At 45.2% G+C, this 55434-nt stretch overlaps 3 protein-coding genes across 7 annotated transcripts; 1 reads left to right on the top strand and 2 right to left on the bottom strand.

Moving 5' to 3' along the window:
- Positions 1 to 216: 216 nt before the first annotated feature.
- Ccdc116 (coiled-coil domain containing 116) lies at positions 217 to 6820 on the bottom strand. Of its 3 annotated transcripts, none has more exons than XM_021645930.2 (5): positions 5105 to 6820; positions 4746 to 4883; positions 3276 to 3833; positions 2579 to 3172; positions 217 to 1230 (listed from the first exon to the last, which is right to left on the bottom strand). In XM_021645930.2, exons 2-5 carry the CDS (start codon positions 4815 to 4817, stop codon positions 373 to 375), a joined length of 2082 nt encoding a protein of 693 aa, XP_021501605.2. In that variant the 5' UTR covers positions 4818 to 4883; positions 5105 to 6820; the 3' UTR covers positions 217 to 372. The 3 variants fall into 3 exon arrangements, with proteins under 3 accessions (XP_021501605.2, XP_021501607.2, XP_060227348.1); XM_021645932.2 differs by having other exon boundaries at positions 3276 to 3827; XM_060371365.1 differs by having other exon boundaries at positions 6404 to 6820.
- A 2-nt stretch (positions 6821 to 6822) lies between these two features.
- On the top strand, positions 6823 to 8767 carry Ydjc (YdjC chitooligosaccharide deacetylase homolog). Of its 2 annotated transcripts, XM_021645934.2 has the most exons (5): positions 6834 to 7081; positions 7178 to 7337; positions 7559 to 7658; positions 7744 to 7921; positions 8132 to 8767. In XM_021645934.2, exons 1-5 carry the CDS (start codon positions 6918 to 6920, stop codon positions 8499 to 8501), a joined length of 972 nt encoding a protein of 323 aa, XP_021501609.1. In that variant the 5' UTR covers positions 6834 to 6917; the 3' UTR covers positions 8502 to 8767. The 2 variants fall into 2 exon arrangements, with proteins under 2 accessions (XP_060227349.1, XP_021501609.1); XM_060371366.1 differs by lacking the exon at positions 7744 to 7921 and having other exon boundaries at positions 6823 to 7081; positions 8132 to 8306.
- Positions 8768 to 11501: 2734 nt separating this feature from the next.
- On the bottom strand, positions 11502 to 55086 carry Ube2l3 (ubiquitin conjugating enzyme E2 L3). 2 transcript variants are annotated; one of them, XM_021654513.2, is made up of 4 exons: positions 54939 to 55086; positions 32832 to 32927; positions 19162 to 19348; positions 11502 to 13862 (listed from the first exon to the last, which is right to left on the bottom strand). In XM_021654513.2, the coding sequence occupies exons 1-4, from the start codon at positions 54963 to 54965 to the stop codon at positions 13708 to 13710; spliced, it is 465 nt and encodes a 154-aa protein (XP_021510188.1). In that variant the 5' UTR covers positions 54966 to 55086; the 3' UTR covers positions 11502 to 13707. The 2 variants fall into 2 exon arrangements, with proteins under 2 accessions (XP_021510188.1, XP_021510189.1); XM_021654514.2 differs by lacking the exon at positions 32832 to 32927 and having other exon boundaries at positions 54939 to 55039.
- Positions 55087 to 55434: the final 348 nt, after the last annotated feature.

Raw genomic sequence — 55434 nt, 5'->3', positions numbered from 1 at the left:
TAAATAACATCCATTTTCCTATAAACCCAACAAAGTCACTAGTTCACTGAGATAGACCTGGGTAAAATCATTCCTTTGGTATATATCACTAGTCTTGTATCCCAAAGAAAAGTTCACATAACATCAGGCTGGCTCACCATGAAGATCCTATTCAATGGCAGTCATCCAGGTGCAAGGAAAGAAGATAACACACCAAGTCTAGACAGCTGTGTCCACAAACATGTAATTTATTTCCATTTGTCGCTTTGGGTCTCTCCTGAGCACCCAGTCATCCTGACCCCAACTCAGGACAGGGGCTGGCTGAGTGACCAGCTATTTGGATAGGGAAGAAGGAGACAAAGACTGGAGTACTCTATGTGGCTGATGGGTGTCTCATGGGGACTCATTGGGGCTTATTACAGTGGACTCATTCATAATGTCCTCCAACTCAGGCTCAGGCTGGGTAGGAGATGTGTGCTCACCCACAATGGAATCACTGATTTCATCCACCTCACTTTCTCCATCCTCCTCCTCCTCCTCCACTTCCTCCTCGTCCTCATCCTCGACCTCCTCTTCTTCCTCCTCATCCTCCTCTTCTTCCTCCTCTTCAGAGTCCTCTCTCTCTTCAATATTTACCATTTCCCTGGACTTGTAGGACCTAGAGCCCACACCAGCATTGGAGAATATACTGTGCTTAGCCTCCAACAGGCTCCTATTAGGCATCTGTCCCAGGCTTATACGAGGGCCCCGAGGGCTGAGCAGCTGGTGGATTGGCAAATCAGGGCGGAGGAAGAAATGGGACTCTGTTGCCTGTTTCTGACTGGTGCCACCAGTAAGCTCTGGGTGTGCAGAGGGTGGTTCTGTGCCATGGTGGGAGGCGGCAATTCGGGAAGCACTTTGACGGGAGGCTCCCGACCTGGAGGCACGCCTTACGGCCTGCCGCGCCAACTCAGCTTCTTCCAACTTGTGCAGAAGACAGGTCCAGTTGATGTCCGAGGACATGCGGATGCGGGTACCCTTCACCTTCTTGAAGCCCAAAAAGATGTCCATGAGAACCTCAGTGATAGGAAAAGACATGAAGCCAAGTTGCTTATTGAGGCTTTCCTCAAACTTATACTTGCAGATAAGCAAGGAGACTGCCTGTTCAACCAAGAAGTTACTGAGTTCCTCAAACCAAGGGTTAGAGATGTAGGACACGCTGGACACAGACGAGATGGAAGGCAGAGGTTTCTTCCTTGGAAACTTGGGGCTCTGTGCAGCAGGCAAGGGAGAAAAGAAGATGTTTTACCCTTGTTGTTATCCCTCCCACTGCCCTGTGACATATTGCTATACCCTTCTTGGCAGCTGTGCCAGTCCTCCCCATTACAGACAGGAAAGCCACACTCATCACATTGGGATACAGACCCGCCACATCTGCTCTGCTGTCACATTCACTCCGTATGCCTCACCTGTCAAGACTAGAACAAGGCCTACTACCCTGAACAGGCTGTGCTCCTGCAAGCTTGCACATCAGCTTGTATTCAGAAGGAATTACGTCTGAGGCCTGATGATGGCAGGTTGAGAGATGTCCAGTGACCTCCAAGGGTCAGGCCATCTACTTTATACATATTTCCTGACCAATGTCCCCTTTACTGAGCAGAGAGACTAGAGAGTCCTACAGCTAGATTAGAGGACACTTGACCTTAGAATACAGAGTTGTGCTCTTGGCAAAAATGCCTATGCAGCTGGGTGTGGTGATACAGGCCTTTAATCCCAGCACTAGGGAAGCAGGGGCAGGTGGATCTCTGAGTTTGAAGCCAGCCTGGGCTACACAGAGAAACCCTGTCTTAAAAACCAACCAAATTAAAAACAAAAACAAAAAACCTCCTATCCATAAGAGAAATGTGGAAGAGCCTCTGAGGTTCACAAACAATAATTAAAAAGAAAAAACAAACCTGAAATCCAGGCATGGTGATGCACACCTGTAATCCCAGCACTTGGGAGGTAGAGGCAAGAGGATCAGGAGTCCAAGCTCATCTTCTACTATATAATGAATTTGAGACCAGCCTGGGCTACATGACACCCTGTCTCAGAAAAAAAAAATAATAAAAGCAGGGTAAAAAAATAGCCTTTATTAATCTTTGACAACACCTGGAAATAGGTGAACTAGGTCCTGATCCCCAACAGCTTGTATTTACCCCAGGAGATTTCTGCAATGTCCTTGGGCACCAGCCAGTAACAGTGGCTACTAGACGTGGTGGGAAAATGAGCCCTTTCCCTTCAGATGTTCCACTTGGACCTCCAGCCCTACTCTTGAGGTCACCTCTGGACACAGTGGAAAAGGGGATGTGGAAAACAGAGGGGAAGAGAAACAGTGAGGAAGACGGTAGGGGGCGTTAGGATGATGCCGAAACAAGCCCCTGAGATGGCCCTGGCAGGAAGCCAGTGCCACTGCAATCCCAGGGGCAGGCATGGTGAGGTGCAGGCCAAGGCTGGGTTGAGGTATCTGTTTGGAGCTTGGGGCCACAGTTTGTTTCTGTAATTTGGGATAAGAGTCAGGGAACTCCTGCATGGAGTGAAATGAGGGCCTGGGAACATCAGATACTTCTGTAGGTATCACCTTAAGCCTGAATCTGGAAGGCATCTGGGCATTTGATATGAAGGGGGAGCCCCGTCTGCCCTTGCTCTTTCTGCGAGATGTCTTAGGGCTGGAGGCTGTGATGGGAGAATCAAAAGGCTCTTCCCTATCCTCCCTGTTGGACATCTTAGAGATGGGCTGAAGAAGGTTGGAGTTCACAGGCAGCACTGGGGTGGTCTCTGAGGCAACAGAGAAGAGGGGGGAACCATCGTGGCGGCAGGCATGGCTGAGCTTCTCTACAGCCTGGTTGACCACATGCTGCAGGACAGGAAAGAGGTGATTTTCAGCCAGGAAATCCAGAGTACGATGAGGTTCCCTGATTGGACAATATGTAGGCAGGTTGAAGGATTTTTGCTGGCTCAGCAGTGACTTCATCTGTTTGCTTAACTCTTGTTTGAAAAAATTCAGCTCCTGTTCTCCAAGTCCCAACTCCGAAATTTCAGCGGTATCTGAGCTGGAGCCCAAAGGCCCAGAGAACCAAGACAGTGGTTGCTCCCGGGTCCACTGACTGTTGGTCTGGCTGCCCAGTGAGTCACAGAGCAGAGAGTCCCTCAGGGAGGACTGATTCAGGCCTTTCTGCAAAGAGAGAATAAGGCAGAGAGGTGTCTGACCAGGCCTAACACCAGCACTAAGCTCAGGCCCACCCTCTGCTATCCTTAGCCACAGCACCAGGCCTTACCCCTTTGTTCTCCAGTCGCAGTAGCCTCTTGAGGTTTTTCTCAAGTAGGAGTTTGTCCTTCATAGGTGGCAGTGAGCCTAGGCTGTGGGCAGCTGGGTCACTGTCCTGGCTGTGGGAGCCCAGCCTGCTAGCTTTGACACTGCTATGAAAGTCAGACATGGAGCTGGAGCACGATGGGTAATTGTTGGGCTGTCCAGCACACAGGGTGGGCTGAGCACGGTGCCGATGCACAGTGCTGATTCTGGGTCTGGCCCGAGCCCGATGCCTACCGCTTCGCACCTCCACTGGTTCTTGTAGGTCTACCAGTGGCACTCCAGCCTCCGTCTTCATGGCAGCCACACGCTCTGTTGCCTGCTCCACAACTGTCTGCAAGCTGTCCAGGATCTGACCCTCCGTGAGGAAATCCAGGAAGCTGCCAAACGACTGAGGGGGCCTAGGGTTTTGCTGGTGGCCCTGGTGCTCTGAGGACCGGTTCATGGATGCTGGGTGTGGCACACGGCCAAGGTTGTAGGTTGGCCCCATTTCCGGCAACAGATGATGCTTCTTGGGCAGCTGCATCTGAACAGACAGGCTTGTCACAGCAGGCAGGAGGCTCTACCAGGGTGGAGGAGGTATGTCTGGAGTCCTAGGGAGCTAGTTAGGAGCTGGCTGGGATTGAACAATGGGGAGCTTCTTCATTGTCTGATGCTGGGGGTTGGACACAGGGGTCTTGAACATGTTACGTAAATGCTCAATCACTGAATGGCATTTAACTTTTGAAAACGTTTTTTGTGGGTATGTGTGCATGTGTGGGGGTGTCTGTGTGCCTCAGTGCAGGTGTGAAGGTCAAAGGACAACTTGTGGTAACTGGTTCCCTTCTATTATGTGGCTCTTGGGGATGGAACTCAGATTATCATCAGTTTTGATGGCAAGTACCTTCACCCACTGAGCCATTTCAGCAGCCCTGAATTACATTATAGAATCAGGTCATTCTGGGTGTCAGTGCTCACAACAACCTTTCTTGAGGACTTCTCTGCTACGCAGGGGTCTATTAGGGCTGACCTGAAGATCCCCAATGCCTATATTTCATATATGCCAGGCCTGCCTGGGAGCCTGAAAGTGGAATTCTGTGTTCATGGTATGAAAGGCAATTATGAGAGCCCTCTTCCTCTCTACCTCCTTCTGTCTCTAGCGCAGCCCCCTGCACTGACTGCACTGCTGTGCTACAGTGGACTTGAGGACTTGAGCCTGCGTCTCCACATTGAGTCCTCCAGGCTGACTCCATCCTCTTCTCAGGGCTCCTAAGTCCACCCAAGTACGTTATGGGGGCAACGGGGAGTGGGGAATGAAAGTGATCAGGGCTCAGCAGGCATAAGGGAAGGCCGAGCTACAATAAAGATTACACCGGGTGACCCAGTGAGATCAGCTGGGAATGGGGACGCAGTGGGACATGGTCCAGACACTAACGTCAGGCCAGCTGGACATACTTACCCGAGCCATATAGGTGCTGTGACCAGCCTCATCGTCAGCCAGGTATCCCGAGTGGTGGCGGCACCTTGCCATGGTGTAGGTAATTCAATTTGTTTTCTGCTTCCGCTCTCAGGTTCCACAGCACAGATGCAGACTCCTCTGTATATGGTGGGGAGAGGAAGTCAAGGTAGGTCCGTGGGACCCCAGCTCCCGTTACTTGTGCCCTTCAGATATTCCAACTTTCCCCTGCTTGGACCCGCCACACATCTGTGGACCTTCCCAAGTCGTTGCCTTTTGTTTGCACCTGTGCCTGGGTCGAGCTGTGTGCCCAGACTGTTTTCTTTCAGACCAGAGGCACCCTTGAGCCCCCACCTACTTACCAGAGTCTCCACTGTGCTCCTGGAGGTTCTCACAGTCAGCTCCTTTTAAAGGACTACCGCACAGAACGCTGGAATCCCGCTACCACTCGTCCAGGGTTGTCATTTACATACTTCATCCTGATTGGCCAGAATCTGGCCTCACATTCACCATCTTCCCCGACACAATGGTTGGGGGTGGGGCCAAGGTTGGCTCCTCCCTCACCTCGCTGTATTTTCTGTCAAGACATCTAAGCAGAGTTTGCGGGTTTATAAATCTGACTTTATTCAGCCAAGAGGTCTGAATATGGGGCTTGTTTCTCTGATCCTCAGGGCGAAAGCCATAGCCTCAACTTCTGACACAAACACCTCAGCTTGTTCCTTGTCCTCCTACTCTGTTGGCTTTCTTCTAGAGCCTCTTTTCCTCATTCAGTGTGGACCAGCCAGCATCTTCCTTCTCAAGTCTTTTCAGGAGCAGTGAAGAGTCCTGGTTTCTGCACAGACCTAGTTCCTGTGTCTGCTTTTTCTTGCTGATGTGACTCAGCCCCTCATAAGTGAAGCTGAGCATCCTTCCCCAAGTGAGTCTTGACATAAAATGTTCTTACAACATACTTTGCACCTTATGGAAGCTCCGTGTAAACCCGCCTCTACCTTTTTCTTTTCCCCTTCACCCTAGAAAGTCTGTCATTCCCAGGAGATTCCCAACAAGCCTATCCCTGCACTGCCACACCGTTTGTCTTGCACTTCTTTAGGGCAGGAAGCAAAGCAGTCAGCCCTAATCTCTAATAACTCCACTCTTGACACAATAGGTGCTTGATAGTTTCCTCTTCTCAATCTGTGGTTTTCAGGGAGCCAGGGCCTCAAGGCCGCCGGCCTTTCCAAGAGCAGAGTCCCACAGTGGCTGGATGACATCTGAAGGTCTGACAACCACCGTGATTGGACAAGGCAGTGTTTAGACCATGAATTTGGGGGGAGGACTCTGAGGCTTCCAACCCTTACAAAGAATCATCAGCAACTATTACGATCAAGCTACAGTGTTTCCCATATGCTAGAGATGCAGGGATCAGACAGGATTGAGGGAACCAGAGCAGGTAAGGCTCCGGCCTTAGAGAAGAGCTCCTGCTCCCCTTCCTCGGGTTCCTTGGCTGTAAAACAGTGGTGAAATTACCAACACGACAGGCTCGATCCAAGTAACACACGTTCTATAATGAAAACCCGAGGCAAGCTGGGGATGCTTCTCAGCTGGCGGAATGCTTGCCCAACACACATGAAGTATTGGGTTCAGTTCCCTGCACCACATAAAGCATGCGTGGTGGCACGTACCTTCTGTTGGGGCAATGGAGAGGTGAAGCAGTAGGATAAGAAGTTCAAGGCCAGCCCCGGCTGAATGAATAGTGAGGTCAGCCTGGGATACACACTGCCGTGTTTCAAAACAATATCCAGACAGCCACGCTACCGTGCAAGCTCCGGCTGTCACCACGATGAGCATCGGTAAGTCGTGGGTTAGAAAACTTTCCCGGACAAAGAGAATCCCTGCCTCGGAAAAAAAAAAAAAACAAACCAAACAAAAAACAAACAAACAAACAAACAAATAAATAGATAGATAAATAAATAAATAGATAGATAGGTAGATAAATAAATAAATAAATGAAATAAAATTGCCGAGCAGTCGACCCGCGCGTTTGCAGGACAGGCAGAGACCTCTAGGTGGCAGAACAATGGCGGCGTGAGGCCTCGTCTAGGCGTGCGCGTCGGGGTGGGGCCTCGGCAGCGTTCAAGGGCGGGGTCTGGCTGCGGCGGCCCAGTCCTTCTGGGCTCCAGCCAGGGTTTGGCAGCCATGGCGTGGCCCCGTGTGCGGCTGGTGGTCACCGCCGACGACTTTGGTTACTGCCCGCGGCGCGATGAGGGCATCGTGGAGGCCTTCCTGGCAGGGACCGTGACCAGCGTGTCGCTCCTGGTCAACGGCACGGCCGCCGAAAGCGCGGCCGAGCTGGCCCGCAGGTGAGGGCGGCCCCCTCCAGGGCCCGGCGGGTTTTCGGGGCCGCCCGCCCCGTGGTAGCCCGTGCTGGCTCGCTCGCTCTCGCGCTCCGCCCGCAGGCACAGCATTCCCACGGGCCTCCACGCCAACCTGTCTGAGGGCCGTCCGGTGGGCCCGGCCCGCCACAGCGCCTCGTCGCTCCTCAGCCCGGAAGGCTTCTTTCTGGGCAAGATGGGATTTCGGGAGGCCTTAGCGGCTGGCGAAATTGCTTTGCCCCAGGTGCGGAGGCGTGGCTGCAGGGGGAGACGCATCTGGATCCTCCAAGCTCAGCCCCGAGGGGATCGTGGAAGTCGTTGGGTCAAAAGCGGGCGCTGGATACTCTCCTAGGGCACCTAGTGCAACCCCCCCGGAGCAGTCACGTCGTGGCGCCTGACCGAGCTCCCTGTGTGTGTGTGGCTGCTTCCCGGAGCTCAGGGTGTCTGTGCCCCTCCCTCCTCCAGGTGCGGGAGGAGCTAGAGGCTCAACTCAGCCGCTTCCGGGAGTTGTTGGGCAGGTCCCCCACGCACGTGGACGGGCACCAGCACGTGCATGTGCTCCCAGGTACGGCCCGGTCGGGGGTGGGCCTGGTGGGGGGAACGGAGGCCACCCGGTGGGGAGACTCCTCAGAGCCCGCCCCTCCCAGCAGGCGTGTGTCAGGTGTTCGCGGAGGCGCTGCAGGCCTGCGGGGTCCGCTTCACACGGCTGCCCGCCGAACGCGGGTTGGGCAGCTGCGCGTGGCTCGAAGCGCCAGCGCGAGCCTTCGCATGCACTGTGGTGCGCGATGCCCGTGCCGCCATGGGTCCCTTCTCCCGCCACGGCCTGCGGTGAGCACCCCCTCGCCACCCCCACCCCCCAACTCCAACCCTGCTGTGTCCCCATTGGTCCCAGGGCGCTCACCTGGCCAGATGTGCCCTTTTCCCAATCAAAAAAAAAAAAAAAAAAAATTGGGAATTGACCTACTGTCCTACTGCACCCTCTGCCGAGTCTGACCGGTCTTGAGGCAGGGAGTACCTCTGACATCCTGGCACCCACAGGTGGACCGATGCCTTTGTGGGCCTGAGCACTTGTGGCCGGCATATGTCTGCTCACCGAGTCTTGGGGTCCCTGTCGCGTGCCCTGGAAGATATCCCTGCTGGCCACGCCCTGACTGCGGAGTTGATGGCACACCCTGGATACCCCAGTGTGCCTCCAGCAGGGGGCTGCGGTGAGGGCCCCGATGCATTCTCTTGTTCTTGGGAGCGGCTGCATGAGCTGCACGTCCTCACAGCACCCACCCTGCGGGCTCGGCTGGCCCAAAATGGTGTGCAGCTCTGCGCGCTAGACGACCTGGATTCCAAAAGGCCCGGGGAAGGGGTCCCCTGTGAGGCAACTCTGGAACCCTTTCTGGAGCCTTCCCCACCCTGACACCGAAGGCCGGCTAAGAACTGCCTCCCACTGTGGAGGAAGGCCAAGGCTAAAGCTCCAGTTCAGCCAGGCCCTGGAGTAGGGTCCGACTTCTTAGAGTGAGAAGCCATTAACCCTGTTCCTTGGTCAGCCTTGCCTGGCTGCAGGCAGTCTGTGACATCTGGGCGTGAGGCCTGCTGAGCATTTATCTGGTGCCAGTTCATGTTGTAACCACTTGTTTAGGAGCAGTGGGCAGAGGGTGGGTTAATAAAATAATGTCTTTCAGATTTGGCTGGTTCGTAGTGTCCACAGTATTTTGCAGAAATAAGAATAGGGAACTCCTTTAAGGCTCAGATCAAGGTATGCAAAAACATCCTCGCGTTCTAATTCTGCTCATGCTTACAAGTTTTAAATCCTTAAATCCTTTAGTTAAAAAAAAAAAGTTACATTCACTTGTGTTAGGGGAGTAACTTGCATGCCATGGTTTGAATGCGTTTTGTTTTTGAGATGGGAATCTTACCACATTGCTCAGACTGACCTGTTTACCCTAGCGATGCTTACATTTCTTTCTTTTTTGAAGGGAACAAAAAAATTCTGTCATTAGGGTGTTTGGGGGAGGCAAATGATAACCATAATTATCTGGGTGCTGGAGAGGTGGCCCAGAGGTTAAGAGCACATGGTGGCTCATAACCATCTATAATGGGATCTGGTGCCCGCCTCTGGTGTGCAGGCAGAACACTGCATAAATATTTTTTAAAATTTATTTATTTTTATGTACATTATGTATGTGAGGGAATCAGATCCACTGAAATTTGAGTTACAGACCAGACAATTGTGAGCTGCCATGTGGGTGCAGGGAATTGAGCCAGGGTCCTCTGGAAAAGCAGCCAACGCTCTTAACCGCTGAGCCATTTCTCCAGCCCCATAAACAAATCTTAAAAAGAAGTTATCTGGGGGATGACTTCGTGGGTAAAAGTACTTGTGTTTGAGGCCCTGGACTCTGGTGGAAGGAAAAGGACCAACTCCCGGAAGTCACCCTCACTCTGAATGCCACAGATCTGCCCGTGCACATGATACACATAATAGTACTTTTAGTCATCTAAAAAAAAAGAAAAACAAGGTACTCTGTTATATGCCAGCCATTTCATTGAAAGAGGCTCTGCAAACATGTAGGGGTGTCTACGTTTTTTTCTGGAAAGGCAGGCTGCTGCTGAAATGAGAAACTAGGATTCTAGCTGTATCTGATGATGGATGGGTGTGTGCCGGGAGCAGGTGGGAACACCACTTTTGAGGATGATAGGTGGAGTACCTCATGGTAGCGGGGATTAGGCCCATAGTGTCACACATGCATGCTAGGCTTTGATCCTCATCATCACAAGGGTGACAATAAACTTCTGTCTTCTTGCCTCCACTTCCCAAGACTGGGATTATGGGTGTGCATGGCCACCCCCAGTTAACGTGGTTTTAACATGTAACTCCTTGCATCCAGAGCTTCTCGCATGCTATGTAGGCTTCCTGTCAACTGAGCTATATCCCCAACCCTTGCACGTCCCATGTCCCCACTGCAGACTTAAGAGGTGGGAGCTGTAAAGCAGGGCTTTGAACTTATTTGACATGGCCTACATCCAACCTGGAACTGGGGAGCTGGGAGGGCAGCAAGCTCTCACCTGACCTGACCAGACTGGATTTCTGAAGTGATCTTGCTCCTCTCTTGCCCTTATTCCCTTGACATGCTTCAGTCTATCATATTCTTCCCTGACCCAGGCTTGGTCAGGTTCAACACCTTGATGTCTTCGAACTTTTGGGTCTGGTTCCTCTACTGTCTACCATTCACTTCCTCATCTTGACCCCTGTGGTCTGGGCACACATTCTGCTGGCTGCTGACTGGAAGCCTAGCACAGGGCAGCCTGTTTCTAGAGATAGCTCTTAGAAGTGATCCTACAATGGACTGCTCATAAAAGATAGGGCTGAGTTCTGCTCTGCAGGGATATAGCCCAATGTACAGTTGGAAAATCAGTGTGATATGGGCCACATAGAAGCGTGGACCTTGGGCATAGCACTGGGTATACAGTCTGTACTGTCTGGTTTTCCAGGATTGTCTTCAGTCAACTCACTCTAGTCATACAGGAAATGCCATTTACCAGGCATTGCCTGGGCTGGACCCCATGCTGCACTGCAGTCTCTTCCTCCATCTTGCTCAGTGTAGTGCTGTTTGCTCACACTGGGCGTGTGGACAGGGCAGAAAAAGCCAAACTGACTTCTCCCTTGACTGCACAGGGACGAATTCGTGTGTGGGGATGAATCTATCAGGGCTGAGTGGCTTACAAACCTCTTATCCAGAAGTAAGGAGCCCCAAAGAACAAGGAGGTAACAGGATACAGAAGGTATGGGACTTACAAACTAAATACTTACTTGAAGGGACACAACGTAGGAAGTGACAGTGAATCGTGCTAAGGGAGTAGATTTTGAGTTCAAAGTCTGCAGTGCCCCAAGAATGTCTGGAAACAAAGGTAAAATGATGCTTCAGGAAGTATTCCTAACAATCTGTAGACAAAAATGAGAAGGTACACCTGATTTCATCAGGTGCCCACATGCCACAGGCCAGTTGGTGCTGTGCCCAGCTGAGGTGATCGCTGTAGTACCTTAGCAGTAGCTGTCTAGTAACCCAGAATTTCTAGATATGACTATGATTCAAGGAAAAGGCCTAAAACATACTTCAGTTCCAACACCATGATCGAGCTTCTCTTACTTGTTCCTTTTTTTTTTTTTTTTTTTTTTGGCCAACTGCAGTCAACAACACGTTCTTGGGGCTACAAGGATAGAACCAATGTGTCTGCGATTTTCCCAGTGTTGACTACCCCATCTACTTCTATCTGACAAGACAGAACAACCTGTAAGCCTCTTTCAGAAGCTGGGAAGCGGAAGTGGAGGAAAGAGAGGTCCAAGTATTACTACTCTGTAGTCTCCAAACTGGCCCCCAGCAATGCCCATCCCTGAAGGAAGAAACTCATACATCCAAACTAGTGTCTGAGAACATTTTTATTAAGGACAGAATGGGGTCACAGCATCTTAGAAAGCCTATTCTCTGCCATTGTAGAAAGAGCAGGACAAGACCCGGCACTTCAAGGAACCAGGGGGATGTGTATTCCTGAGCCAACTTGGGTCAGGGGTGGGTGGGTAGGTGGCTGCTCCACAGAACTCCCCTTCTCTGGAGGATCTAACTGCAGTATGGAGCGGCCAGGGCTGCCTGCCAGCTTGCTCAAAAGCCTGCTCCAGGGCAGGGCTGGGAAGAGCAAGGCGTGCAAGCCCAAAGAGGGACACCACTGACTCAAAGCCAGGCCCGTGCTTCCAGGGCAGGCCATGGTTGTCAGTCCTGGGGCTGAGAGTCCCTGAGAGGGGCTGCTGGCCTAAGAGTACCCTCCCGTAGTGAGCAGAGAGCAGTGAGGGGTGTAACAGGCAGGGAGAGCTAAGCAACGAGACAGCTGAACTATCTCTAGATTCAGAAAAGCAACAAGAACAAATTGTGGTTGGTTTGGACAATTCTGACAGAATTTGGCATTTTATTACAAGTCTGAATGTGAGTGAAATAAAATCCATTGTCACTTTTCTGCCAATGAAGAGACAGACGTAGAAACGCAGGTCCAGTGCTCTGGCCATCCTGGGCACATGGAAGTCTCCAGAAACCTGCCCCATGCATACCTAGAACTAAAGCATAGTTCATTTATGCACCACAGGAGCCAAACAACTGGAAAACTAAATAATGTTACACTGCCTGAAAGGACATGTCTCACTTTTTTAGAGGCGAAGCCCAGAGTTGTCTTCCAAGTCTGTGAGCCCTAGGTAGCCCTGAAGTTATAGAACTAAGGTTAAAGCAGAAAGCAAGGTTTCTTGAGGCAATCTTCTCCACAGGATCTAGACCCCTAGTAGCAGAACTAGTTGGTGAACACAGGCAGTCATGCCATCAGCTTCCTCAGGGTGTCACTACTGCTTCAAGGACAATCCCACTTGCCTTGAAAAGACATTAACATTCAAATCTTGACAAAGTTCATTTGATGATAAATTCTAAGGACAAATTTTATTTCTACAAAAAAAGGCAATCAAAACAATATAAAACACATTGAAAGGATATTATTGAGTTAGCTTCAAGTGGAGCTTGACTCTGGAAAGGCTTTGAGTCCAGAGGGAGGGGAAAGGCCATCCTGTTCCTGGGCTGCACCAGCAGCTGCTCTGAGGAAGAAGCAGCTGGTTACAAAGCAGAGGTTACCAAGGCTGATCCTGCCGAGGGTAAACCATGCCAAGGGAGGCAGTGGTGGCCTGCTGTGCTGAGGAGTGGGAGCTCCGTGGCATATCCTAGCAGAGCTCAGTGGTGGAGAAGCTTGAAATTTCAAAAGGATATTCTGGCTTTTGCTTGTGATGAGCAGCCAGTCTTCTACCACAGCTGCAGGGAGATCTACTCACTGTCAGCCGTAGGAGCCTTTCTGGGGAGGAACTCATCACACAAGAGCATGGTTTTCTCTGCTGGCAGACCCTCCCTCCAAGGTCACCACAAACCTGGTACTGCAGAGTTCCCTACAGAGACGGGAACTCTGACCACGGATATGCTCTGTGGGATCTGCCTCTTGAGTCTATTTCTGTGGAAACACTTTGCTAAAATTATATGTAAAAGCAGCTTCCCTTTGCATGGACTTATTTATTTATTTTTGAGGGGGAGGTTGTTGATACTGTTTTATAATTTTTAAAAGGACATTACTAAGGTGGCATGAGGAGGACTTGAGCCATCACCCATAGGCAGTGTGGCACAGGAGAAGAGCTGCCGGTGCTGCTGCCCTTGTGGGGGAACTGGGGCCTTGGTCTGTGGAAGTGGGGTTTTAAAGGGCTTGTGAGAGGGAGAGGGGGGAACCACAACGTTTTTTTTTTAACCTTCTGGGCTAACTGCAACTTTGAGTAAATTTGGGCAAGAAAAGAAATGTCATTCTTTTGAAGTAGACTAAAGCAGTGATTTTTAAAACAAAGCAAGCAGAACTAGAACATCTGAATTTTTTAATCCTTCTTTACAGATTACCTAGACCACTTTTGATTAAGAAAACTGTAGAAAGTTAGTAACTGCCACAGGCGGACGCCAGGTGGTGGCACGTGTCAATTTTCCACAGAGTCCTGCTTTGCGGGGTATCTGAATGCACTGCTCGGGGTCTCTGCTCAAACTTGCTGGAATCACTCATGGCAGATTTTAGTCCACAGGTCGCTTTTCCCCATATTTCTTTGTAAACTCTTCAGCATTCTTACAGAATTTTTTACGGTCCTTAGAGTATTCTTCAGCTAGGTCAGCCCGGAGTGGGTGCTCGGGCTGGGGGTCGTTCACCAGTGCTATGAGGGACTGGATTACTGCCAAGAGAAAGATAAGGCATTGAGGGTTAAAACTCAGAAATACCACAGGCAAGATGCTACTAACTTCAGGAAAGAAACTACAACCTCTACGCTGATCCAAACCCAGCTTACTCCCTTTTTCTAATTTGTAACAGAGAAAGACCTTGAATTCCCGGCCCTCCTGAGTGTTGTGGTTATAGCCCAGTGCCACTACATCTGGTTTTATGGAGTCAGGGCTTTATGAATGCAAGGCTAGCTCTGCACCAAGTGAGCTACATCTCATGCCCACAGTGTGCTTTAAAGACAAAATATCCTTCTGTTTATTCCAAATTCTAAGCACCAGAACTCAACCCATCTCTTCTGTAATCAGAAGAAAGACAAATGATCGCCAATAAACAGCAGCTGAGCCCCAGCCTCAGAGCAGCCTTCCAGGCCTGAACCTTGGTGGGTTATACAAGTTTACTGGTAAACTGTCCTATGTTGTTTTGACTCACTGAGAAGGTGCCTTTGGAAGAGGGGTTGCCTGTTCCTCCAATTTCAGAACCGAGCATGATTACGTTAAGTGAGGTTATCTGAGAATGTACTATACCCTCAACTCAGTGCAGGGGAGTAGAACAACAAAAGGGCCAAAGAGTAAACACACTGTATCCTTGAGAACAGCTAGAAGGTGAATCATTCCCACCCTAAGTTACTACTGTTTATCAAATGATGTAAAAATGCCTGCAGCGGGGAAGAGGTGGAAAGTTGGAAGCACAGCCATAGAGAGAAAGTTCAATTCGAACTGCAGCTGTTGCCTCAATTTCCCCTGTCGATTTCTGTTGTGTTGATGGTTTTCTTTCCTCCCAATCTGTTATTTGCTCTGTGCTCTGAGCCATCTATCCAGGCCCTAGTTGTTCTTTTATATGAAAGTCTCATCTAAAGAGACTCTGCTCTGTCTGGGACTCTGACTGACTCCAAATGACTACCTTCTTCTTTTTCTTCTTCCTCCTCCCTCCCTCTTCCTTCTTCTTTAAGACAGGGTTTCTGTGTAGCCTTAGCTGTCCTGGACTCACAGATATCTATCATTGCCTCCCCAAGTGTCATGATTACAGGCATGCTACCATGCCTGGCTCCAACTGGCTACCTTTAAAGAAGGTCCCTGCCCCACTTAGGTGCCATACTACCTATCCACTGACATGGTCTCACTATGTAGCCCTGGCTGGCCTTGAACTTACAGAGATCCCCCTGCCTCTGCTTCCCAAGTTCTGAGGCTCAAGGTGTGCACCACTACACCCAGCACTATTTATTCTTTGATTTTGGCTTACTATATACTTATTAAAATTCAAAACTGAAAATAAGGCTGGTCTCAATCATTTTCTGGGCAGTACAGAGTATCTGGCCCTCCTGGCCACAGTCAGTGCCACTCTTCTGTGCTTTGGGGCCAGCAGGCCTATTCTTCACATCTCTACTTGTCTGTACATAGAAGGCCCCTCCCCAGGCAGCTGGTGTGCGTAGATTCCCATTCCAGTCTGCTACTCTGCTCAGTTAGGGCAAAAAAGCATATTATAAAGCTGCACCTGTCTGTCAGCAATGAGCCCACCTCAGAAGAACTATAGGAAGACAGGATTTACCACAAAAAGTACTGTATGACTGAAAGATTACAAAGTAACAAATTCCCAAATTAATAGTCTTTAACTAGACATGTTAGCTTCACAGCTAAAATTACATCACCTAAAAACATAAGACAGGAAACAAGGTCCTTAGTTTGAGGGCAGCCTGGGCTACATAGCCACAATCCATACACTGTTTACAGAATCACATCATCATATTGTTTTTACGAGAGTAACTGTTTCAAGGTAGCAAAGGATTTTTAAAGTTTGTGTATCTTCTACTCTGAATCCATAGTTCATTTTTTTAAGTGGCTAAACAGTATGTCATTGTATAGAAATAACATTGTCGGTTAGTCCTTGGTCAAGTTGACACAGGCCAGGGTCATCTGGGAAAAGGGAACTTCAGCTGAGAAAATGCTTCCACTAGACTGGCCTGCAGGCAAGTCTACAGGGCATCTTTTTGACTAATGGTTGGTACAGGAAAGCCCAGCTCGTGGTGGTGCCACCCTTAGGGCATATAGATGGTGACAGGATATGTAAGAACGTAAGCAAGCCATGAGGAGGAAGCCAGTAAGCAGCAGCCTTCCATGCTCTCTACCTCCATTCTCTTTACTTTTTGAGACAGTTTCTCTGTGTAGCCTTGGCTGTCCTAGAACTCATTCGGTAGACCAGGCTGTACTGGAACTAAAGAGAACCACCTTTCTCTACTTCTATTTTTATTTTGTTTATCTATTTTTATTTTATGTGTGGGTATTTTGCCTCTATATATGTTTGAGCCCTGGTGTATGCAGTGCTCAGGGATGCCAGCTGGCACTAGATCACCTGCAACTGTAGTGAAAGATGGTAGCTGTATGTGTGCTCGGAATTAAACCATGGTCCTCTGGATGAACAAGTCAACTATTCAACTCTTCAGCCCCCAATCTTACCGTTTTTATTTTTCATACTTGTCTAATAGAACATGTCTTTGAGGGACTGGAGAGATGATGACTTAGTGGTTAAGAATACTGGGTTCAATTCCTAGCACCCATGTGGCAGCTTACAACTGTCAATAGATCTAGTTTCAGGGGAATCAACACCCTCTTGTGGCCTTCCTAGACACAAGACATACACAATGTACATAGAAATACATGAAGGCAAAACACCAACACCATGACTTTGAAAGGAGTCATCAATGGAAATGTTCCTAAGGACATGGCAGAAGAAAACCACAAGCAGATGCTAAGAAAGAAGTGACATGCTCATTTTACAGCTTTAGGAATTGCAGAACTGCAAGACATTAAAAAAGGAAGGTGATACAGGGTGATGATGGCCGGATAGCAGTTACGAAACAGGACTAGTCAAACAAAGACAGTGAATACAATAGCATATGCCACATGACAACAGTGTCATTTCCAGGAGGGCCAAGTAACCCATACCAGTATGTAGAGAGACAGGGACTGGAAAGATGGCTTTCTAGAGGACCTAACATTCACGTGGCATCTCACAGCACTTGTAACTCTAGTCCTGGAGGATTTGATGTCATCTTCTGCCCTCCTAACACTGCATGCGTATAATGCACAGATATCCAGTTAGGCACACATACACATTTTTGTTGTTGTTTTTTAGAGATGGGGTTTCTCTATGGAGCCCAGGATGTCTTGAAACTTGCTCTGCAGACCAGGCTAGCCTTGAATTCACAGAAATCTGCCTAACTCTGCCTCCCAAGTGCTGGAATTAAAGGCATACACCACTACTGCCCAGCTACATACACATTTTTTAAAAGAAAGGAAAAAAAAGAAAAAGCATGTAGAGACAGTGGCCCCTCCTCTACCTGTGCACCCACCTCCCTCACCCTGAATGCCCTGCCCCAGCTCCTCTAATACTCAGCCTGCTTCCCTGTGCAGGTACTTGCCTGACCAATAGGATCCAGAAGAAGAGCCATGCTAACAGTACTAGCACTACACTGAGTTATAAGGAGCCTGTTGCTTTTGCTTTCAAGCTAGAGCTCCACCATTTCTAAGACAAGGTCCAATCAACTTCATGGAGAATAAGCAACACAAAGAGAGCCAAGTGGCGAGCCAGCACCAACTGCCACACACGTGAATGATGGCAAGTGGGACAATGTACCTCTGATAAGAGTACCTGAGTGGCCTCAAGAATGACCAGCCCAGTCTGAGACAGCCAATCTACAGAATGAGCAATAAACAGTTACTCTTAGCTACTGTTTTCATTTCATCTTTAATGAATTAAACTTCTATGTGTATTAGAGTTGTACCTGCATATATGTTCGTGTGCCATGTGCAAGCCTGGTTGGTACCCTTGGAGGCCAGGAGTGGGCAGTAGGTCCCCTGGAACTGGAGTCACAGACAATTGTAAACTACCCTGAGGGTTCTGGGAACTGAACTCATGTCCTCTGGAACAGCATGCACTAAGTTTCAGTGGGGTTATAACAAGCCACAGGTAACAGACACAGGAGAATATGGCATCGAGCACTACTACTAACCAAGAGGACAGCATCAAAGCCATGCTACAAAGAGAAGCAATTAGTTTTTCTAGAAAGAAGCCCTATACTGGCCCAAACCAAGAAAACAGTAATTCTGATACCATACCCGAAATGAAAAAATATAATAAATAGATAAATAAATAAATATATTTTTTTGACACAATGTTTCTTCTCTGTATAGTCCTACCTCTCCTGGAACTCACTTTGTAGACCAGGCTGCCCTCAAATTCACTGAGATCTGCCTGCCTCTACCTCCTGAGTTCCGGGATTGAAGGTGTCCAGCACCATCCCTACCCTGAATGAAATTCTTAATAACCAATAAGTACATTTAACTAAGGAACAGGAAAGTAATGCTGAGTAGTGGTAGTCCCTAAGAGTTTGTGACCAGCCTGGTCTACAGAGCAAGTTTAGGACAGCCAAGGCTACACAGAGAAGCCTTGAAGAAAAGAAGAAGAAAAAAGAAAGAAAACTACTCCTAACCTCTCTGGCTCTTTGGAGGGAGGGGAGAAGGCCCAACTTGAAATAGTGCTGGCCTATGTATGTAGATATGAACATGAAATAGCACTAGGAGGTAGTAAAGCATTTGCACCCAGTTCCTGTGAGCTTCCTGGCCCCGGCCTCCTTGTCATCAGTTCTCAGGTAAAGGAGGAGACCCTCAACTGTGGCCACTGCCAGAGGGTCCGGTGTAGAAGCACTTTTCCTAGGCTAGGTGACTCTACTAAACAAGGTCTCTGGAAGTTCTAAGAACAATTATAACACAGATCAAATACTTTTCTCAGAAAGATGAACATGGACATAGACAGCCACATCTAATTCTAAGACACCAACCATTTGCTTTCATAGGAATGCTACTCAAGTCTGACTGTATCTTGTCCTGAACTCCCAAATCACCTAATGGGGGCTTCCCATACTTAGCCTATGCCCTTCTGTTGGTCTGAAAGGTCCTCACTAATCTCTCTTCTAGGCTGGTTCTAAGTGCTAACTATTATATGCATACAGCACTACCCTCAGTTTGTCTACTAGGCCAATGCCCCTGCACAGTTAACACTTCAACTGAAATGAGGCAGCCCCACAAGACTGGTGGGGTCTCATCAGTACTTCTACATGCACTAGAGTTGCTACCATACTAGTTTTCTCACCTCTGTCTCATAGGAAACTGAAGAGAACCTTGAAGCCCCTATCACAAAGCAGTATTAACAGAAGAGAGCCCTATCTATGGCAGGGAGAAGAAATGTACATGCCTCACCTTGGTCAGTCTTGGTGGCTGGCTTCCAGTTTTCAGCACTAATTACTGGCAGACAGACCTGCCCCTTCTCATCGATGTTAGGGTGGTAGATCTTTGTTTTAAATGTGATCTTGGGTGGTTTGAATGGATACTCTGCTGGAAAGTTGATTTCAATTCTGAAGGCCCCCTTATCATATGGAGGGTTGTCCTAAAAGGAAAGGGGGTAAAAGATCAAAATGAACATACCTTAGTTCACACAACTATGTGGACAAAGCAGGGCTGCTTTAACTGTTCATTAATTATTCCTAATGGTACACCAACTGAAGCCCTCCATCCAAAAGGTAACCCAACAACTAACCAGTATTTCTAGACAAGATGCTCAATAGGCTGAAAGGGTTTGAAATCAGTATCAAAATAGCCTTATTATTTTTTTCAGGAACATGGTGGTTTAAATGAGGATGGCCTCTATAGGCTCATGTTTGAGTGCTTGGTCCAAAGTTGGTAGAACTGTTGGGGAAGGATTAGGAGGTGTGGCCTTGTAAGGAGAAAGTGTGTCACTGGGGATGGGCTTTGAGCTTTCAAAAGCCCATGCCATTCCTAGTTATCTTTCCCTCTCCCTCTGCTTGTGGCTCGTCTGTAAGCTCTCAGCTACTACTGTAACATCATGCGTGCCTGCCTGTGCCTTACTCCCATGTTGGTCACAGGCTCACCCTCTGAAACTATAAGCCCCCAAAAACTTTTTCTTTCTATACAAGCTACCTCTGCTTCACAGCAGTAGAAACATAACTGAAACAAGTGGATTTTTTTAGAGTAGAGTAGTAAAACTGAAAGTACTGAAAAAACTCAGAGGCCAAATTTTCCCTCCAAATGCAACTCTTCCCTCATTATTAACACTCTTCACTAGTAAGGTAAAATGTTAACATCCATGGACCTATATTGCATAAGTTTACCTCTGGAAGTAATACATTTTATGGGTTTTCCGTAGGTATATTTTAGAACCTGAATCATGTATTGTATAGTTGCTACGATTTAAATATGTCTTCCCCAAATTCACGCATGAAAAGTGAATCATGAGCTGATGAGGGTAAAGGTACTTGCAGCACAAATGTGACAACCTGAGTTAGAACCTCAGAACCATATGGCAGAAAAAGAAAATCAACTCCACAAAATTCTGTGTGCTGTAGTAAATATGGCCCCTATTCTCTCCCTCTGTCACACACATACTAATAATAAACCAAAATTTTAAACAAAATAAAATATCAGGGCTAAAAATGTAGCTCAGTGGTAAAGCATCCCCAAGAACCTGAGTTCAATCCCTAGCACCAATACCCCCCACCACATTAGCACATACACACCCTACTCATGATGCCACATCAGGGTGTGGATCCCTTATGAAAGAGATCCCTAGAGGGCTGGCATGTCCTTTTTACTGTATGAGAGAAAACCGAGAAACTGGGAACCATCAAACACTATGTCTGTCAATGACTTGAACTAATATTTCTCAGCTTCTCTCTGGCACTAGAAGAAATGTTTCTGTTGTTTATAAGCCATATACTCAACAGTATTTTTTTACAGTAGCCTGAATAAATGTATACAGTAGCTTTCTGAGTGGCTTTCTTCCATGATAACATGCAATTAGCTCATGTCTTTATTATTAAATGATACTTGTCTGGATATACTTACCAAAGGATACCTTGGTAATTATAAATAACCCTGCTACAGACACTGCTGTGAAGGTTTTTGCCCAGATAAAAAAGAACAAAGAGTATCATTGTTGTCTCATGTTATAAGAGTATGTTTAGTTTTATATGAAACTGTGTATTTTCCTCACCACTGAAAATAATTCCTGAGAGAAAAACTTGTTTTGGCACACAGTCCACACTGTGAAAAGGAAACAGAGCAGAGGTAGAACCAGCCTAAAACCTGCAAAAGCCCTCTCTTAGTGACTTACTTCCACCAGCCAGACTGCACATCCTAAAAGTTCTACAGTGTCACCACTCTGAACATGAGACTATAGAGGGTAAATTTTTAAAGATTTATTTTGTGTATGCATACATGTGTGAGCAGTTACTGAAGTCAGATATCCTTGAACTAGAATTATAGGTGGTTGTGAACTCCTGGATGTGTGCAATAAGCCATCCTTTCAGCCCCTGTAGGGGGTACTTCAAATTCTGTAACACTGCCCAACCTTTCAAAGTTCCACTTGCAGGCCTCCAGTAATGAATGAGCATTCCTGTTGCTTGATAGTCTTATCAGCATTTAAAGCTGTCAATATTTGTTGTCACCATACTAAGAGATGTGGAGTGGCACTTCACTGTCGTTTCAAGTTTTTCTCAACGACATATTATATTATGTTGGGGAATGTTTTTGTGCACTGTATATTCAAATGCTGATTTCTATACCCAGAGACCTATTTGCAGTCAGATGTTGGCACTGTCATTATTGAAGCATCTCCTGTCTCAATGTTGTATAAAAATTATTCTCCATTACCTCTGATTGGTTTCAAAGAGCTGAACAGCCTACAGCAGGGCTAGAGAGTTAAGGCAGGACTTCTGATCCCAGGAAGGGGGTCCCACATAGAGAAAGAGGAGGTCACCATCAGAGAGTTGAGAGGAGGACAAGGATGGAGCAGGTGCAGCCAGGAAGAGAGTAAGATGGCAGGTGATGGGGCACGTGGCTGGGAAGTAGGCCAAGTCAGCAGAGTTGGGTTAGCATACTTGAGTATCTGCCCAGCTCTAGTGCTTGAAACTTATTAATAAATATAATAGGTCTTCATATCATTATTAGGGAGCTAAAGTGGATGTAGAAAAAAGCCCTAGTTTTACAATATTAAGTTTGTCATGTATATTTCCCTCTTTAAATAATTTTTTTTAAGCATTGTGTAAGTATGTATGTGTGGGCACACAGGCTCAGAGAACAGCATGTAAAAGTCAGTTCTCTTCTACCTGTGGGTTCCAGAGAATTGAATTCATGTCACCAGGCTTGGCAATGAGCGCCCTTACCCCCTGAATCAGCTCACCAGCACTTAAAAAAAAAAACAAAAACATTCCTTTCTATGTAGCTGAAGGTAGCTTTGAACTTGCAGTCTTCCTGACTTTCTCCTGAGCCCTGCAATTACAGGTACATACCATCATATCGTATCTACTACCACCATCTCAACCAGTCCCATTTTTTAAAAGAAGAAAAGGGGTTGCCCAGGCCCAGGATAACCCTAAAATACTGGGCTTAAGTACTCTTCTAGGCCTAGCCTTCCAAGGGCCTGAACTGTAGGTACAGATCATCACACTTTACCCATACATCTTCATTTGTGAGTTAAGATTGTTGTTATTCCTATTTTACTTTAGGTTTTCTTTTTTCTACCCAGAAATAACTTTTTAAAAATTGTGTGAGCCGGGCACAGTGGCGCATGCCCGTAATCCCAGCACTTGGGGAGGCAGAGGCAGGCAGATCGCTGTGAGTTCGAGACCAGCGATCTACACTTTGTAGACCTGGTCTACAAAGTGAGCCCAGCACAGCCAAGGCTACACAGAGAAACCCTCTCTCTCAAAAAAAAAATAATAATTGTGTGTATGTGTATGCACATGTGTGCACCATCATGTGCCACTATAAGATCAGTGGAGAGCCTGACCAACCTATCCAAGTCAATTCTCTCCCTTCTACCGTGTCCAGGTTCCAGGGTCTCTGGGCTTTTCTCCACCTACTCACCTCCATACTGCATGCTTTCCTTACATTTGGGCTCTCTGGTTTGTAAGATGCCTAGAAGTACCATGGCAGACCCCACACTTCACCTTACCTCCTCACATCAGCGACTGAACTCAGGTCATCAGGCTTGACAGTAAGTACCTTTAACTCACTATACTATCTTGAGAGACTATCAGTCAAATTTCTCATACTTCTGAGCCTGTTATCTGCAGACTGGAAGAAAAACTATAAAATAATAGTCACACATGGTACCAAAGCTTCATGTCTTCACTTTATTTCTCAGGGGCTTGTATAGATATGGCTGTTCCTATGTGGAGGAGAGACACTCTCATATACTTATCTTCACCAACTCCAGGCCAAACTTTGGTACAAGGTTCTTATCCCCAACATCATAACTCTGCCTTCCCTGTTTTCCAGTTATTTCCTGCTATTCTCAATGATTCCATTTCCTTACTAAAAACTCGAAAAGAGTTCTTTACCAGATAAGTTTTATTTTTGGAAGCATTTTGACTTTTTTATGAAGCTATGAACAGAGCTAGAGTCAAATAACTCAATACAGAACATACTAAGTGATGGTAAGTCAAAGAAGAAGTCTAGAAAGCTTAATCTCCCCTGGGTAATACCACTACTCTGCTCAATGGTGGAACCTGAAAGGTATGAGCTTCAATTCTTTGGGACCTCCACTGTACCCAGCTCCAGAACTGAAGAATCCCTCCACACTGTGCTGCTTTTTTCTTTTTTTCCAAAAATTTACTTATCTATTATTTATACAGTATTCTGTCTACATGTAGACCTGTAAGCCAGGAGGAGGGCACCAGATTTAATTATAGATGGTTGTGAGCCACCATGTGGTGGCTGGGAATTGAACTCAGGACCTCTGGAAGAGCAGCTGGTGCTCTTAACCTCTGAGCCATCTCTCCAGCCCTGTACTGCTGTTCTTAAATTTGGGCTCCCTACCTCCATACTCTGGGCCTACCTATCTAGAAACTCTCCAGCAAACAGATGTGCCTATTGGCAGTTGAGACTGACCTGTACCTAGTCTCCAGATTCCCATACTCTAAGCCCAATCAGGGAAGGGAGGCACACGTGATATCTTCAGGAAGACAGGGGTATGCTGAACAAAGGAAGGGAAAGACCTTCTAGCAGAGGATTAGAGACTAGGGTGTCAGGTTGGAGGGACAGCACAGGATATGCTGGGAGGATGTGAGTAGGCAGCTGGCAAGCAACTAAGACTGTAAACTGTAACCTAAACCAAGGCACTGAAACTGCCGGCAGGCTGGGTGGGAGCAGGGATGTTCAGGAAATGGTAAAGCCTTCTTTGGTGTATGTGAGGCAGCCCGGCACTGCTGGGAATAACAGGGTCATTTTTGGGAATTCTACCTCTCAGATATTAGCCCTCAGATACCTCACGTGCATATGCACACACTATGTTTACTGTTTTCAACTCTAAGTGTATATGTCTGTGTGTTTGTATGACAGGTGTATGAGGGCCCACAGACACTAGAAGAGAGTGTAGACTCCCTGGACTTCCTTACAGGTGGTTGTGAACTGCCTGATGTGGGCATTGGAAAACTGAACTTAGTCCTTCAGAAGAGCAACAAGACCCTTTTTATCTACTGAGCCATGTTCATGCCCATTTTTACTCATTTTTATTATTATTACTTTGAAAGAAACTTTTAATCTTCCCTCAGAACTGCCAACAAATACTCTGATCTATCTTGTGTGATGAGTTATAAAATCCTCCATGGGCCAGGAGTGGTGGTGCTTATCTTTAATCCCAGCACCACGGAGGCAGAGGCTGATGGATCTCTATAAGGCTGAGGCTAGCCTGGACTACATAAGAGTGTTCCAGGCCATCCAGAGTTACACAGTGAGTCCCTATCTAAAGAGAAGGGAAGAAAAAAGGAAAGGATCCTCCTGCTCCAAAACCTGAAACAAAAAAAAAAAAAAAAAAAAAAAATACTGCCCAGAAAGGGCACAAAGTATCTGAACAGACAGCCTTTCTGGGCTCCCACTCAGTGTATAGCAAGTCACATGTCTGTCCACAACTTGTCTGTGCTAGACATGAAATAGCACCGAGTTCCACCCCAGGTAATAGTCAAGTAGCCATCGTGGTACATTCTGGAAGAGATAGAGCATTTCAACTGTACATTAGAACTGTAGAATTAAATCAGTTCTAGAAAAATCTTATCCACTTTATCTTCATATAAGAAAAGTGACTGGTTTTGAAATGTTTCCTTAGCTGGGTGGTGGTGGCGCACCCCTTTAAGTACAGCACTCAGGGAGGCAGAGGCAGGTGGATATCTTGAGTTCAAGGCCAGCCTGGTCTACACAGTGAGTTCCAAGACAACCAGGATGGCATAGTGAGACCCTGTCTTGAGGGGAAAAAAAGGGTGACATGCAAGGGGTGGTCACGGTGTCACTTTACAGCAACAGAACACTCACTAACTAAGACAGTGTCTTAGTTTGTTTTTTATTGCTGTGAAGAGACCCCAGGACCATGGCAACGCTTATAAAGGAAAATATATAATTAGGGCTGGCTTACAGTTCAGAGGTTTAGTCCATTATTGTCATGGGGAAAACATGGATATGGTGATGGAGAGAGGCTGAGAGTTGTACATCTTCATCAGAAGGCAGCAGAAGACTGTCCCAACTGGGTATGGCTTAAGTATATATGAGACATCAAAGCCCGGCCCCACAGTGACCACTTCCTTAAACAAGTCCACATCTCTTAATAGTGCCACTCCCTAAGGGCCTATGGTGGCCAATTACATTCAAACTACCACAGATAGTATACATGCCTTTAATTCTAATATGCTAAACTTTCAGGAAGCTGAGGAAGAAAAACAGAGAATTCATGAGAGCAGATCTCAAAAAACCAAAACATAAAACTATTTAATAACAACAAAACCCCTTATTTTATTAAATATTTATTTATAAACAGCATTGTATATAATAAAACTTTTATAGCACTTCACTAAAATTCCAGTGATTTTCTGTCCCAGCTTAACTCATCTGTTCTAGAGCAAGTCTCACAGGCAAATGCTGTCGTTATTTACAACTGGAAGACAAAAAAGACAGTAGCTGAAATGACTGGCCTAAAACTCTTAAACTATGCAAGTATTCATTTTTGTGCCTTCTGTGGAATTTGGAATCAAAGGTGACTGAGCAAATGCACCAATGTTCCAACTGCCTGCTGTATCATTTATTTGTCTGAGGTCTCGTGTGTGATGAGCATTTAAAAGGGAGTTTGGGAAAGAGTAAACATCCCAGAGTCTTCATTTCTTGGCACCAATCTCCAAACCACAAAATCACTTTATTGCAGTTAAATTCAAGAGGAAACTTTTCATAAGGCACCAAATTTTCTATGATCTTCTTACCCATTTGCAGGGAGGAGGGTGAGACAAGATCTTGCTATAGCCAGCTGGCTTCTAACTCAGCTCTGTCTTCTCTCTGGCTGAGATTAAAATCATGCACCACCATACTCAGCTCCTACTCTTTCTATATGGCACCCCTTCAAGAATCCCCAGGCTCCTTTCCTTTTGGATCTATCACTGATCCTACAAAGGAAGTCAGGACAAGCTTCTAGCTCCATGACATAGAATGCTCTAACACAATGTATCCCACCTGGGTAAGAGTGAGACCCTGTCATAAACAAACAAAAGTAGCATCTGTCATGAATATCCAAAAGCCCTAATAATACCAGCAGGCTTTTAGGTTTTGTTACAAATGAAGAAAAAAAAAAAAAAAAAAAAAAGCTTGTGTTTGTTTGGCTTGGTTTTTACAGACAGGGTTTCTCCATGTGGCCCTGACTGCCCTAGACTCTAGACTCGCTTTTAGGCTGGCCTCAAACTCACAGAGATCTGCCTGCCTCTGCCTCCTGAGTGATGAGATTACAGACATGTGCCACCATGGCTGGCAGAAAATAAGTTTTTAAATGGGATACTGCTCATAGGAATCAGTAACCTTCAGAATGCTCATACAGAGCATTACTTTCTTAGTTTCAAGACTTTCTCCATGATCCCACAAAAACACAAAGGGCACAGACTGAGACCATTTAGTGTTGCTAATTAAATTAAACTAAGGCTAGGGCATTTGGCCTACAGTAGTACCCGTCCCAAGAGGAACAGGACATGACAGATAAACTGTCCAGACAAGCTGAAAAGGCACACATTCATTCTACTTTCCAAGACTCAGCCTTCACATTTACCAAAATAACATCCTTTACTACCAGAAAAACCCAGATTCTCGTTTAAGACATGGGCTGTAAGTAGACATAGAGAAAAAAACAATAGAAGAGATCCAACTCCCCTGACCTCCACAAGTACAAAATGACATGTACACACAACCCATACAGTAAATAAACTGTAAAAACGAGACCAAAAAAACCACAAATAAATAAATAAATAAATAAACCCACCTCACATATAGACAAAGACAAAAAAGAAAAGACAATAAACAAATAGGACTCCCAAAATACAAAATTTGTCACCAAAAACTGACAAAATTAAAAAATATATATATTCTCAAAAAATAGCTCTAAAATGAGCTGGGTGATGGTGGTACACGACTGTAATACCAGCGCTCAGGGAGGCAGAGGCAGTTGGATCTCTGAGTTTGAGGCCAGCCTGGTCTACAGATACATCAAGTCCAGGACAGCCAGGACTATACAGAGAAACCCTGTCTCAAAAAAACAAAAACAAACAAACAAACAAACAAAAAGCCAACTGTGGCAGCACATACCCGTAATCCCAGCACTCTGGTGGCAGAGGCAGGTGGATCTCTGTGAGTTCCAGGCCAGCCAGGTCTACACATCAAGCTTTAGGACAGCCAGGGCTACACAGAGAGACCCAGGCCAGCCAGGTCTACACATCAAGCTTTAGGACAGCCAGGGCTACACAGAGAGACCCAAGTTTCGAAAAACAAAACCAGACCAAAAAAAAAAAAAAAAAAAAAAAATGGGGGGGGGGGCTCCTGGCAGTGATGGAGTGTGTCTTTAGTCTCAAGCACTTATGTGGCAGAAGTAGGTAAATCTCTGAGTTCCAGAACAGCCTGCCAAGGTTAGACAGATACACAGAGAAACACTGCCAAAACCAAAACCAGACACAGCCAATAATAACAACAAAAGCCAAGCACTGGTGGCCCACAGCTTTAATCCTAGCACACACAGAAGACCAGCCTGGTCTGAGAAAGTTCCAGAAAGCTACACAGAGAAACCTGTCTTGGAAAAAAAATAAGAAGACAACAGCTCTACTATAAAGATGATAATACTACCAAAAGTGATTCACTGCAACTTACATCAAACTCCCAACAATGCTTTGTGAAAAACACTCCCATGTGGAATTCCCGGGAGCCTTCACCCACATCAAGTGTAACTACCCTAAATTAGAGCTTGAAGAACAACAGTTACTGATTTCAAAATGTACTATAAGCTGACTGTGGGCTTCACTCCTGAAAGCTTAGTATCTGGAAAGCTGACACAAGAGGCCAGTCTGTGATACACACAGTACATTCTAGGCTAGCCTCAGGTACACAGGAGATCTTGTTTCAAAAAAGAAACCAGAACAAAAATGAAGCCAACATTACTAGTAAGTGACAATAATCAAAACAATGTAGCACTAGTATAAATGGATAGGTATTAACAGAATAAAGTTGAAGCCTGGGCGAAGGAGACAGCGCAGTAGGTAAGTAAAGGTGCTTACTGTGTGAAAACCTGGGTTCAAAAGAACCCACAGGGAAGCCAGATGCCATAGAACAGGGCCTGTAATCCTGACCCCCTACACACACACACACACACACACACACACACACACACAGGTAGAAGAAAGTGAAGACAAAAGAATCTCCAGAGGCGCTGCTGTACTTAGCCAAAAAGCCAAAACAGAACAAAAAAGAAACAAAAAGTCCCTTTATGAAAGAAGGTAAGAACAACATCCCAAAACTGCCCTCTGAACCCCACTCACACTTGTGCGTAGCCACAAAAATAGCATTTTAAAAATGGAAAGCCCCACGGACTGTCTGTGACATGAACTGATTGGCCTGCTCTTTGATCACCTCCCCCTGAGGGGGGAGCAGCCTTACCAGGCCACAGAGGAAGACAATGCAGCCACTCCTGATGAGACCTGATAGACTAGGATCAGAAGGAAGGAGAGGAAGACCTCCCCTATCAGTGGGCTGGGGGAGGGGCACGGGTAGAGGAGGAGGGAAAGTGGGATTGCAAGGGGAGGGGGAAGGGAGCTACAGGAGAGATACAAAGTGAATACACTGTAATTAATAAAAATTGAAGGAAAAAAAAAAAACAAAAAAAAACAAAACAAAACAAAAGCCCAAAGGCTGGGCATGGTGATGCACACCTTTGATCCCAGCACTGGGGAGGCAGAAACAGCTGGATCTCTGTGAATTCGAGGCTAGCCTGGGCTATGATAGCCACCCCTATGTAGAGAAACCCCCGTCTCAAAATTAATTAATTAAAATAAATTTAATGGTGAGATGGCTTAGAAATTAAAAGCACTTTTATTCTTGTCTTTTCTTTTTCTTTTTTTTTTTGAGACAGGGTTTCTCTGTGTAGCATTGACTGTTATAGACTCTATAGACCAGGCTGACCTCAAACTCACAGAGATCCATTTGTCTATGCCACCACATCCAGTTTGCACTTCTTATTCTTAGAGAAGATCTGGGTTTGGTCCCCAGCACCCACAGGGCAGCTAAATGCAACTCTTCTGGCCTCTGAGGACACTAAGCATGCATAGAGTGCACAGACATACATGCAGGGAAAACACCCATACATGTAATATAAAAATTAAAATTAAAGGTAGAGGGCAGCCATAAACTTAATAACAAGAGTATTTACATACGACATTCTAGGTTCAGTCCCCAGTGCAATAGACAGGTAAATAAACTGGACCACCATGGTAAAGATGCACTGTTTGTAGGAAGCGCCACTCAGCCACTTCTCCCCTTGAGTGCTACAGCCACGCTTAAAGAGGAAGGATCAATAACTTCCTAGGAAGTGGAAGGATAGGGTAGAACACAACTGAAGTGCCATGATAACCGTCCACCCCATCTGAGAGCACAGTTTCTGTGTGTAGCTCTGGCCATCCTGAAACTCTGTAGACCAGGCTATCCTCTCTGCCTCCAGAGTGCTGGGACTAAAGGCACCCACCACTATCAGGCCTCAAGTGTCCTAATTTTTATTGGCCAGCGCTTTCACTCTAATTGGGTGGGTGGACTTCAGGTAAAGTTAAAGAGAAGATTCCCTCCATGGCCCAGTCCCTGTGATGCAAAAGAACTAAGGCCCAGGGGAGGAAGCACATTTGATAATCACGCTGAGGAAAGAAGAAACACCCTGGACAGTGATCACAGAAAGAAAATGGGGCATTGAGATCTCAGCAGCTCCTAACCACAGCTGGGTCTGGGTGCAGCTGCCTTAAATGAAGGCAAATCTTTGGTGCCTAGATGCTTCCAGATCCTCAAAGCACACTGGGATTTGACTGGCCAATAACTATCATAATGAGCCCGGGGACCACTACGACATAGGTTCAGCCTGCATGAACCAAGAGGCCTTGACGTGAGCTGGAGGCAGTTTGTTGACAGCAACCTCACATGATGATGACACAATCCTGGCCTTAACACTTACTCATTCATAAAACCAGTTCATTCACTCCTCTCATTTTCCAAAAGAACCATGGGCTTGCAGTTCACATTTTAGTACTACACAATCTCAATTAGAAAAGGGACAGACAGGGGTGGGATTAGAGGGACATGGAAGAGACAGTAGACCCACAAGGAGATCAACAAAACTAAAAGATCTGAGCCCAGGGGGTCCTGCAGAAACTGATGCACCAACCATCCATGGAGAGGACCTAGACCTCCTGCTCAGATGTGGACAATTAGCAGCTCAGTCTCCAAGTGGATCTCCAAGTGGATCAGGAGCTGCCTCTATCATGAACTCAATTGAGTGCTCTCTGATCACGCCCCTGATGATCACTTGCCAGGCCACAGAGGAAGAGGATCCAGGCAGTTCTGATTCGTCTTAACAAGCTATGGGCAGATGGCAATAGCGGAAAACTCCCCCTTTCAGTAGACCAGGGGAAAGGGATGAGGGGAGGAGGGAGAGAAGGTGGGACTGGGGGAGCTGAGGGAGGGGGCTTCAATTGGGATATATAATGAATAAATTGTGAAGAAAAAAAATTTTTTAAAGGGGGGGAAAAGGGGACAGACAAATGGATCAAATGTGTCTTAGCCCTGATACAGGCAAGAGCTATAGACACTGGCCAGCCCCTAGTGGTCTTCCCAGATAAGCCTCCCTGTGTGCTGAGCACAACCACCTTCAACCCTAAAAAAACAAAAAACAAAAACAAAACCTCAGAGGATGTATTTCCACATCTAGATTAGAAGCTCCCAATTTAAAATTTCTAAGCCAGTGTTTGCTGCCTAATCTTATAACCAGAATCAAGAAGAAAGCACAAGTAGCAAGCATACTCCACACGCTTTTTTGGTAAAAAAGGCAGCCTCTCCATGAGTAAGAGTTGTAAGTAACCACGGAAGGAGCGTCAGATACAGGACCTGAGGCTCAGATGGGCAAAGTGGAAAAGGAAGAAAGATAGTGAATGTGAGTGATATAGCTCAGAGTTGTCGGCTACAGTGACTGGAAGTCACCAAAGTCCAAGTGATGAACACAATGAACAGATAGTGCAGCTCTGGGAGAGAAGGGGAGATAGGGGTAGAAATCTTTCACACATAGCAAGCAACCTGATGCTGGCTGGAGTCCCCACGGATAAAATCAGGAGGAAAAAAGCCAGTCTAACAAAAGTAAGCTTTAGTGAGGAAAAATTAGTAACAAGTCAGCAAACAGAGAAACTAATCACAGGCTCAAGGATTGGACCCTGGCAGAGGCTGAACGCTTCAGGAGGCAACCAATGATTGGCTATGTAACAACTGAGAAGGCCTGTGTGCTTAGTGTGAATCACTTCAGAAGTGATTGACAGCAACCTCACATGATGATGACACAATCCCGACCTTAACACTTACTCATTCATAAAACCAGTTCATTCACTCCTCTCATTTTCCAAAAGAACCATGGGCTTGCAGTTCACATTTTAGTACTACACAATCTCAATTAGAAAAGGGACAGACAGGGGTGGGATTAGAGGGACACGGAAGAGACAGTAGACCCACAAGGAGATCAACAAAACTAAAAGATCTGAGCCCAGGGAGTCCTGCAGAGACTGATGCACCAACCATCCATGGAGAGGAGAAAAAGGAGAAACAGGAGAGAGAAACAGGAGCTGCACACTAAAGTACAGGTCAAGTCTCTGAAGGATAAAGGGGTCAGAGAAGATGGAGGGGGAAAGACAAAATCAAGAGAGTGATAGATTAAAGCAAAGCCTTCTCAGGAGGAAGCTAGGCCTGCTGGAAGGTGTCCTTGGAGGATGCAGGGCTGTCGGAAGCAGACACTGGAGAAAAGCTTCTGGAAGTCCAGTGGAGGGTGAGACACAGGCAATCAGGAACTGTGATCGAGTCAAACCAAGGCACATACTGGAAGTGCCAGAATACAGCACAGGTGTCTCAAGGGTTAGGCACAGATGCAAAATCAGTGGAGAATGCCAACGAATATCTACAGGGGAAGCCAGCTCTCTTCCAAAGTAGACAGAGAGAGGGGTCTCAACCTGATAAGCAGGGCAAGAAGCCAGGGAAGATGGGCAAGAACAGGAACACAGATGCATTCTCCCTTCCTTTGTAAATAACTACAGATCTATAAGGTTTGGAGCATCTATAGTTTTAAAACACCAGTGAAAAGCTAGGATTTTATTCTAGAGCCCGAGGCCATATCCTACCCTAATTATCACCCTGTAGCCATTGCCCGCTTTTGCCCATCTATGGGCTGCCCAGACCAGGCACTTACTGAGGAACACAGAGATAAGGCCAGCAGTAGCAGCACACCACCTGAAAGAATAATCTAATAAGAAGTGGAAGTGTTCAATACTCACAGGAACAATAAGCCCTTGCCAAGTCAATAAATTAGCTTCATCAACCTGGATGTTACGGAAGTTTTTCATTCCACATTTGCGGATCTCTTCAAGCTCCTGTTGATTAACAAAGCATAAAGGGGTGTCAAATCAGGGAAAGCACCACATATGAAGATCCCTCCTGACTCCCTCAAATTAAACCAGGTGACAACATCACCAATGACAACATTTGAGTGAGGACCAGAATACAGCTTATCAGGTTAAGGAGGCATGGAGCCAGGGTACTCCCACCTGTATTACCTCTATTGACCCTTCATCCCAGACCAAGCAACCCATTGAACACAATGAGGGGAACCATTCTTCAACAGATATAACACCTCTTCTTTGGGCTGGTCATGCTGCCTGTTTAAATAAATACTCTCGGCAGAGCCAGGTGTGGTAATTCACACCTGTAATCCTAGTACTTAGGAAAATAAAACAGATGGACTGTTGTGGGTTCAAGACCAGCTAGAGCTAGAGAGTGAGAGGCATGAGAGCGAGGGTGAGTGAGAGAAAGAGAGAAAAAGAAAGAGAGAAAGTAAGAAAGAGAAAGGAAAAAGGAAGAAAAAAGAAAGGAAGGAGAAAGAGAGAAAGGAAGGAAAGAAAGAAGAAATTAAGAAAAAAAAAGAAAAAGAAATTGAAAATAAACAAAGTACCTGTCCCCAGAAAGGGACAAATATGCAATAGGGACTTGAGGTGCCTAAAGACCTGACTTCTTCCAACTACCTACTATCTATATATGGGAAGCTGGAGCTATAAAAATGAATAAGCCTGGGTCTAGAAAGTAAACAAAGGAAAATGGGTACCCACAAACCTTTCCTACCTAACACATTAAGTGCAATTTCAGGATAGGCATAGGCAAAGAGCACAACCAACCAGTCTGGGGTGAGGAGGAAAACAAGAAACTACCATTGAGCCTCCATTTCTTCAGCTATAAACAGGGGTGCTAAGTCCCTGAGCTAAAGATAGTGAGTGGGAAACTACATCATAACACAACTCTTCCAGAAACTCTGGAAGTTCTCATAAGCAAACAGTGTAACAAATGTCACTTCACTCAGAAAGCACAACCACCATGACTAAGACTGTTTCAGAATCCAATTTAAGATGTCTTTAACTGGGTTGGGGATTTAAGCTCAGTGGTGGAGCTTAAGTGGTAGAGCAAGCACAAGGCTCTGGGTTCAGTCCTCAGCTCTGAAGAAAAAAAAAAACAGACAAAATAAGATGGCTAAAGATGTCTTTAACACTGTCACTTGGTTCCCGTGACTTCCCCAACACCAATGAACACACAACAGGCATCTTAACGCAATCCCCCCAGAATGTACCATGATTCACAGCCACACATACATAGTCATCTCCTCCAAGTTCCTGGACTGCCACTTTCCACCACTACCTTGATCAGGCCTTACAACCAATGGGCTGATGGCCTCCCATATATCCAAGATGCCTTCTCACCTATAACCTGAACATTAGCCCTGTCTCATCTTCCAGGCCACACCTCTTCTGTCCCAGCTCACATGACCTCTAATATAAAAAAAGGCCCCCTCCTTATGCAGCTATGGTTCACAATGGCAAAGGCTACCCTTACCCTATTGGCTTCTATGTCATCAAGATCGAAAGAAGCTCTGCACCACACATTCCTATAATGCCACAACGTTTGCAAGGCACAGAACGACTAGGAAAGCATGGAAGGAGTAATTTTTAAAGCACAGTGAGGCAGTCAGTATACCAGTTGGAGGAGTTGGAAGATGTGTCAGAGGACTGGGGGCTGAGGAGGAGGATGCATTGAAGGCATGTGTGGAATGGGTGTCTCACAGGGTGCTGCCTGTTTAACAACCTCAGGTGCCTATCATAAGCAACCTGGACCAACTCTGAATATTCTAGTCCAGCAAGTATAGATAGAGCTTTTTTGTTTGTTTGGTTAGTTTTTGCTGTTGTTTTGAAACAGGATCTCACTGTGTAGTCCTGGTTGTCTTGGAATGAACTCTATAAACCAGGCTGGCCTCAAAGAGACCCACCTACCTTTACCTGCCAAGTGCTGAGATTAAAGGCGTGTTCCACCACTGCCCCAGGAGTTTTAATATGGGAATTTTTAGTAAGTGCCATAAAAAGGGAAAGGGTATTGCCATGCTTAACCAGTCCACTTCTCTTTTTTTTTCGGTGGTTTGGTTTGGTTTGGTTTTTCGGGACAGGGTTTCTCTGTGTGGCCTCGGCCTGAACTCAAACTCAAGACCAGGCTGGCCTCAAACTCAAGAGGTTCACCTACCTCTGCCTCCCTGAGTCCTGGGACTGCAGGCAGGCACCACCATACCTGGCTTACCAGTCCACTTCTAAGAAAGGCCTAGCAATACCGCAGCGGACACAAAGAAGCAATATGGTGTGATAGCGTGATTGTTCTACAATGACAGCCTTGTGGAACATGAGTGAATACTCTAACCCATCAGAAACAGGGCACTATAAAATATAGACACACTTACGGGGGAAGCTTCATGGTTCACGTACCACTACTCTCCAAAAAGAACTTTAGCTTCTTGAGGGCAGGACAAACAAATGAGCTAGAATACTCCAAACAGAACTTTGAAATCACGACAACCAAAAGACAGTCAGGCATGGTGGTGCATGCCTGAGACAAGAGGCAGGCAGATCTCTGAGTATGATGCCAACCTGGTCTACAGAGCAAGTTCCAGCCAGGACAGGGAAGGCTATAGAAAAGGCTATTAAAAAAACCTCATCTCAAAAACAACAACAAAACAAACAAAAACCCAAACTTTATATATATATATATAAAAAAACAACAACCAAGGAAGAAACAAAGGAAATATTGAATGCTCATAAAATAGCCTGTGTGTAAAAATACACCTTGTAACTTGGGAGCACTATACCAACAATATAAAGTGTGGCTGATGATAAACACAAGGGAAATTTCACGAGAATTACAAAGATGGGGGAGGCTGGACTCAGTTGTAACAGAGAAAGAAAATTCAATCTTGTTTAAGAGGGACGTCAGTCTGGGTTGCAGAAGATTAGCAGTAGGGCGAGTGGTTGATTCGCAGCACAAGATCCTGCAGCATTTAATTCCAGCACTACAAAACTATTAAGTAAATTAAAGGCACACAGTCTTTTCTGGGACATAGCACGGTTCACAGAATGCTTACCTAGCATCCTACAAAGCCCTGAATTCAATTCCTATACCTACAGGATCGATCACAACTTCTGTAACTGCAATCCCAGGCAAACCAGCACCTTCTCCTGGCCCAAGAGGTGCACAGACATACACACAGATCAAACACCGATATATATATATAAATACATTTAAATTTTTTAAAAAAGTAAATCCAAAGCCATCCTGGAGTACATAGGGAGCTTCAAGGCCAGCCTGGAGTACATGTACTCTGTCAACAAAAAGGAAAACCTAGGAAACTTGTGCATAGATGCTGGGAGGGTACTTCTCAGGACCAAGATACACCTGAAAAGTCTGAAGCCTTCCGGCCACAGAAGGAAGGTCGTCACTAATGAGTGCTGAGCTGCTGGCTCAGTGGGTCAAAGCAGAGTGCCCAGTCTCTTTGCTGTCAAGTGAAGGTTCCCCAGAACAGAAAGGCAACTTTTTTTTTAATGTACATTAGTGTGAAGGTGTCATATCCCTTGGAATTGACGTTACAGACAGTTGTAAGCTGCCATGTGGGTGCTGGGAGTTGAATCCAGGTCCTTTGAAATAGCAAACAGTGCTCTTAACCACTGAGCCGTCTCTCCAGCCCAGGCAACTTCTTTTTACATAAGTCTAACTAACAAATAACTGATTATTAGACAAAAGTAAAGGTGAATCTCTGAGTTCGAAGCCAGCATGGTCTACAGAGTGAATTCCAGGACAGTTAGGGCACACAAAGAAACCTTGTCCCCCCCAAAACACACACACACACACACACAAATCAAAACAATCAAAGACAGACAGACTGAGAGAACTGAGACAAACAAGGGCTGTCATCTTCAAGGAATGCTGGGTACCCTGTAGAAGAACAGTTCTCAACAGGGCATCAACAGGATCACAGGGGTCATGCTCCTCAGCATTCTGAGTCTTGCACATAAAACAGATGCCAGGCAATTGTAGCTCCAACCTGCAGAGATTAGTATCCTCTGTATCCCTAACTGAGAACCACAGATACAAAGAGTGGCCAGGATGCTAAAATTCCTGCATTGCCAAAGATGGCTCTGAGGGCAAGAACTGCTTCCTCCTTCACTGATGAAAGCAAACTGAAGATGCACAGTGCTCATTCAGAGATTCTATCTAAAGATCTGAGAGAAAATTACACCCTCAAGATAGCACATCCAGCCAGGCATCAGTGGTGCACGCCTTTAATCCCAGCACCCAGGGAGGCAGACGCAGGCAGATCTCTTGTGAGTTCGAGGCCAGCCTGGTCTACAAAGTGAGATCCAGGACAGCCAGGGCTATACAGAGAAACCCTGTCTCTAAACAAATAAACAACAAAAAAGAATGGCATACCCTCAAATACAACTGTGCCCCTATAACTGAGACTGGTCGTGATAATAATGAACTGGGAAAGAATTTCAAGAAACTCAAACTGTAAATTCAGAGGGTAAATTCCAAAGGCTTTATGACTAATAATGAAGGAAAGGAGCTGACTAAAAAAAGTTGGTGAGACAGTTCAGAGACTAAAGTTCAGAAGTCTGGCAACCTGAATCCACTCGCCAGGATACACAGGGTAGAAAGAGAGAAGAGCAGCCTCCTGCTAACTATCCTCTAACCTCCACTTCCACGATGTGACATAAACACATGCAAATACACACACAGGCAGATACAGATTATAAGTAATTTAAAAACAAAAGAAAACATAGAGCAGTAGCCCAGCTCTTTGAGAATGAAGTCTGAAAGACCTAACCAAGAATGACACAACTTCCCCAAAAGGTTTATTTCAGTTCTGCTCAATAGCAAAAGCAACGGGGGAGGGGGTGTCAGCTGCTCAAGGCTGATGGTGCAATGCTGACAACCAAGAGATGAGCCCAGAAAAAGCAGAACCAGCCAACTTCTTAGTCCGTTCTGCTAGAAGGCAAGCAGCACACAGGAAAAGGCCCAAATGAGGTCCCTCTTTGACTTCAGCTGTTCAAAGCTTTGGAAGGGCCTGAGAAAACACAGGGTACTGCTCAATTTCTGTGGGGTTTTTGTTTATTTTGTTTTAAAGGGTGCTAGAGATCAGACCCAGGGCTTCAACAGGTGTGGTGGTAGCAAAAGGCTCAGGCAGGAGGAGGATCACTGTAAGTTTGAAGAAAGCCTAGGATACCATAACAAGTTACACACACACACCTCAGGGCCTTCAAATGTGCTAGGCAAGCAAGCACTCTAGCACTAAATTATAGCCTGCAGTGGTTCATATCTTAGTCCCAGTCACTAAGGACTAGGAGGTATGGTTGATTGGAGGAGGTGCGTCACTGGGGTGAAAAGCCCACAACAGTCCCAGTCTTATACTCGGTCTGCTTGCAACACTAGGATCAGATGTGAGCTCTTGGCTACTTCTCAAGCACCATGCCTGCCTGTCTGCTTGCAGCCATACTCCCCACCATGATGGTAACAGACTAGCCCTTTGAAACTGTAAGCAACCCTACAATTCAATGCTTCCTTTAAAAGTTGCTTTGGTCATGGTGTTTCACACAGCAATAGAACAGTGACTAAGATGGCCTCTCAGTCCACTTCTTAAAGGGAAATGCCCATTTCTCAATTTCAGCCCAGAAAATTGAATATGCATATGCCAACAGAAAGGCCAAATAGAGTGTGGCAGAATCAGAGAGCAGGATCTGGGTCCTTACAGGAACCAATTTCTCCAAGTCCTTAGAGGATTAGGGTAAATAGGAGATTAGCTTGCAGAGCAATGTGTTTTGTTTTCAGAGAGAACTCACCATCCAACTCAGATATATACCCCTGTGTTTTGGCACAGTAGCCCCACCCCAAAAAAGTTTTGTTGTTGTTATTTTTGTTTAATGGGGGCAGGAAAAGTGTGTCCTACCTATCATGGAAAGTTGACTGTTTTGGGTTGAGCTTGGTAGCACAAATCTACAATGGTAGCTCTCAAGTGGTAGAAGCAGAAGAGTCATGATCAAGGATAACCTGGGCCACACACTGGAGAGAGGCAGAGAGAGACATGCAGAGACAGGAAAAAAAACAAATAGACTGTTCAAAATCTCCCCAGTATTATCCACATGCAAGACTAGTTCTAAGAACCCCTAAAGAGCCAGAGGTTTTGTTTTGGTTTGTTTTTACATTTATTTATTTTTACATTTTGGTGTTTGGCATATATATATGTGTGTGTGAGAGAGAGAAAGAGAAAGAGCTCTAAATTCAAGGCCAACCTGGTCTACAAAGCAAGTTCCAGGACAGCCAGAGTCCAGGCTAAGTAAATTCCCTATGTGGCCTAAAGACGACCATCAAGTTCTGATCTTCCTTCCACCAGACCTATGACTACAGTGTTTACCACCTCACCCAGTTTTATATGGTGCTGGTGATCAAACCAAGTGTTATGTGCATGTGAGAAAAGTGCTCTACCAACCAAGCCCAGCCCTATAATAAAGACTTTTTAAAATATAGCAAGAGATACAATTACATTTACTCACTGTGTGTGCGCACATGTTGAAGACCAGCCAACCTGAGGGAATTGATTTTCTCTCTCCACCATGCATACTCACTCTGGTATTCAAACTCAGATCAGGCTCAGAAGCACCTGCTTCTACCCACTGTGCCATCAGTACTCTCAAGTTTTGAGGGTTTTGTTTTAACTTTATATGTTTTGCCTGTACACTGGTTTGTATGTCATGTTCATGCCTGATGCCCAAAAAGATCAGAAAAGGACACTAAATTCCCTAGAACTGGAGTTACGAACAGTTGTGAGCCACCAACTGCGTGCTTGGAAATTAACTCAGGTCCCCTGGAAGAGCAGCCAGTGCTCTCAACTGCTCACATCCCTCCAGGCTCTGAAGACACATTTTGATCACCAGCTCATTCTGTGACAGTCTCACTATTCTGAAGATTGTTATAGGCAATGAAATGGAGCATCCAATCCCCACTCACTTTTCTTCAGTATTAATTTTTTAATGGGTGTGTGTGAGGTGAGTGTAGACCCAAGGTATCACACTCCCCTGGAGGTGGAACTCAGACCTTGTGTAGTTCCTGGAAAGCAAAGTCAGATCCTCTAAAGAGCAGCAATAGCTCTTAACCACTGGGTATCTCTCCAGCCCAATACTAATTTTTAAAGATTTCAACTGCGGTGGGGTAAAGTAGGGTTGGGAGGGGTGTGTGGCACACACCTTGAAATCCAGCACTTGAGAGGCAAAAGCAAGTGGATCTCTGAGTTTGAGGCCAGCCTGGTTTACAGAGAAGTTCTAGGACAGCCAGGGCTGCACAAAGAAACCTTGTCTTGGTGAGGGGGAAGAGAATAGATAGATAGATTCTTTTTATTTTGGGGGATTATAATTTAATTACAACATTTTCCCCTTCCCTTTCCTCCCTCTAAACCCTCCCATATGCCCCTCTCTGTTCTTTTTCAAGGGATTTCTTTTTTATGCATGTATATGTGTGTGAGTCTGCATGAGTATGTGTACCACATGTGCAGAAGAAAACAATGGAGGAAAAAGGGCATTATATCCCCTGGAGTACAGCTACAGGTGACAGCGAGTGACCGACCACTCAGGTGCTGGGAATCAATGCAGGTCTTCTGGAAGAGCAGCCAGTGCTCTTCACTGCTGAGCCATCCCTCTAGACTCAAACCCAGGATTTTTGCAAAGATAGTAAGCACTCTTAACTGCTCCAACATCAATTTTACAGATCACCCTTACAAATTATGTTTTGATTTGGCTGATAAAACTATAAGTGTTCATAGGAAAAAGCAATGCTTACAGAGTCAGTCGGGCCTAGGCTTGAATACAGCCTACCCACATATCTTACCCTTCACCTGATGATTCTGTCTTACCTAAAAAAAAAAAAAACAAAAACAAAAACAAAAAACGGAATGAGCCAGGCACTGCGGCGCACACCTGCAATCCCAGGGGAGGCAGAGGCAGGTGGATCTCTGTGAGTTTGAGGCCAGCCTAATCAACAAAACGAGTCCAGGACAGCCAAGGCTACACAGAGAAACTCTACCTCAAAATATTTAAAAAATAATAATAATAAAAGGAATGAAACCCATTTCTTAAAGTTTCATTGTTATTTACAGGAAGCTTTTACCTACTTGGCATATATGCTAATTTCATTCTTTTCCTTAATTGTATCATGTTTCTTAAAGTCTAAAATACAACAGTCTAGTTTTTTACTGTCCTTAATGTGACACTAGGAAACTGAACATGTTACGGTTATTAACACAAAGTTTTCTGAAATGAAATGAAACACAGGGTTTGAGCTAAAAGCCCATCATATTTACCTATCAAAGAGGCATCAGTTCAGAGTATCATCCAAACAAAGATACAAAACAATATCATCCAAAATTCCAACAACAATTAGAAAAACCAAGGAAAAGGCAGGCAGCAGTAGGAATGGCCACTCATGACAATAATCCATATTGTTTATAATATGCAGCACATGAGATGTGATCAGAGTGAGAATAAGGCAGGCACAAATACGCCATTCTATAGAGGTAAAGCAAAATCGCAAAGAAGCCCAAGTCACAGAATTCTCATAAGGCAGGTCCAAGGCCAGGCCAAGGCCAGTAGCCCTTCTACAGTCATTGTAGCTATATAAAGCAGTAGGCAAGGCTGAACAACACTTCCAGTAGAAATGGACAGAATATGAGCCAACAAGATGGCTTAGCAAGTAAAGGCACTAACCCAGCCTTGCTAGAATCTTGTACAAGAAGTAGAAGCCTTGGTTCTAATTAGTTCGCATGTGTTTGTGTGTGTGCAGAAAAAAGTTGGGCATAGTGGTGCACACTTTTAATCCCAGACTGTTTACAAAGTGAGCCTCAGGACAGCCAGGGATACATCAAAAGAGCCTGTCTCAAAGGAAAGAAAACATGAAATAAAAAAGAAAACTACATAGGCAGTGCAAGTAGGTGCTTTTATTTCTTTCCATCTTTCTTTTCTGGAAACAGGATTTCTCTGTGTAGCCTTGGCTGTCCTGGACTCACTTTGTAGACCAGGCTGGCCTCAAAGTCACACCGATCTGCTCGCTGCTGCCGCCTCCCTAGTGCTGCGATTAAAGGTGTGCACCACTTCTGGCTTGGGGCTTCTCCTTCTTGTACAAGATTCTAGCAAGGCTTACTAGCTTTACTTTGGGTAACATTTGCACATGCCAATGCTTACAAAGATGAGCTTCTCATCATCAGGGAAGTAGAGACAGGAGGGAGTGGGTTCAAGGCCATCCTGGGGCAACACAGTAACACTCCTCTCTCAGAAAGTCTGCCCTGTAGAGACGGCCAGTGGTTAAGAGCACATACTGCTCTTGCAGGGGCCCTGAGTTCAGGTCCCAGCATCCATATTCAACAGCTCACAAATGCTTATGTCTCCATCTCCAGAGGATATCACACACTTTTCTAAACTCCATGGCAACCTGCACTCATAAGCACATATTTCACACACATACGTATGCATATATTTTAAAACAATATTTTAAGGCAAAATAAATAGATAGATAGATAAACAAATACATAAATAGAAGGCTAATGAGTTGGCTCAATAGATAAAGGAGCTTGCTGCCAAACCTGACAATCTGAGTTCAATCTCCAGGATCTACATGATGAAAGAAGAAAACTAACTCCTACAAGTTGTACTCTTACTTCTACATGTACTCTAGCAGAAACACGCCTCCTCCGACCCCTAACAGCAAATAAATATATGCAAGTGTTTAAAGTGAAAAGTTAAATACATACACATATTAAAATAAGGATGGTGGCAAGTGGTAGTGGCACACACTCGTTGATCTCTGAGTTTGAGGCCAGACTGGTCTACAGAGCAAGTTCCAGGACAGCCAGGGCTACACACACACACACACACAAAAACCCTTGTCTCAAAAACCAAAAACAAACTAACTAAAGGATGGTAATGCCCCGAGCCTTCCACTGCTAGTCAATGTTTAGTTTTGTTTTGTTTTAAGCTCCTCTTATCTGGCTAAAACAAAACCTATGAGATGGAGTTGGATATGTAATGAAAGTTTACCTATCACATACACAACTGGTAACAATACACAGACACATAACAATATAAAACAGCACCTCCCTGGCTTTGTGTGACTCTATCAAATGACTGATTTTGCCAGGAGTGGTATCACATTCCCGAAGAATCTCCAACCCTTTCTCAAAATATTAAAGTAGGCATGAGGGGTTGGAGTGATGCCTCAGAGGTTAAGGGCACAATCTGCAGTCCTGAGTTCAGTTCCCAGCAACCACATGGTGACTCACAACCATCTATAATGAGATCTGGTGTCCTGTTCTGATATGAAGGCATACATACAGATATTGTATACATAATAAATAAATATTTTTTTTTAAAAAAGTAGGAAGGAAAGATAGCTCAAGAGTTAAAAGCATGTACTACTTTTGACTTCTATTCCCTGAAACTCTAGCTCCAGGGAATCAATCTACTGCCCTTCTCTGACCCCAAAGGGCACTGTATTCACATGTACATACCAACAAACATACAATTTAAAATAAAAATAAAACAAAAATTAGGTGTGGTGGAACACACCTTTAATCCCAACAGAGGCAAGGAGATCTGAGTTTGAGGCTACACTGATTTCCAGGACAAACAGGACTACGAAGTGAGACTTTGCCTCAAAATAAATTAATTAAATTAAAATTTCTAGTTTTAGCATTAGTGAAACCTTTCCAAGCTTATACAATGAACGTGCTTGACAATGAAACTATAATTTTAATATTACATATACATATATACTGCAAATTTAAATATAATCCTTCAGAATGTTTTATTGTAAATCTCACTTCAATCAGTTCTCAGCAAATAGGAGGGAATGACTCAATGACTCATATCCACAAGGCATCTTCCATGGATTAAGCTGTATGCTTTACACTTAATTCTGTTTTTCGAGACAGGGTTTCTCTGTGTAGCCCTAGCTGTCCTAGACTCACTATGTAGATCAGGCTGGCCTCAAACTCAGAGATCCTCCTGCCTCTGCCTCCCTGAGTGCGGGGATTACAGGCGTGCGCCAGTGCGTCCAGCACTTTATTATTACAACTAATATACTACAACTATTATCATGATTCTATGAGGTCATTTCATTATCCTCTTTGTAAGTAACACAAATGAGTTAAAGCAGAAATCACATCTAAATGTAGGTCTCTGCTACTCTCTCATAGCCTCAGGCCAATCTAAGCAAATATAACTGAAGACGGCTACAACACAGGCTTAAAGAAAAATGCTGCCTACACATCCCCTGGGCAAGCCCAGTCAGGGCCCTAGATCTACAGGTAGGCAGCTTCTCATAGGCCTAGCTCCTGGAATGTGTTTGTCTTCACCTGAACAAGGGTGTGCCTGACATTGTTGACCTACATTACAGAATCCAGAGACCAGCACCCCAACTAAAAGTGGGAGCTTAAGGACTGGGACACTACCAGCCTCAAGTCTGACCATAACAGACCTCAAGACACAAACAAGAAAGCCAGAACTGCCTACGTCAAACATACGGTGAAGACTAGAAGAATAGAACCGTGGTAGAGTCCTGGAGCGGGGGGAGGGAGGACCAGGTTCCTTCTGCATGTAAACTTAGGTTGACTTTTCGTAACAAGAAGTGCTGACATAAAGCACACGGTTACCACTTGCTAAGATCTCAGAGCTATTAGCCTTCTGGGTTACTTTCTTCCCCAAACAGTGACAGAGTCAGGCAGTGTTCCCTTGCAGAAATATACAGATCCTGCCAATAAACAATGGCTTTAACACTGGTGTCTGCTCTGGTTAAACGTGTGCCTACTGGGCAAGCAGCTATCAAAAAACTGCTGCTGAACTATGCTATGGTAAAAGCAAAATCTGACAAAATAATGGAGGACAGAAAACAACACAAGCCTAGACCTGTGAAAATTGGCACAAGAATTAGGATATAGCTCAGAATCTTGTCTGGAATGCATATGGTAACCCCCAAAACTGTTTTAAAAACAAAATGAATTCAAATCACCACTGTGTTCTCTAAAACCCAAGAGTAGCCATCCAAAGAACAAGAGCAGAAGGCTAAGAGCAGGGCAGCCAAACAGTGAGTCTGGCTCTAAAACTCACTTCAGCCTCACCTTTGAATTAAGGTCATCAGCATCTGCTCTCTAAGGGCCCCCAGAGTTCCGGAATCCTAAAAGTGACTGGGGAGGGGGGCAGGCAATTGACCTGGTGGTTGAGAGCACTTGTTGCTCTTGCCGAAGGCCATGGTTCAGCTTTCAGCACCCACATGGTGGCTTGAAAACTCCAGCACCAGGACATCTGACACACTCTTCTGACCTCCTTAGACACCAGACATGCACATACACATATGCAAGCAAAGCACTCATACACATAAATTTTCAAAGAACTTAAAAGGTTTTATGTTGTATTTTGTATTTCATATGTTATATATCTTATGTTTCCTTCAATGTATGCATGTGTGTTCACCACATGGGATTCACTGAAGTTGGAATGACTGATGGTTGTAAACCACCATGTAGGTGCTGAGTAAGAGCAACAAGTGCTCTTGACCACTAAGCCAATTCTCTAGCTCCTTATAATTTTTTTCAAAAACAGACTGGGGAGAATCTCCTTTTTTGGTGGGGGAAGGGCAGGGTTTCACTGTATGGTCTGGGCTGGCCTGGAACTCTCTATGTAGACCAGCACAACAAAACAGCAAGTTCAGTGGGCTACCTTGTTTCAAGGGGATAAGTTGTAGAGTGACAAAGCAGCACAATTGGTCCTTTTCTCTCACCTCTATATACAAGCACACATGCACCGAGGTGCATTCACCACTCACACACATGCGTTCACTGCACAGATACACAAAAGGAAGAAAACACACTCCTACACAGGATGAGAAATGGAGACATACTTTAGTTCAGGGGTTTCTTCTCAGTTTTGAGAAACAAACAGCTAGGTGTGGTAGTACACACCTTATTTCCCCAACACTTGAGAGGCAAAGGCAAGCAATTTCTGTGATTTGAGGCCAGCCTGGTAAAAACTCAGTGACAAGTGTACTTTCACTTTTATGGATGATTATCTATATCTTAGTATAGGACAAGACAGAGATAAATGGATGGATGGATGGATGGATACACTCTGCTAAGTACTTAATTTATCTTAATTGTTTAACCCACACACAGATGAGTAACTTAAGGCAGAGAAGTTAACTTGTTCAAGTTAACCACTTGACTAAGATGTGACAAGCACAAGACTCAACATTGAGAACTTGGGGCTGGAGAGATGGTTCAGCAGATAGCTGCTCTACCAGAGGAACCGAATTCAATTCCCATCACCCACAGAGCAGTTCACAACTGTCTATTACTCCAGTTTCAGGGGATTTGATGCCCTCACACAGATATACATGCAGGCTAAACACCAATGCACATTAAATAAAATAAATAATGTTTTTTAAAAATTTGAGAACTTAAGCTCTCAATCATATCTAACCCTTAGCAGTATGATAAGGGAAAGTTTCAGTCTCTCATCTCCCCGCCCCCAACCCCTCCCATGACTTCTAAGGGTTGCAACCGAAACCTACAAGGCAGCTCTGCTACCTGTCATTAGGTCCATCAGCATCACCTTTCGTGACACCTCTTCCAGAAGCTGGCTGGAAAACTTTGCCCTGCCAAGACTCATCCTATAATAGCACAGGGCATGCCCATGTTATCCAGTCTACACAAGGGTAAAACCAGCCCAGTTCCTTGGTGCTTCTGGAAAGCACCTACAAAATAAAATCTAAAGAAGGGACAATACAGTATCAGAAGTGGGCTGCCTGCTTAGGAAGCTGACAGAAGTTTCTGGGGCTCCTTAGGGCAGCTCTCAGAGCTACTGCCCACAACCACTCTGGAGAAGAAGGATTCTTCACTGGCCTGGATGGATTCTAAGCAGGCCAAGGCTAGCCAGAAGAAAAATCTACAGTCCCCCAAGAATAAGAATAATAATTCTTATATAATATTTAATATAAATAATATTTATTATTATTTATTATTTATATATTATTATTTATATAATATTATATTATTTATATTATAATAATATTAAAATATTAAATATTTAATAATATTAAATATTTAAATATTTAAAATATTAAAATATTATAAAAATATTTAATATTAAATATTATGTAATATTTAATATTATATAATAAAATTCTTCTTCATCCTCTTCGTCCTCCTCTTCTTGACAAGGTTTCCCTGTGTAACCCTGGCTGCCCTGGATTCACTTTATAGACCAGGCTGGCCTCAAAATAAGGATTTCTCTCTTCAACTACTGATATTTTATTCAATTCTTAAAGGACTGGACTATAAGCCACCTACTCCTCAGTGTTGAGGGCTGGGGTATCTTTCCCTGCAATGCATGCTACCACTGAATTGGCAAGACATTGGTACCCAATGGACAGATAGAATTTCTGAGAGCTTGATGCTTACCATGTTTCATAACTCATTCATCAGCACCTAATTGGGTCAAAGGACAAGTCACTCTGATACAGAGAAGATACAGATACACCACACTGGGATGAATGGCTCATGGGGAGACTGCCTAGCATGCTTAAGGCTGCAGGTTGGATTGCCTGTATGCCAAAAAAGGGAGTTAGAGGTCAGCAATAGCACTACAAGGCCCTGAGATAGACTCCTGATGCTGAAGGGGTTGGGGAAACGGGTGTGGGGAATACCAATCAAAAACTCCAGAGCTGGGGCTAAAGAGATGACTCAGCAGCTAACAGCACCGGCTGTTTTCCCAGGGACCACAGTGTGATTTCCAGAACCACACGGCTTAACAACTGCCTATAACTCTAGTTTTAAAGGAACCAAACACTCTCTTCCAGCTTTTGTGGAAACTACACGAATTACCATTTAGACACACATTAAGGCAAAACACCCATGTACATAAAATAGGTAAATCTTTAAAACAGAAAAAAATGCAGAGTGCCAGGGAAAGATGGCTCAACCAATAAAAGGGCATGCTGTCTAGCCTAACCCAGAACCCTCAGTGAAAGGGGAAACAACTTCCACAAGATACGCTCTGACCTCTACACACAAACCTCAGTTGAAAAACACAATGCACCCACTCACACATACACACAATTATTAAAAAAAAAAAAAAAAAAAAAAAAAAGCTGGGTATGGTGGTGCACATCTTTGACGCCAGCACAGAGGAAGAAGAGATGGGCAGACCTCTTGAGTTCAAGGCCAACCTGGTCTGCATAGCAAGTTCCAGGACAGCCATGGCTATATAATGGAACCGTGTCTTAAATAATTAAAATAAGGGGCTGGAGAGATGGCTCAGAGGTTAAGAACACTGGTTGTTCTGCCAAAGGTCCTGAGTTCAATTCCCAGCAACCACATGGTGGCTCATAACCATCTATAGTGAGATCTGGTGCCTTCTTCTGGTGCACAGGCACACATGCAAACAGAATGCTGCAAAAACAAAAACAAAAAAAATTAAAATTAAATACACACACCCCCCTAAAGAGATGTCTCAGCAGTTAAGAAAAGACTAGCTGCTCTTCCAGAGGATCTAGGTTTGATTCCCAGCACCCACATGGCAGCTCACAACCTTCTCTAACTCCAGCCCTAAGGGAGCCAATACCCTCTATTGGCCTACTTGAGCACCAGGCATGCACACAGTGCATAGACATACATGTAGGTGAAACACCTATACACTTAAAATTTTAAAAATTCAAAATCCAGTGAGAAGCTAGACAGTGGTAGCACACACCTTTAATGCCAGCGCTTGGGAGGAGAGGGAGGCGGATCTCTGAGTTCCAGGACAGCCTGGGTTACAGAGCAAGTTCCAGGACAGCCAGGACTATACAGTAAAACCCTGCCTCAAAAATAAATACATTATTTATGTATTTATTTATAGGAGAAGACATATAGTTCAGTGGTCGAAGACTTACCTACCACGAACCCTGGGTATTCAGACAGACAAATGGACACGTGCACACACACCCCAGTATCACTAAGGATAGCTGAATTAGTCTCAATTCACTGGAATACATAACCTTAGGATAAAAGCGCAAATGTGATAAGCTAGGAAGAGGCAACACTCCTGCCTAGGCATTCGTGTTCAATCCCCAGCACCACCAGCAGCAAAAAAGAGTGGGGCTAGGGGCAGTACCTGACAAGATAGCTACATAAACCTGACCTAAGTTTGGTCCCTAAACTCATAATGGAAGAGAAGAACCAACTCTCAAAACCTGTTCTCTGATTTTACATGTGTGTACATCATACATCACACACCACACATGAAAAGCAAATACTTTTCTAAATCCATTCCCAAAATGGATTTAAGCTATGGCTTATTGTGTATAACATCATATAGAAAACTTCCCTCATCCCGCACCTCCTCCCCGCCTTTTTTTTAACTAAAATCTCATACACACTATGTTGCCCAAGTTAGCCTGGAACCCCCAGCTCCCAAGGATCTTCCTGCCTCAAGCTCCTCTAATAGCTAGGACTATATAAAAGCACCATGACCCTAGCTCTCCCCAAACCTCTTCAGACAATTACCAGACCATGTCATTACCAAATTGGGAGGATATAATCCTGTATTCAAGAGCAAAATAGTTTACTGCTTAGTACAATAAATTCCAAGGAATAAAGTGTTATTAAGTAACTCCTGCTCCCTGGCATAGGCTTATAGACTGAGGAAGTACACCAACCCGAAGTGTGGAGTAAACACTACTTCAAAATCACTCAAAATCGCCAGGCATGGCTGTGCACACCTGTAATCTCAGCGAGAGGGAGGCAGCAGCAGATGGATCTCTGTAAGTTTGAGGCTACCCTGGTTTACAAAGCCAGTCCAGGGCAACCAAGGCTACACAGAGAAACCCTGTCTCAGATAGACAGACAGACACTACAAATCCCAGTTCCTTGGCTCCACTATTATACATTATAAAAACTGTTACCTTCCCAACCTGTAAATCCAAATTTCCGTATGAGAAAACCCCTACGGGAAGCTACTCAATGGGGGGGAGGGGAGAGGAGGGCATAGGGAGATGTGTGCAGTGAGGCTGCAAGCAAACGATCAGTCCAACCAATTTCTACACAGTGTTCTTGCTCTGGGCTTTGTAGCTATTTCCCTGTTCTTGGCAGAAGCAATGTTACAATCTAGGTGTTGCTTTCAATGCTGAACTAGATGCTTCGTGAACTAAAATGTATTCAATGCTTTGTTAACATTGTAAATCTTTTCTGCTAATGTTTTTGAAATTTAAAAGTTTCTCAAAACTCCCCTTTGGAGAGATGAACACTAACTTGCTAGTGGTGTACACCTCTAATCCCAGCACTGAGAGAGGCAGAAGGAACTCTGTGAAATCCAGGCCAGCCTGGTCTACAAATTGAGTTCACAACAGCCAAGGCTAGTCAGAGAAACCTTGTCTTGATAGATAAACAAACAAACAAAGAATTAAGAACACTTGTTCTTGCCAAAGACCCAGGTTCAATTCCCAGTACCCACATTACAGTTTACAATTGCTATAACTCCAGTTCCAGGAAATCCAGTATTTTCTTCTCTTTTTTTTTTCTTTTCTTTTTGGTTTTTGAGACATGGTCTCTATATAGTCCTGGTTGAACTGGAACTTGCTATGTAGACCAGGCTGGCTTTGAACAACATAGATCCTCCTGCTTCTGTTTCCAGAGTGCTGGGATTAAAAACAAGTGCCATCATACCCAGGCCCAACAACCTCTTCTGATCTCTGATGGTAGCACTCACATAAATGATACACAGACATGCATGCATTCAAAACATTCATTCGCATAAAGTAAACAAATTAAAACAAAATTTTAAGCTTTTTCAAATTCATTTTTCCTAAAATAACTTATCAGGCATATTTATACATAAATATATACATACACATATATAACTGTGCTTTTTATTGTTGTATTATACTCTCTGTTAACATCTGTTAACATTATAAAGAAATATCTGAGAGCTGGGCGTGGTGGCACATGGCCTTGATCAGAGCACTTGGGAGGCAGAGGTAAGTGGACCTCTGAGTTTGAGGACAGCCTGGTCTTTAGAGTGAGTTCCAGGACAGCCAGGGCTACACAGAGAAACCCTGTGTCTAAAAAGAAAAGAGAAAAAAAGGAAAGGAAAGGAAAAAGGAAAGGAAAGGAAAGGAGAAAAGGAAAGGAAAGAAATATCTGAGGCGCTAAAGAGTTGGTTTATTGGTTAGGAGTGCTACATGGCCTTCCAAGGATTCAATCCTTGTACCCACATGGTGGATACAATACTGGGTTCAAATCCCAATACCCACATGATGGCTCCACAACTATCTGCAGCTCCAGTCCCAGAGGATCCACCATCTTCTGGCTTTTGCTGGCACCAGTAAAGCACACAGCACACAGAAAAACACCCAGGAAAAACACTGGTAACACAAGCCAGGTGCGTGCACTTGGGAGGCAGAGGTGAGCACATGAATTTGAAAACAGCCTGGTCTACATAATGAGTTCCAGGACAACTATAACTATGTAGTGAAACCCTGTTTTTAAGAAGTGAAATAATAACAACAATAATAAACAATAAACCAAAGAAAGTTAATAACCCTGCTTCAATTTTCACCATAGGAAATTCCTTTATTTCTATATAAAATGCTGGGATACTATTGATCAACAAGTAGCTTTCTTTTCTTTCCTTTGTTTCAGATAGGATCTCAGGGGGCCCAGACTGGCCTCAAATGCATTATGTAGCCTTGAACTCCTGATCTTTGTCCCCATCTCTATTGTCAAGTGCTACAATTACAGGTGTTGTACTACTCTACTCAGCTCGTTTTTAATCCTCAAAGCCAATGATCAGCAACATATACACAGAATTTCCCTCCTGAACTGAAAAAGAAAGTAGGTTTTCACACTTGAGCCATGGAAACTCAGTGGATCATCTCACCTCACCATGGTCTACTACTACTCCTAGTTATAACTCTCCCAATCTGGGCTGGAGAGGTGGCTCAGTAGTTAAGAGCACTGGTGACTCTTCCAGATGGACCTGGGTTCAAGTCTAGCAACCACATGGAGGCCCACAATTGTCTCTAATTGCAGTTCCAGGGCATCCAAAACCCTCATACAGACACACATGCAGGAAAAATACCAATGCACATACAGTAAATATGTATGTGTATGTATGTATGTATGTATGTATGTATGTATGTATGTATTTGAAATTAAAACTCTCAGGGCTGGAGAGATGGCTCAGCAGTTAAGAACACTGACTGCTTCTCCAAAGGATCCAGGTTCAATTCCCAGCACCCACAGGGCACGTCACATGAGGTTACTGTCTAACTCCAAGATCTGATGCTATCACACAGACATATAAGCAGTCAAAACAGCAATGCACAGCTTCTAAAAGAAGCTAAATAACCATTAAAAAATAAATAAAATTTTAAAATTAAATTAAAACTCTCCCAATCTATCTAACCTCAAACTGCCTCATTTGCCAAGTTTTGGGTGACAGTAAAATAATTCTGAGTGTTGAAAATAGAAAAAGAACTTAATAAAAAAAAAACTTAATAAGCTTGAATTAGTAAGTACTTAAACTTTTTTCTGAGCTCAAAATTTTGAAAACAATTTAAAACCTGTGATTCCCCTCCTAGATGTCTACCAACTGGGTCAATGGGGCTAGACCAAGGGGATACCAGGATAAAATTAGGTCAGCTGGTCCTGGTGGTTCACTCCCGTAATTCTAGCAGACAGGAGGCTGGGGCAGGAGAATCACTTTGAATTTGATGTCAGCCTGAGAAAGTAAGACCTTGTCTCAAAACAAGAGGCAATGCAGGTCAGTAGGGGCACTGGGAGGCAGAAACAGCCTAGACTACAAAGTGAGTTCCAGGACAGCCAGGGAGACACACACACACACACACACACACACACACATCTCAAAAAGAAAAAAAAAATGAATAAAACCCAATCCCTGCTCTTCAGAAACTCAAAATCCAGGATAGGACAGAAAGCTGGCTGTTACAAAGAGAATTGTGTTACAAAGAGCTGTGTGTAGGGGAACACAGTAAGAGGCACAGGTGTTGACTCCAACGACTCCCCTGGAAAAAAAGGGGGCTCCCTTGTAAGAAAATATAACTTTTCTCAGGCTGAGTAAACAGAACGTGCAAAGGGAGACTTCAAAATGAGTACCATAGTGAAGCTTCTCCTTAGAGTCACGGGAAGCTGAGTTAAATCACACATTATTTTCTCTTTTGTGGGCTAGTCAGAGGCAAGCCCAAGAATCCCTTTGCATTCTCTTTTCTCATCTACAGATGGGGAAGGACTAATATCTAATTCAAAGGGAAGATTAATCATGATCGTGACTATGAAGCACACGATAAAAACTGGGGAAATTGTGATAATTAGGTGCAAGATCGTCCAGAAATTCTGAGGTTGGAAGTGGGACTAAAGAGACTGCTTTCTAGGAAAGGTCTTTCATGCCAAGTAACAAGTTACGAGCCACACTGGACCCATGCAGTGGAAGGAGAGAACTGACAAGTTGTAACCCCAATGAATGCACAATGTGTCGCCACCTCCACACCCACACGAAAAGAAATGTACTTTAGTTTTTATTCTCAGAAGTTAAAAATAGCTAAGGACAGGACCAGAGAAGATTTTAGCCAGAAGAAAAGGATTAAATACTTGCTTTAGAAAAAAGAACTCTCCAGTCCAAGAAAGGGTAGTCAGGGAAAAGTATTGAGAAGGGTACCTTGAGACAGGGTGGATGAATTCACTTCAGTAAATTACAAGAAACAGCATGCATTCACAAATCTTCTTAAATTGAAACCCACAGGTTATACCGATGACAACTTTTGGGGATTTGAACATGTAAGTGATTAGCATTTCTTTCATCTGGGTATTACTAGCAGAACAGATAGTAGCTTGATCACAATTGTTTTGTGACCACTTCTACTCTAGTTTTAGTTTAAATGTTCTAAGTTTCAATGAACAAATGGTACAATTTATCTGTTCTCAGGAGCCAGTTCCTTGAGCCTTTTGTATTTCCGGTCCGGCGACAGCTCCGCAGCACTACCAGGTAGCACTCAAACACTGGCGGGGTCATGTTTGGAGGATGTGGGCAAATCTACCAATGAAAAACCCAAATCTACCAATGAAAAACCCAAATCAACTGAGCACCTGTACGCCTCACCAAAAGAGCCAAATAGTAAGATGACACTCGGATACATTCAAGATACAAAGTGGGTATACCAAGTTGTTTTTGTAAACTTCGGCCCATTTTGATTCGAACGATAGAAGCCAACTCCCACCCCCCACCTCAAAAATGTCACTTTACTACATCAGGGAACGGAGATCAGGATGACTAAGAGATAGGAAGGAGAACCTAGCTGCGACGGGGAACGACCCCACGCCTTCCTAGAGTTGCAACTTGTCCGCTGTGTGACTCTGCAGTCACAGGCGACAGTTTCCGAGGACCCAACACAATTTCAAAAGACCACCAACTAACTGACCTAACTTTGGCCGCCTGCCCTCCTCCTTCCTTTCCCGTCTCGGGCCTCGCAGCCTCTCGGAGCTGTGGGCGGGCAGAAGGGGGCTCAGAGTCCGGCGACCGCGGCCCAGGACCGGGCGGTTCCGCGGCGCGGACTCCCAACCGGGGCTCCGGCTTTCTTCCCCGAGGGCGCCCAGCTAGGGCCTCCAGGCCCGGCCCACACATCAACGGCGTCCTCGACCCGGACCGCGGCCGCTGCGACGGAGGGCCCGGTTCCGCTCCGGGAGGAGGGGTCGCGAAAACTGCCCAAGCTGATCCGAGGGGCCGGCGGCAGCGGCTCCCGGCGCGGCCTTGCGCTCCCGCCCAGGCTGCGGCCTAGGCGGCCCCGTTAGATCTCTCCGCACGCGGCACAGCGGCACTGCGGGGCCACGCAACGAGAGAAGAAGAGTGGCGACGCCCCAAGGAACCGTGGCCCGCCGTAGGGGTCCCGGCCTGGGGACGCCGCCCCCCGCCTGGCCAGCGCCAGAGAATGGCTTTTACCTTCATCAGCCTCCTGCTGGCCGCCATCTTGGATCTGGTGCTGCTGCTTTCCCAAAATGCATCGCGGTAGGCCAGGCGGCTAGAACCCCCTCACTTCCTGGAGCGGGGGAGGGGCGAGCCGGGAAGAGCGCGGAAGCGATAAGTGCGCCTACTGTGTGCGAGTCCCAGTGCCGGAGAGCCCTGTGTAGACACAAATGACCTGGACAATTAAAGACCTTTACTTTATAGAGCCTCCAGTCCGACGGCTGGAGTACATAAAGTGCCTGGTACGTAGTAGTTGCACTATAAATAGCATGTGCACAAAATAATTGAATAATCAAGATTATTTCAGACACTGCTAAATACTGTGAAGAAATCAAAACTGGGAGATGTGAGAGTTACTGTGAGACTGAAGACCTGATGCAGTCAGTAAAATGTCTACTTGTTCAAGTAGGACCTGAGTGGAGGGCAGACACAGGCAGATCCTTGAAATGCTTTGTCTAACCCACCTAACTAA

The sequence above is a fragment of the Meriones unguiculatus genome, chromosome 17, assembly GCF_030254825.1.
Source record: "Meriones unguiculatus strain TT.TT164.6M chromosome 17, Bangor_MerUng_6.1, whole genome shotgun sequence".
NCBI classification, from domain to species: Eukaryota; Metazoa; Chordata; class Mammalia; order Rodentia; family Muridae; genus Meriones; species Meriones unguiculatus.
Note: the sequence above shows the minus strand (reverse complement) of the source record. Positions and strands in the feature narration are given on the sequence as shown.

What these genes read in the sequence shown, in the direction of transcription:
- Ccdc116 (XM_021645930.2), bottom strand. Translation starts at nt 4,817, where the DNA reads ATGGCAAGGTGCCGCCACCACTCGGGATACCTGGCTGACGATGAGGCT. An exon ending in TGCGACTGGAGAACAAAGGG is followed by an intron (nt 3,173 to 3,275) that starts GTAAGGCCTGGT and finishes CTCTCTTTGCAG; the next exon opens with AAAGGCCTGAATCAGTCCTC. An exon ending in CTTCCAGATTCAGGCTTAAG is followed by an intron (nt 1,231 to 2,578) that starts GTGATACCTACA and finishes CCTGCTGCACAG; the next exon opens with AGCCCCAAGTTTCCAAGGAA.
- Ube2l3 (XM_021654513.2), bottom strand. Translation starts at nt 54,965, where the DNA reads ATGGCGGCCAGCAGGAGGCTGATGAAG. An exon ending in CCAGCAGGAGGCTGATGAAG is followed by an intron (nt 32,928 to 54,938) that starts GTAAAAGCCATT and finishes GTTAATCAACAG; the next exon opens with GAGCTTGAAGAGATCCGCAA. An exon ending in GGCAAGGGCTTATTGTTCCT is followed by an intron (nt 19,349 to 32,831) that starts GTGAGTATTGAA and finishes CTTTCCTTTTAG; the next exon opens with GACAACCCTCCATATGATAA.
- Ydjc (XM_021645934.2), top strand. Translation starts at nt 6,918, where the DNA reads ATGGCGTGGCCCCGTGTGCGGCTGGTGGTCACCGCCGACGACTTTGGT. An exon ending in GCGGCCGAGCTGGCCCGCAG is followed by an intron (nt 7,082 to 7,177) that starts GTGAGGGCGGCC and finishes CTCCGCCCGCAG; the next exon opens with GCACAGCATTCCCACGGGCC. An exon ending in TTCTCCCGCCACGGCCTGCG is followed by an intron (nt 7,922 to 8,131) that starts GTGAGCACCCCC and finishes TGGCACCCACAG; the next exon opens with GTGGACCGATGCCTTTGTGG.